The sequence below is a fragment of the Heptranchias perlo genome, unplaced genomic scaffold (genome assembly GCF_035084215.1).
Source record: "Heptranchias perlo isolate sHepPer1 unplaced genomic scaffold, sHepPer1.hap1 HAP1_SCAFFOLD_56, whole genome shotgun sequence".
Taxonomy (NCBI): Eukaryota; Metazoa; Chordata; class Chondrichthyes; order Hexanchiformes; family Hexanchidae; genus Heptranchias; species Heptranchias perlo.
In genome coordinates this window covers 2,985,169-3,057,257 of record NW_027139581.1, presented here as the reverse complement: position 1 = coordinate 3,057,257, position 72,089 = coordinate 2,985,169, and the positions used below count along the sequence as shown (strand labels likewise).

General features: G+C 47.4%; 8 non-coding genes across 8 annotated transcripts; 2 read left to right on the top strand and 6 right to left on the bottom strand.

Moving 5' to 3' along the window:
- Positions 1-4,495: 4,495 nt before the first annotated feature.
- On the top strand, positions 4,496-4,567 carry trnat-cgu (transfer RNA threonine (anticodon CGU)). Its single transcript has one exon. It is a non-coding gene; the product is annotated as a tRNA-Thr (tRNA).
- Positions 4,568-8,973: 4,406 nt separating this feature from the next.
- Positions 8,974-9,055, bottom strand: trnas-aga (transfer RNA serine (anticodon AGA)). The gene has a single exon. It is a non-coding gene; the product is annotated as a tRNA-Ser (tRNA).
- A 660-nt stretch (positions 9,056-9,715) lies between these two features.
- Positions 9,716-9,798, bottom strand: trnal-uaa (transfer RNA leucine (anticodon UAA)). The gene has a single exon. It is a non-coding gene; the product is annotated as a tRNA-Leu (tRNA).
- Positions 9,799-42,859: 33,061 nt separating this feature from the next.
- trnat-cgu (transfer RNA threonine (anticodon CGU)) lies at positions 42,860-42,931 on the top strand. Its single transcript has one exon. It is a non-coding gene; the product is annotated as a tRNA-Thr (tRNA).
- An 8,089-nt stretch (positions 42,932-51,020) lies between these two features.
- trnas-aga (transfer RNA serine (anticodon AGA)) lies at positions 51,021-51,102 on the bottom strand. Its single transcript has one exon. It is a non-coding gene; the product is annotated as a tRNA-Ser (tRNA).
- A 671-nt stretch (positions 51,103-51,773) lies between these two features.
- On the bottom strand, positions 51,774-51,856 carry trnal-uaa (transfer RNA leucine (anticodon UAA)). Its single transcript has one exon. It is a non-coding gene; the product is annotated as a tRNA-Leu (tRNA).
- Positions 51,857-54,020: 2,164 nt separating this feature from the next.
- trnas-aga (transfer RNA serine (anticodon AGA)) lies at positions 54,021-54,102 on the bottom strand. The gene has a single exon. It is a non-coding gene; the product is annotated as a tRNA-Ser (tRNA).
- Positions 54,103-54,765: 663 nt separating this feature from the next.
- On the bottom strand, positions 54,766-54,848 carry trnal-uaa (transfer RNA leucine (anticodon UAA)). The gene has a single exon. It is a non-coding gene; the product is annotated as a tRNA-Leu (tRNA).
- Between the last annotated feature and the right edge of the window lie 17,241 nt (positions 54,849-72,089).

The following is a 72,089-nucleotide window of genomic DNA, read 5'->3' as shown; positions in this document are numbered from 1 at the left end:
GACGGGGGCCACGAGGAAATCGGATGCTCCTTTCGCACAGAGTTCACCTTCTCTTGTTCCGAGTGTCACAGCGACCCTCGAGCATGCCGCAAAGGGGGCGTCTGTAAATCTTATTGCTGTTTGTTCGGTTGATGTTTTGGTTGTTTGTTTTTATTCGCTTGTTGATATTTTATTATGTAATGAATCGCTCCTGATTGTTTGTGTGATAATTTTTGTTGCTGCTGCTGCTGCCCTTCAATCTTAGTCAGAAGTCATTTGTAATTGTTCGAAGATTTTCTGAATATAAACCATGTTAACATCACAAATGCATTCAATCAAAAAAATTAATAAGTAAACGTAATTTTTGTTTAAAGTTTTGCACTACACACCTCAATGTTCACAATAAAGTTTTGCAATAACTAACGACTTCAAAATGTTAATGTAAAGTTTTGCACTAATGTTTTGATGCTGCAATTTCAGCTCACTGTTTCACTTTCAATCTTGCTTGTCCTGTTATCTGCTTTCCCGGGAGGGGGCGGAGAGACAATTCTTCACTTTCATCGATGTCTGAAAGCATCAGCCACTGGGTGCTCTCTCGCTGTCCTGTCCCCTGCAGCGACGGTTTCCTCGGGGGTGGGAGTGTGGGCACCAAACAAGGCCCCAGCAACATCCGGGTTGTCATCCTGCATCTCGTCCATTCCCAGCGGCATCTCGTCTTCCTGATCAAAGGTCAGTCCTTCCCGCAGGGTAAAGTTGTGCAATGCGCATCAGACAACCACAACCCTGGACACCTTGACAGGTGAGTACGGCAAAGATCCCCCGACCTGTCCAAGTATTGAAAGCGTGATTTCAGCGCCCCGATTCTCTTCTCCATGACTTGGCGCGAGCACACGGGGGCACGGTTGTTCCTCTCCTGAGCTGTACTATTGGTCCTGTGGCAGGGTGTCATCAGCCACGGCTTCAGCGGGTCGCCCTTGTCACCTGATATCCATCCAGATCCTTGCTGCTCTCCGGTGAAGGTATCATTGCAAGTCTGAGTGGCGAAGGACGAAGGCATCATGGGCACTTCCCTTGTGATCTGTATTTACACTCATGATCCACAGGTCGGCATCGCAAAGGATTCTCACATTTAACCAATTAAACCCCTTCCTGTTGTTGTTAGTGACAGGTGCCTCATTGGGTGCCTTCCATGTCACATGGGTTCCATCGACAGCACCCTGAGCTCTGGGGAATCCAGCGATCCTGTGGAACACTGTCGATCTCTCCATTTGCGGAATCCAGCGATCCTGGGGAACACGGTAGGCCTCTCCCTTTGGGGAATCCAGTGATCCTGTGGAACAAGGTAGACCTCTCCCTTTGGGGAATCCAGCGATCCTGGGGAACACGGTAGACCACTCCCTTTGGGGAATCCAGCGATCCTGTGGAACAAGGTAGACCTCTCCCTTTGGGGAATCCAGCGATCCTGTGGAACACGATAGACCTCTCCCTTTGGGGAATCCAGCGATCCTGTGGAACACGGTAGACCTCTCCATTTGCGGAATCCAGCAATCCTGTGGAACACGGTAGACCTCTCCATTTGCGGAATCCAGCAATCCTGTGGAACACGGTAGACCTCTTCCTTTGTCGATCTGGGGACATGTCAAGGTTGATGAACTGGGAAACCCTGCGGAATATCGCGCCCGTGACCTCATGAATTCACTCTCGCAGTGCTCTGGGTGATGGTGTCTCTGTGATCTGATGAATTCAGACTCTCACAGGGCTCTGGGTGATGGTGTATCTGTGGGCTGATGAATTCAGACTCTCACAGGGCTCTGGGTGATGGTGTCTCTGTGGGCTGATGAATTCAGACTCTCACAGGGCTCTGGGTGATGGTGTATCTGTGGGCTGATGAATTCAGACTCTCACAGGGCTCTGGGTGATGGTGTATCTGTGGGCTGATGAATTCAGACTCTCACAGGGCTCTGGGTGATGGTGTATCTGTGGGCTGATGAATTCAGACTCTCACAGGGCTCTGAGTGATGGTGTCTCTGTGGGCTGATGAATTCAGACACTCACAGGGCTCTGGGTGATGGTATATCTGTGGGCTGATGAATTCAGACTCTCACAGGGCTCTGGGTGAGGGTATATCTGTGGGCTGATGAATTCAGACTCTCACAGGGCTCTGGGTGATGTTACACATGTCACCGGGGCCTGACTGAAATGACCCACATGCCACTGACGAGGCCTTGCAGGAAATAGAAGGTGGCTGAAGCTCCTCTTGTGACATCTCACAGAGGCGGCCGATTGTCTCCTTGCTAAAACGAAGTCTCCACAGAAATATCTCTTCCGATAACAATGTGGTTGATGTGGTGTATCTGGACTTTCAATAGGCGTTTGATAAAGTTCTGCATGGTAGGCTTATCATCAAGACTGCGGCCCATGGAATAAAGGGGGCTGTAGCAACATGGATACAGAAATGACTGGGGAACAGAAACAGAGAGAAGTGGTAAACGGTTGTTTTTCGGACTGGAGGAAGGTGTACAGTGGTGTTTCCCAGGGTAAGTGCTGGGACCACTGCTTTTCTTGATATATATTAATGACTTGGACTTGGGTGTTCAGGGCACAATTCCAAAATTTCCAAAGCTTGGAAGGGTCGTATACAGTGAGGAGGACACTGATAGACGTCAAGAGGAAACAGACAGGCTGGTGGCTTGGGCGGGCACGTGGCAGATGAAATTTAAAGCAGAAAAATGCGAATTGATACATTTTGGTAGGAAGACTGAGAAGACGCAATGTAAACTGGAGGGCACAACGCTAAAAGGGATAAAGGAACAGAGAGATCTGGGGGTTTATGTGCACAAATCGTTAAAGGTGGCAGGGTATGTTGAGAAACCGTTGAAATAGCAACGGGATCCTCGGCTTTATAAATGGAGCCACAAGTACATAAGTATGGAAGTCATGATGAACCTTTATAAAACACTGGTTTGACCACAACTGGAATATTTTGTCCAGTTCTGGGCACCGCACTTTAGGAAAGATGTGAAGGTCTTAGAGAGGGTGCAGAAGAGATTTACTGGAACGATTCCAATGATGAGGGACTTTAGTTACGTGGGTAGACTGGAGAAGCTGGGGTTGTGATTCTTGGAACAGAGACGGTTGCGAGGAGATTTGATCGAGGTGATCAAAATCATGAAGGGTCCAGACAGACTGGATGGAGAGAAACTGTTCCCATTGGCGGAAGGGTCAAGAACTAGAGGACATAGCTTTAAGGTGATTGGCAAAAGAACCAAAAGTGACGTGAGGAACAGCTTTTTAACACAGCGAGTGGTTGTGATCTGGAATGCACTGCCCGAGGGGGTGGTGGAGGCAGATTCAATCATGGCCTTCAAAAGGGAATTGGATAAGTACTTGGAAGGAAAAAAATGCAGGGTTACAAGAAAAGGAACGAGCTGGATTGATCTCGCACAGACGAGGCACAGATTCGATGGGCCGAATGGCCCCATTTCGTGCTGTAACCTTTCTCTGACGGTGTGATGGAAATGGGAGAAGAGTGAAAATGAGTCAAAATACAACCGGAATAACAACTATCAGGAGTGGGGTTTGAACCCACGCTGGTAAAACCCATTGAATCTTACGTTGAAACTCTTAATCACTCGGTCATCCTGCGTTTTGAATTTGTGTGTAATGTGCCGGAGTGTCATTTATTTAATCTCTTCGTCAGTCAAGGTCCAGAATGAAATGATGTCGGGAGTGGAGAAAGAGACTTTGAAAAGCGTTGAAGAATTGACACACGCACCCACACGGACAGGTTGAAATACAGAGATGAAAGCTTTGAGAAAGAAAGCTCTGAACCGTAGTCGGCAGGATCTCCAATATTTGATGTTAAAAATACACTGAAAGTCGAACTCGGACCATCCCACTTTGCACAATTTAATTTCACTGATATTCCAGCGATTTTAAAACCTGCTCTCTGCCTCACTCTTCACCTCGATTTCAGAACACGAATAATGTGCAAGTTATGAATACACAGAATCGAGCTGTGAGCAGACCCGGGTGAATTCAGCCGCTCGAAACAGAGAGGGGGAGAGAGAGAGAGAGAGAAACAAACAGAAATAAATGTATTTCCAATATTTGATGTGGAAAATACCTTGAAAGACTAACTCGGATCATCCCAGTTTGGACAAATTAATTTCACTGATATTCCAGCGATTTTAAACTCTATTTAGGTCTCTCTCTCCGCCCCCCCCCCCCCCCCCCCGCTCCGCCCCGCTCCATTGTCTCCATCTGTGTCTATCTCTCCATCTGTCCATCTCTCTCTCTCTATCTGTCTCTCTCTCTCTCTCTCTTTTTCTACCTCTCTCTCTCTTTGACTCTTTCCACAATAGCCCGTTAAATAAACTGTGATGAAATTATTAGTTCAGGCGGAACAGTCGAAATCCATTATTCCTCAATCAGTCGATTGTCGCAATCAGTTGCAGAAACCTGTTGATCTGACTTCACCCGCTGAAGAACATTATCATCCGCGTTTGGCTTATGAGGTGCGGTGGCCAAGTGGAAAGGCGTCGGTCTCGTAAACCGAAGAGCGCGGGTTCGATCCCCGTCCGTACCTGCTTCAGGCTATAAATTTTAACGAAATGACCGAATTGATGACAGTTTGTTCAACTTTCCACGGGCCACTGTTGAAAGAAGACTCACCGTTCAAATTTCCATCTCTCTGTTAGTTCAGATCCAGAATAAGATGATGTGGGGTGCGAGATACACTCAGAAAGAGAGAGAGATTCACTGGGACAGAAAGAGACTCTCTCGGTCTGTCTGAGTCTGTTTCAGTCTCTCTCCCTCCATCTGTCCAATACCCGCAGATTTGACAATCACAGGGTCAAAGAAGGAAACAGATTGGAACACATTGAGCCTGTGTCCTGTTTCAAAACCGACTCCCAGGAAAACGGCTCCGGTTGAATCGTGAAATGGTCAAAGTTTTTCTGGCGACTTTGACCTCCTCCCGGAGATGGCGAGACACGGGAACGTGGGGCGATTAAAAGGCTTCGGAAAAATCATTTCCAATTGGATATTCTCCATCGTGGTGAGATATCCCCCCTCAGCCAGGGATTCAGCTCCCCGACGGGGAGGAAGCATTTTTAAGACGCCAATTACAAATTTTACTTCTTTGCCTCGCTTCTTCTTCAAAAACGACAGAGAAAAATAGAACAGAAAAAGAATGAAACAGGTGATTGTCACTTTCAGAATATTATTGAGCGGAGACTGTTTGGGGACTGAATTCTTGGGGCCCGTCTGTTGCAGAGCACAAATGTGTTCCGATCTGTTTCCTTCTTTGACCCTGTGATTCTCAGATCTGCGGGTATTAGAGAGAGGGAGGGGAGAGACAAAGAGACAGAGAGAGAGCGACAGAGAGACAGAGACAGAGAGAGACACACACAAAGACTGATCGTGAGACACACATTGAAACTTAGAGGGAGAGAGAGAGAGATTTAACGAGTATGCCTCTTTGTGTAATGTGCCTGAGTGTATGTGTACATATAAATGCCGGTGTGTGTAATGTGCCTGTGTGTATGTTTAGTGCTGATGTTCCTTTGAGAGTGAGGTGCGAGCTTGAGGAAGCTTCCCACTCTCCCCTTGTGCGCAAAGCTTTCCAATAAACTTGAACTTTCGTCTGGTTTTGCTCCAAAAATTCGAGTATAAAAATGTTTATATTTGTATGTATGCCTGCGTGTGTAATGTGCCTGTGCGTATGTGTATATATATATATATATATATATATATGCCTGCGTGTGTAATGTGTCGAAATGTGTGTGTGTGTGTGTGTGTCTCACTTTTTCTAAGCTTCTCTGAGTGGTTCTCTCTTTCTCTGTCTTTCTCTCTCTGTCACTCCCTCCCGCTCTCCCCACATCACGTTATTCTGGACCTTGACGAACAGAGAGATGGAAATGTGAAAGGTCAGTCTTCTTTCAACAGTGGCCCGTGGAAACCAGGGTTCAATTTCCCCACCGGGAGGTTACATTTTTATTGCCTTTAAAAGCTTCACTTTCATTCCTCTTGCAATATATCTCCAAGTGGAGGTTTACCAGAAAGATCCCACATACAACAATGAAATGGATGGTCAGTTAATCTGCGTTTTGGTTTTGTTAGTTGAGGGAGGAAGGATAATTTCCTTAATAATGGATTCTAGCATTTTCATTTTAGACACACACATACACAGCCATGTACACACGCAGACACTGATACATCGACAGATACTAACACACACACACACACACACACACACACACACAGGTACACTCACTGACAGACAGACACACGTGTAGATTGAACCGCAGAGACGAAAGGTCATCAAATAAATGGTTAGAATAGATTCACTGAAATTTGAAGCATGTTTAACGCCATCTGTGGTGAGTGTCCTTTACTGACCCACACCAGTTCTTCGTTGGTGTACTGGTGAGTATCACCGCTTATCACGCAAGTGACCGGGGGTTCAATTCTCTAACGGGGAGGTTGCACTTTCGCTGCCTTTAAAAGTTTCACGTTCATTTCTCTTGCAATTTATCTCAAACATTGGATGCGTGAAAAAACACTGAGAAACGAACTCGGACAATCCCACTTTCCACAATATAATTTCACTGATATTCCAGTGATTTTAAATCTTCCTCTCTGCGTCACCTTGATAACAGAACCACAATAATGAGCAAGAAATGAAATAAACAGTCGCGTTGTTTTATTTTATTCGTTCATGGGATGTGGGCGTCGCTGGAGAGACCAGCATTTATTGCCCATCCTTAATTGCCCTTGAGAAGGTGTTGGTGAGCCGCCTTCTTGAACCGCTGCAGTCCGTGTGGTGAAGGTTCTCCCACAGTGCTGTTAGGAAGGGAGTTCCAGGATTTTGACCCAGCTACGATGAAGGAACGGCGATATATTTCCAAGTCGGGATGGTGTGTGACTTGGAGGGGAACGTGCAGGTGGTGTTGTTCCCATGCGCCTGCTGCCCTTGTCCTTCTGGGTGGTAGAGGTCGCGGGTTTGGGAGGTGCTGTCGAAGATGCCTTGGCGAGTTGCTGCAGTGCATCCTGTAGATGATACACACTGCAGCCACTGTGCGCCGGTGGTGGAGGGAGTGAATGTTTAGGGTGGTGGATGGACCTGAGGAACTTCTGCAGCAGTGTCCTGGGGCCGCGATGATTGGCCTTTTGCAACCACTAACCATCTTCCTTTTGCTCGGTGTGTCTTCAGCCACTGGAGAGTTTTAACCCTGATTCCCATTGACTTCAATTTTACGAGGGCTCCTTGGTACTTCACTCGGTCAAATGCAAACTTGATGTCAAGGGCAGTCACTCTCACCCCACCTCTGGAATTCAGCTCTTTTGTCCATGTTTGGACAAAGCCTGTAATGAGGTCTGGAGCCGAATGGTCCTGGCGTAACCCAAACTGAGCATTGGTGAGCAGGTGCCGCTTGATAGCACTGTCGACGACACCTTCCATCACTTTGTTGATGATTGAGAGTAGACTGATGGGGCGGTAATTGGCCAGATTGGTTGTGTCCTGCTTTTTATGGACAGGACACACCTGGGCAACTTTCCACATTGTCGGGTAGATGCCAGTGTTGTACCTGTACTGGAACAGTTTGGCTGGAGGCGCCGCTAGTTCTGGAGCACAAGTCTTCAGCACGAGAGCCGGGATGTTGTCGGGGCCCGTAGCTTTTGTTGTATCCACTGCACTCAGCTGTGAGACACACTCGCACAGACACATTACACACACGCAGCCATGTCCAAACAGACACTGATACACAGATAGATAATCACACATACAGTTACACACACTAACACACAGACACACACGTGTAGGTTGAAACGCAGACGTGAATGGGTTGAAAAGAAAGTTCTGAACCATAGTCGGCAAGACTCGAACCTGCCCGGGGAGACCACAGTGATTTTTTTATCCATCGCTTGAAACAACCCCCGCCACGACTGCTTGAGTTTAGCGAAATGCTGCCCACTTAAAATTGCCACGATCCATCGCTCTGCAACAGACGGGCACAAAGAACGACCATGCCTCTGTGTGTAATGTGTGTGTGTCTCACTTTTTCTGAGCTTTTCAGTGGGAGTGTCCGTTTCTCTGTCTTTCTCACAATAGTTCAACGTTCAGTTTGCCTTCTGGATTACCTGCTGCATCTGTGTGTTGACGTTTTGTGTTTCGTGTACGAGGACACCCAGATCCCTCTGTACTGCAGCATTTTGTTGTATTTCTCTATTCAAACAATATTTTGCTTTTTTATTTCTCCTCCAAAGTGGATGAATTTACATTTTCCCACATTATATTCCATCTGCCAATGTTTTGCCCATTCCCTTAACCTGTCAATATCCCTTTGCAGATTCTTTGTGTCACCCTCACAACTTGTTTTTCCACTTATTTTCGTATCATCAGCAAATTTGGCCACAATACACTCTGTCTCTTCATCAAAGTCATTGAAATATATTGTAAATAGTTGAGGCCCCAGCTCTGATCCGTGTGGGACCCCACTAGTTATAGATTGTCATTTTGAAAATGACCCTTTTATCCCGACTCTCTGTTTTCTGTTCGTTCGCCAATCGTCAATCCATGAGCTCTTATCATGTGCCTGCTATTCTCTGCGAGGTCAAGGCCAGAAGCAGTGGCTGCAGCGTGGCAGGAAGCGGCAGAAGGCACGGGTGTGTGCAAGCGTGGAGAATAACAAGCAGCGGGGATACCACCTTTTATGTGGCATCTCATCGAATGCCTTTTGTAAATCCAAATATACTGCATCCATTGGTTCCCCTTCATCCACCCTGCTCGTTACTTCCTCAAAGAACTCAAATAAAATTGTCAGACACGATTTCCCATTCATAAAACCATGTTGACTATTTTAGATTGTATTGTGAGTCCGCGAATGTCCTGCCACTACTTCTTAATAATGAATTCTCGCATTTTCATTTCACACACACTCGGATTGGTTGAAAAGCAGAGATAAAAGCTGTGAAAAGAAAAATCTAAACCGTAGTCGGCAGGATTCGAACCTGCGCGGGGAGACCCCAATGGATTTCTAGTCCATCGCCTTAACCACTCGGCCACGACTACTTGTTTAAAACCCAATGCTGCTCACTTAAAATCGCAATAATCCAGCGCTCTGCAACACAGAGTCACGGAATTGGTATCGGTCTCAACCGTCGCTCAGGGCGTCGGATGTTCATGCCAGTCACTCGTTTTTGTATCGTGGTGGGTATCCCTGGTCGACCTGGCTTCAAGTACACCTGGACGATGAACTTCTTCTACCTTTAAAGTTTTCATTTATCTCCAACATTGGACGTGTAAAAAAACACACATAAAATAACTCAGACAATCCCACTTTCCACAATATAATTTCACTGATATTTCAGCGATTTTAAATCTCACTCTCCGCGTCACCTCGATGTCATAACCACCATAATGAGCAAGAAATGAAAGGCAGAGTCGCGTTGTGAACAGACCCGGGCTAATTCAGCACCCCGACGGGGTGATGGGGGCAGATTCAATCATGACTTTCAAAACGGAACAGGATAAGTACTTAAAAGGAAAAAAATTGCAGCGCTACGGGGATCGGGCTGGGGAGTGGGACCAGCTGGATTGGTCTTGCATAGAGCCGGCACGGACTCGATGGGCGTAAAGGCCTCCTTTCGTGGTGTTAACTTTCTGTGATTCTGTGATGCAAATGGAAAAAGAGAGTCAATGAGCTGTATCAAAATTCAACAGAATAATACATACCAGGAGTGGGGTTCGAACCCACGCGGGTATAAACCCATTGGATCTTAAGTCCAACGCCTTAACCTCTCGGCCATCCTGGTCAATTCGCAAATTTGTTCTATGTGTAATGTACCTGACTGTCACTTCTTCTACGCTTTTCTTTGTCATGAAATGAATGGTTGGAACAGATTCACTGAAATTTGAAGCGTGTCTCACGCCATTTGTGGGGAGTGTCCATCACCCGCTCACGCCAGTTCCTCGTTCGTGCAGTGCTGAGTATCCCCGTCTGTCAAGCGGTTGATCCAGGTTAAATTCTCCTGTGTCGAGGTTCCAGTGCTGCTGCCTTTGAAAGCTTCACTTTCATTGATCTTGCAATTTATCTCCACTATTTGATGTGGAAAATACACTGAATGTCGAACTCGGACCATCCCACTTTCCACAATTTAATTTCACTGATATTCCAGCGATTTTAAAACCTGCTCTCTGCCTCACCCTTCACCTCGTTGTCAGAACCCCAAAAATTTGCAAGTAATGAATACGTCGAATCGAGCTGTGAGAAGACCCGGGCTAATCCAGCAACCCTAAACAGAGAGATAGAGAGAGAAATAGAAAGAAAGGGAAACAGAGAGCGAGACACAGGAAGAGAGACGGAGCCTGAGAGAGGCCCTGATCAGGGCGTAGAGGAGGTTTATCAGAAAGATCCCGCATACAACAGTGAAATGAATGGCCAGTTAATTTGCATTTTGGTGGTGTGAGTTGAAGGAGGAAGTTAAACTAATTGTCATCAAATAAATGTTTAAAATAGATTCACTGAAATTTGAAGGCTGTCGAACGCCATCTGTGGTGCGTGTCCATCACCAGACGACACCAGCTCCTCGTTCGTATCGTGGTGAGCATCCTTGCCTGTTATTCGTTGCACCCGCGGTTCAATTTCCCGACCGGTGGTGGAAATTTTGCTGCCTTTAAAAGCTTCATTTTCCGTCCTGTGCCAGTTCCTCGTTAGTGTCGTGGTGAGGGACGGGGAGAGACAGAGAGAGAAAGGCATCGGAAAGGGCGCAGAGGAGGTTCACCAGAAAGATCTCACAAACAGCAATGAAATGGATGGTGAGTTCATCGGCTTTTTGGTGGTGTTGATTATCGTCCAGGTTTCGAAATTTGCGGACAGCAAGTTCCCACAAACAGCAATGACAGAGTGAAAAGTGCAGAAGGCCGATCGAACAGACGTGTCAATGAGCAGTATCAAAACGCAACGCCAATAACAATTATCAGAAGTGGGGTTTGAAACCACGCGGGTATAAACCCATGGGATGTTGAACCCAATGCCTCAAGCACGCGGCCATCCTACTCGCTGAGTTCATATGGTGGTGAGTGTCCCCGAGTGGTTCAGGCGATGGACTAAAAATCTATTGGAATCTCTCCGCGCAGGTTCGGATCCTGCCGACTGGGGATCCCATTATCTGCATTTTAACATGCAGCAAACTTCTTGTGGAATTACTCATTCTTTAGTGAATTAAAAATGCACGGCTTTCAACACCTCGAGTTTTATGCTCATTGGAATTGATCTGCAAGATTTCACAAAATCTACAACAGAAATAGAACAAAAATGTGCCAAATTATCGATAGTCCGTCTCTCTCTGTCTGTTTGAGTCACTCCATGTGCGCATGTCCGTGTGTGTGTGGGCCTCACATTTTCGACGTTTTTCTGAAGGGGTCTCTGTCTCTTTCTTTCTCTCCCTCGCTCTCTCCCGCGTTCCTCACATAATTTTACTCTGGACATGATCCAACAAAGAGATGGAAAAGTGTTCGGTTAGTCTTCTTTCACCAGTGGCCCGTGGAAAGTTAAATAAAGTGTCATGAAGCACAGGGCCGAGTGGTTAAGGACTTATGATCCAATTGGTTTACACCCGGGTGAACCCCACTCCCGGTAGCTCTTTAATTTAATCCCGTTGCACTTTCATACTGCTCAGTTCCACTCGTTTTACATCTGCATTATGTAATTGTTATTTTGTCATTGCTGTTTGTGGGATCTTGCTGTGCGCATATTTGAAAACCTGGACGACAATCCTCCCTCAATCAACACCACCAAAAAACAGATTAACTGGCCATCCTTTTCATTGCTGTATGTGGGATCTTTGTTGTCAGAACGACAATAACAAGCAACAATTGAAACACTTTAATTTAATCCCGTTACACTTTCATACTGCTCAGTTCCACTCGTTTCCCATCCGTATTATGTACCTGTTACTTTGTCATTGCGGTTTGTGGGACTTTGCGATGCTCATGGCTGGAAGCCTGGACGGTAATCTTTCCTCAAACAACACCACCAAAAAACAGATTAACTGTTGGTTCTGACAACGAGGTGAAGGGTGAGGCAGAGAGCAGCTTTTAAAATCGCTGGAATATCAGTGAAATTAAATTGTGGAAAGTGGGATGGTCCGAGTTTGTCTTTCAGTGTATTTTTCGCATCCAATATTGCAGATAAATTGCAAGAGAAATGAAAGTGAATCTGTTAAAGGCAGCAAAAGTGTAACCTACTCGTAGGGGAATTGAACCGCGGTCCACCGCGTGGATTTTTCTCTCTGAACACACAGATTTCAATGTTGAAAACGTGACAGGAACATTCGTCACAACTCGAATTAAATATAACACACTTGGAAATCCATGAACACACATTGATAGCCTCATGGTAACACTGGGTCTGGATATGGAATGGCCGGTTCAAATTACTGGAGAATGTCAAGAATCCCATCGTTTTAATTCTGTTTGGGAAACAAATCACTTCTTTCAATTTTTAAAATATAGCATCGAGCATTATAGGAACATAAGAAGATAAAATAGGAGCAGGAATGGGTCATACGGCCCCTCGAGCCTGCACCGCCATTCAATAAGATCATGGCTGATCTTCGACCTCAACTCCACTTCCCGCCCGATCCCCATATCCCTTGATTCCCCGAGAGTCCAAAAAATTATCGATCTCAGTCTTGAATATATTGAATCACTCAGCATCCACAGCCCTCTGGGGTTGAGAATTCCTCAGATTCACAACCCTCTTCGTGAAGAAATTCCTCCTCATCTCAGTCTTGAATGGCCGACCCCTTACCCTGAGACTATGCCCCCTAGTTCTCGACTCTCCAGCCAGAGAAATCAGCCTCTCGGCATCTACCCTGTCAAGCACCCTCATAATCTTATATGTTCCAATGAAATCACCTCTCATTCTTCTAAGCTCCAGAAAGTATAGTCCCATTCTACTCAACCTCTCTTCACAGGACAAACCTCTCACCCCAGGAATTAATCTCGTGAACCTTCGTTACAGCGCCTCTGAGGCAAGTATATCCTTCCTTAGATAAGGAGACCAAAACTCTGCACAGTACTCTAGGTGAGGTCTATCCAATGCCCTATACAACTGTAGTAAGACTTCCTTACTCTTGTACTCCAACCCCCTTGCAATAAACGCCAACATGCCGTTTGCCTTCCTCATTGCTTGCTGCACCTGCATAATCACTTTTTGTGTTTCTTGTACGAGGACACCCAATTCTCCCTGAACACCAAATTTTACTAATTTCTCACCATATAAAAATATTCTACTTTTCTATTCTTCATACCGAATTGTAAAACCTCACATTTCCCCACATCATACTCCACCTGGCACCTTCTTACCCATTCACTTAGCCTGTCTATATCCCTTTGCAGACTCTTTTTGTCCTCCCGACAGCTTACTTTCCCACCTATCTTTGTATCATCAGCAAACTTGGATACATTACACTCGGTCCATTCATCTAAGTCATTGATATAGATTGTAAATAGCTGAGGCCCAATCACCGATCCTTTTGGTACCCCACTCGTTACAGCCTGCCAACCTGAAAATGACCCATTTATCCGTACTCTATTTTCTGTCCGTTAACCAATCCTCTATCCGTGCTGATGGATTATCCCAACTCCATGAACGCTTACATTGTGCAACAAACTTTGATGTAGCATCTCATCGAATGTCTTTTGAAAATCCAAATATAGGACATCCATTGGTTCCCCGTTATCGATCCTGCGAGTTGCATCCTCAAAAAACTCAAATAAATTTGTCAAACACGATTCCCCTTTCATAAAACCATGTTGACTCTGCCTAATCATATTATGATGTTCTAAGTGCCCTGTTACCACTTACTCAATAATGGATTCCAACATTTTCCCAACGGCAGAGGTCAGGCTAATTGATGTGCAGTTCCTTGTTTTCTCTCCCCCTCCCTTCTTGAATAGCGGGATAATATGTGCTATCTTCCAATACACTGTGATCATTCCAGAATCTAGAGAATTTGGGAAGATCATAACCGATGCATCCACTATCTCTGCAGCCACCTCTTTTAGGACCCACAGATGTAAGCCATTTGGTTCAGGGGATTTGTCGGCTTTTAGTCCCATTAGTTTGTCCAGTACTTTTTCTCCAGTGATATTAATTGTATTAAGTTCCTTCCTCTCATTTACCCTCTGGTTCCCCATCATTTTTGTTATGCTTTTTGTGTATTCCACTGTGAAAACAGAGAGAAAAAAATAGATGGAGGTGTAGAGGGAATGTATGTCATGGTGAGAGATGGAGGTGTAGAGGGACTGTATGTCCTGGTGAGGGATGGTGGTGTGGAGGGACTGTATGTCCTGGTGAGAGATGGTGGTGTAGAGGGACTGTATGTCCTGGTGAGGGATGGAGGTTTAGAGTGACTGTATGTCCTGGTGAGAGATGGAGGTGTAGAGGGACTGTATGTCCTGGTGAGGGATGGAGGTGTAGAGAGACTGTATGTCCTGGTGAGAGATGGAGGTGTAGAGGGACTGTATGTCCTGATGAGGTATGGAGGTGTAGAGGGACTGTATTTCCTGGTGAGAGATGGAGGTGTGGAGGAACTGTATGTCCTGGTGAGTGATCGAGGTGTAGAGGGACTGTATGTCCTGGAGAGAGATGGAGGTGTAGAGGGACTGTATGTCCCGGAGAGAGATGGAGGTGTGGAGGAACTGTATGTCCTGGTGAGTGATGGAGGTGTAGAGGGACTGTATGTCCTGGAGAGAGATGGAGGTGTAGAGGGACTGTATGTCCTGGAGAGAGATGGAGGTGTAGAGGGACTGTATGTCCTGGAGAGAGATGGAGGTGTAGAGGGACTGTATGTCCTGGAGAGAGATGGAGGTGCAGAGGGACTGTATGTCCTGGTGAGTGATGGAGGTGCAGAGGGACTGTATGTCCTGGAGAGAGATGGAGGTGTAGGGGGACTGTATGTCCTGGTGAGAGATGGAGGTGTAGAGGGACTGTATGTCCTGGTGAGAGATGGAGGTGTAGAGGGACTGTATGTCCTGGAGAGAGATGGAGGTGCAGATGGACTGTATGTCCTGCTGAAGGATGGAGGTGTAGAGGGACTGTATGTCCTGGTGAGGGATGGAGGTGTAGAGGGAATGTATGTCCTGGTGAGGGATGGAGGTGTCGGGGGACTGTATGTACTGGTGAGGGATGGAGGTCAAGGGGGACTGTGTGTCCTGGTGAGGGATGGAGGTGTTGGGTGACTGTATGTCCTGGTGAGGGATGGAGGAGTTGGGGGACTTTATGTCCTGGTGAGGGATGGAGGTGTAGAGGGACTGTATGTCCTGGTGAGGGATGGAGGTGTAGGGGGACTGTATGTCCTGGTGAGGGATGGAGGTGCAGGGGGATTGTATGTCCTGGTGAGGGATGGTGGTGTTGAAGGACTGTATGTCCCGGTGAGTGATGTAGGTGCAGGGGGACTGTATGTCCTGGTGAGGGATGGAGGTGTAGAGGGACTGTGTGTCCTGGTGAGAGATGGAGGTGTAGAGGGACTGTATGCCCTGGTGAGGGATGAATGTGCAGAGGGACTGTATGTCCTGGTGAGGGATGGAGGTGTAGAGGGACTGTATGTCCTGGTGAGAGATGGAGGTGTAGGGGGACTGTATGTCCTGGTGAGGGATGGAGGTGTAGACGAACTGTATGTCCTGGTGAGGGATGGAGGTGTAGAGGGACTGTATGTCCTGGTGAGAGATGGAGGTGTAGAGGGACTGTATGTCCTGGTGAGGGATGGAGGTGTAGGGGGACTGTATGTCCTGGTGAGAGATGGAGGTGTAGAGGGACTGTATGTCCTGGTAAGGGATGGAGGTGTAGAGGGACTGTATGTCCTGGTGAGAGATGGAGGTGTAGAGGGACTGTATGTCCTGGTGAGGGATGGAGGTGTAGACGAACTGTATGTCCTGGTGAGGGATGGAGGTGTAGGGGGACTGTATGTCCTGGTGAGAGATGGAGGTGTAGAGGGACTGTATGTCCTGGTGAGGGATGGAGGTGCAGAGTGACTGTATGTCCTGGAGAAGGTTGCAGGTGTTGATGGACTGTATGTCCTGGTGAGAGATGGAGGTGTTGTGGGACTGTATGTCCTGGTGAGAGATGGAGGTGCAGAGGGACTGTATGTCCTGGTGAGAGATGGAGGTGGAGAGGAACTGTATGTCCTGGTGAGGGATGGAGGTGTTGGGGGATTGTATGTCCTGGTGAGGGATGGATGTGTAGGGGGACTGTATGTTCTGGTGAGGGATGGAGGTTTAGGGGTTCTGTATGTCCTGTTGAGGGATGGAGGTGCAGAGGGACTGTATGTCCTGGTGAGGGATGGAGGTGTAGGCGGACTGTATGTCCTCGTTAGGGATGGAGGTGTTGAGGGACTGTATGTCCTGATGAGGGTTGGAGGTGTTGAGGGACTGGATGTCGTGGTGAGAGATGGAGGTGTGGAGGAACTGTATGTCCTGGTGAGTGATGGAGGTGTAGAGGGACTGTATGTCCTGGTGAGGGATGGAGGTGTAGAGGGACTGTATGTCCTGGTGAGGGATGGAGGTGTAGAGGGACTGCCTGTCCTGGTGAGAGATGGAGGTGTGGAGGAACTGTATGTCCTGGAGAGAGATGGAGGTGTAGAGGGACTGTATGTCCTGGAGAGAGATGGAGGTGTAGAGGGACTGTATGTCCTGCTGAAGGATGGAGGTGTAGAGGGACTGTATGTCCTGGTGAAGGATGGAGGTGTTGAGGGACTGTATGTCCTCGTGAGGGATGGAGGTGTAGAGGGACTGTATGTCCTGGTGAGGGATGGAGGTGTCGGGGGACTGTATGTACTGGTGAGGGATGGAGGTCCAGGGGGACTGTGTGTCCTGGTGAGGGATGGAGGTGTAGGGGGACTGTATGTCCTGGAGAGAGATGGAGGTGTAGAGGGACTGTATGTCCTGGAGAGAGATGGAGGTGTAGAGGGACTGTATGTCCTGGAGAGAGATGGAGGTGTAGATGGACTGTATGTCCTGGTGAGGGATGGAGGTGTAGAGGGACTGTATGTCCTGGTGAGGGATGGAGGTGTAGAGGGACTGTATGTCCTGGTGAGGGATGGAGGTGTAGAGGGACTGTATGTCCTGGTGAGGGATGGAGGTGTAGAGGGACTGTATGTCCTGGTGAGGGATGGAGGTGTCGGGGGACTGTATGTACTGGTGAGGGATGGAGGTCCAGGGGGACTGTGTGTCCTGGTGAGGGATGGAGGTGTTGGGTGACTGTATGTCCTGGTGAGGGATGAGGTGTTGGGGGACTTTATGTCCTGGTGAGGGATGGAGGTGTAGAGGGACTGTATGTCCTGGTGAGGGATGGAGGTGTAGGGGGACTGTATGTCCTGGTGAGGGATGGTGGTGTTGAAGGACTGTATGTCCCGGTGAGTGATGTAGGTGCAGGGGGACTGTATGTCCTGGTGAGGGATGGAGGTGTAGAGGGACTGTGTGTCCTGGTGAGAGATGGAGGTGTAGAGGGACTGTATGCCCTGGTGAGGGATGAATGTGCAGAGGGACTGTATGTCCTGGTGAGGGATGGAGGTGTAGAGGGACTGTATGTCCTGGTGAGAGATGGAGGTGTAGGGGGACTGTATGTCCTGGTGAGGGATGGAGGTGTAGACGAACTGTATGTCCTGGTGAGAGATGGAGGTGTAGAGGGACTGTATGTCCTGGTGAGGGATGGAGGTGCAGAGTGACTGTATGTCCTGGAGAAGGTTGCAGGTGTTGATGGACTGTATGTCCTGGTGAGAGATGGAGGTGTTGTGCGACTGTATGTCCTGGTGAGAGATGGAGGTGCAGAGGGACTGTATGTCCTGGTGAGAGATGGAGGTGGAGAGGAACTGTATGTCCTGGTGAGGGATGGAGGTGTTGGGGGACTGTATGTCCTGGTGAGGGATGGAGGTGTAGGGGGACTGTATGTTCTGGTGAGGGATGGAGGTTTAGGGGTTCTGTATGTCCTGTTGAGGGATGGAGGTGCAGAGGGACTGTATGTCCTGGTGAGGGATGGAGGTGTAGGCGGACTGTATGTCCTCGTTAGGGATGGAGGTGTTGAGGGTCTGTATGTCCTGATGAGGGTTGGAGGTGTTGAGGGACTGGATGTCGTGGTGAGAGATGGAGGTGTGGAGGAACTGTATGTCCTGGTGAGTGATGGAGGTATAGAGGGACTGTATGTCCTGGTGAGGGATGGAGGTGTAGAGGGACTGTCTGTCCTGGTGAGAGATGGAGGTGTAGAGGGACTGTATGTCCTGGTGAGGGATGGAGGTGTAGGGGGACTGTATGTCCTGGAGAGAGATGGAGGTGTAGGGGGACTGTATGTCCTGGTGAGGGATGGAGGTGTAGAGGGACTGTATGTCCTGGTGAGGGATGGAGGTGTAGGGGGACTGTATGTCCTGGTGAGAGATGGAGGTGCAGAGGGACTGTATGTCCTGGTGAGGGATGGAGGTGTAGAGGTACTGCATGTCCTCGTGAGGGATGGAGGAGTTGAGGGACTGTATGTCCTGGTGAGGGATGGAGGTGTAGAGGGACTGTCTGTCCTCGTGAGGGATGGAGGTGTAGAGGGACTGTATGTCCTGGTGAGAGATGGAGGTGTGGAGGGACTGTATGTCCTGGTGAGAGATGGAGGTGTCGAGGGACTGTATGTCCTGGTGAGGGATGGAGGTGTAGAGGGACTGTATGTCCTGCCATATCTCCGTTCTTCACCGATGCTCCCTGACCAATCATCAGTTCTTCTTCTTTTAACGTTTGTCGATGGTCCATCAACAATTCTCCTTCATGTCCAGACGCTCCCTGACTGGTCACCATTTCTCCTTGAATTATCGATGATCCTTTACTCGTCACGATTTCTCCGACATTTACTGACACTCCCTGACCCGTCGCAATTTCTCGTTCCTTTGAAGACATTCCCTTTCGATCACCATTTCTCCAGACGCTCATGACCATTTTACCATTATTTACAGACGTTCCCTGACCCATCACCATTTATCCTTCATTTCGAGATGCTCCCCGACAATCACCATTTCTCCTTCATTTACAGACACTCCCTGACTGTCATCATTTCTCATTCATTTGCAGACACTCCCTGACTTGTCATCATGTCTCCTTCGTTTACAGACACTCCCTGACCATCACCATTTCTCCTTCATTTGCGGATTCTCCATGACTGTCACCATTTCTCCTTTATTTACGGATGCTCCCTGACCCAGCACGATTCCTCCTGAATTCACAGATGCTTCCTGAGTGTCACCATTTCTCCTTTATTTGTGGACACTCCTGACTATCACCATTTGTGCTTCATTTGCAGACGCTCACTGACCCTCACTGTTTCTCCATTATTAACAGATGCTCACTGACCCATCACCAATATTCCTTCATTTACAGACACTCCCTGACAGTCAAGTTGCTCCTTCATTTACCGACGCTCCCTGACTCGCTGAGATTGCCCAGGTTACACTGCGCGTGCGCCGAGGCCTTTTGTTCCATTTCCGGCCGCAACGAAACGGGAGAAACGGGAACCGGCGGTTCGTGGAGGGGGGAGAATGAAGGGGGGAGAGGGGGGAGAGTGGAGGGGGGAGAGTGGAGGTGGGATAATGGAGGGTGGATAATAGAGGGGGTGGAGGGAGAATGGAAGGGGGATAATGGACGGGGGGATAATAGAAGGGGGATAATAGAGGGGGTGGAGGGAGAATGGAGGGGGGAGAATGGAGGGGGAGAATGGAGGGGGATAATGGAGGGGGATAATGGAGGGCGGTTCGTGGAGGGGGGAGAATGAAGGGGGAGAGGGGGGAGAGTGGAGGGGGGAGAGTGGTGGTGGGATAATGGAGGGGGGAGAATGGAGGGGGAGAATGGAGGGGGTATAATAGAGGGGGTGGAGGGAGAATGGAAGGGGGAGAATGGAGGGGGATATTGGAGGGGGGATAATAGAGGGGGTGGAGGGAGAATGGAGGGGGGAGAATGGAGGGGGGATAATAGAGGGGGTGGAGTGAGAATGAAAGGGGGATAATGGAGGGGGGGATAATAGAAGGGGGATAATAGAGGGGGTGGAGGGAGAATGGAGGGGGGAGAATGGAGGGGGAGAATGGAGGGGGATAATGGAGGGGGATAATGGAGGGCGGGTAGTGGAGGGGGGAGAATGGAGGGGGGAGAATGGAGGGCGGGTAGTGGAGGGGGGAGAATGGAGGGGGATGATGGAGGGGGAGATTGGAGGGGGAATTAAGGAGGAGAGATAATGGAGGGGGAGAATGGAGGGGGGATAGTGGAGGGCGGGTAGTGGAGGGGGGATAATGCCGCCTGTTTTCTCTCGGGTCCTGGGCCGGACACTCGGTGTTTCTGGGCCCTGCGATCCCCGCCCTTCATTAACCCGCTCTCTCCAGCTCTTTTTCTGCCGCCTCTTCCTCAGTCGCCATCCCCCGGCGCGCATGCTCAGCTCACATTGACGGGGGCTCCGGGCCAATAGGAAGAGCGGGGGCGGGGCTGGAGGACCGATTGGGCGGCGGGTACTCCAACCAATGGTAGTGAGTGAGGGGCGGGACTTGCGGCACCGAGTGGGCGGGGCTGAGCCCGGATCTCCCTCATTGGCTGAAACTCTGCACCATTTTGAAACCTGATTTATCTCAAACTCCAGGAGAAAACTGGCCCTTTCTATTGTGGCTTCAAACAGATGGAACCCTGTTGGGCGGAGCAAAGATTTCAACATTAGTGAGTAAAATGGATCAATTCAGGACAGACAGCAGGGAGTAATGGGGGAATAACACAGAGTGGTGATGAAGGGAATGCAGTGGGTGTTGTGTAGATGGATTGTCTGAAGGTGTTTGAGAAGGTGCCGCACAGCAGGCTCTTTGATAAAATTAAGGCTCACGGAATTGAAGGGAGTGGGGCAGCGTGGACAGGAAGTTAAGGAAAGGGCAGAAAACAGAGAGTCGTGGATAACGGATATTGTTCAGACTGGAGGGATGTAAACAGTGGTTTCCCCCAGGGTCAGTGTTGGGACCATTGCTCTTCTCAATATAGGGAAATGATCTGGGCTCGGGTATATGGGGCAAAAGATGAAAATCTCCAAATGACGCCAAAGGGACCAGGTCTCAGCGTGAAGAGGACTGTAAGTGATTTCAGTGTGACATATACAGGTTAGTAAATGGGGCAGGTAGATGTCAGATGAAATTTAACTCAGAGAAATGTGAGGTGATAGATTTTGGGAGGAAGAATAAGGAGATGAAATGTACACTCAATGGCAAAACTTTAAAATGATTAAAGGAGCAGAGAGACTTAGGGGTTTAAGATTGTAGCCAACACCTTGTCTTATTAATTAGCAGGTTTGAGAGTCTAGCATCAGCAACTTTAATACTTTATTACGAAATATGAGATGAGCAGATTCTCTATCCTCTATCGTATCTTATATCCATCCATCAATCAGAGTAAACATCCAAGTCCCCCGTGTCCACAGTAACTTACACGAGGTCAGCCCGCTGGATGGAACCTCAGGCGCCCTGAGCTTGATCTCCGTTGTCTCCAGTCCAGAGTCTCCCCTTTCATCACTATACCCTCACTTTTATACCCTGCAGTGACCTATCTCTGTACCTCACTCTTCTTTGTCTTCTCGGCTGGGTTTCGGCAGGTATCGAAGAAAAGACAGCCGGAATTTCTCTAATCTCTGATTTACAGGAAGACCTTGTCTCCCAGAAATTATTCTTCTCCACTAATTTTCTCATTATCCCTATTATTATTTCTTATATTTTCACAATCTCGGTACAAACATCACACATTCTAACGGGTTAGATACGGAGCAAAGCTGTGCTGTATCTGCCCTGGGAGTGTTTGATGAGAGAGTGTGGATGGAGCTTTGCTCTGTATCTGACCCGTGCTGTACCTGCCCTGGGAGTGTTTGATGAGAGAGTGTGGATGGAGCTTTGCTCTGTATCTAACCCGTGCTGTACCTGCCCCGGGAGTGTTTGATGGGACAGTGCAGAGGGAGCTTTACTCTGTATCTCGCCCGTGCTGTAACCGCCCCGGGAGTGTTTGATGGGACAGTGTGGAGGGAGCTTTATTCTGTATCTAACCCGTGCTGTAACTGCCCCGGGCGTGTTTGAATGGACAGCGTAGAGGGAGATTTACTCACATATCCTCTCCTTCACCAAGACCAACTACCTCCACCTCTGCAACATTGCGCATCTCCAGCCCACTTCAGCTCACCTGTTGCTGAAACCCTCATCCATGCATTTGTTACCTCTAGACTTGACTATTCCAATGATCTCCTGGCCGGCCTCTCATCTTCCACCCTCCATAATCTTGAGCTGATCCAAAACTCTGCTTCCCGTATTCTGACTCGCACCAAGTCCTGTTCATCCATCACCCCTGTGCTTGCTTTTGGTCGGTCTGGGAACACCTCGATTTTAAAATTCTCATCCTTGTTTCCAAATTCCAACATGGCCTCGCCCCTCCCTATCTCTGTATCCTCCTCCAGCCCTACAACCCTCCGAAATTTCTGCCTTTCTCCTAAATCACTCCACCTTTGGCGGCCGTGCCTTCAGCTGCCTCGGCCCTCAGCTCTGGAATTCCCTCCCAAAACCTCTCCGCCTCTCCGCCTCTCTCTCCTCCTTTAAGACGCTCATTAAATCTTACCTCTTTGGCCAAGCTTTTGGTCACCTGTCCTCATATCTCCTTATGTGGCTCAGTGTCAAATTTTGTTTGATAATCGCTCCTGTGAAACGCGTTGGGACCTTTTATTATGTTAAAGGCGCTACATGAATGCAACTTGTTGTTGTTGTATGTAAACTGATCTGTGCCTGACCTGGGAGTCCCGGATACTGACAAGAGGTGCTCTGACTGATTAAATGTCCCATTTCCAGACTCTGACATCCATCACCTCGATGAACACAAAGATTCACCTGAAGAAGGTCACACAAATCCATCAGCTTCTCCCCGGACACAGATACCGAGGGACAGGGAGTTTCCGGGACAGTGACATGTCTTACTCAATAAGCTATAAATTGATCCTGGACCTCTTAGAATCATAGAATCATAGAAAATTTACGGCACAGAAGGAGGCCATTCGACCCATCGTGTCCGCGCCGGCTGAGAAATGAGCCAGCCAGCCTCATCCCATTTTCCCGCATTTGGTCCGTCGCCCTGCAGGTCACGGCTCTTCAGGTGCACATCCAGGTATTGTTCAAATGAGTGAAGGGTTTCTGCCTATACCGCCCTCTCAGGCAGTGAGTTCCAGGCCCCCACCGCCCTCTGGGTGAAAACATTTTCCTCATTTTTGCTCTAATCCTTCCACCAATCACTTTAAATCTATGCCCTCTGGTTATTGATCCCTCCGCTTCGGGAAATCGGACCTTCTGATCCACTCTATCCAAGCCCTACATAATTTTGTACACCTCAATCAAATTACCCCTCAGCCTCCTATGTTCCAAGGAAAACAACCCCAGACTATCCAATCTGTCATCAGAGCTAAAATTGTCCAGTCCTGGCAACAATCCTCGTAAATCTCCTCTGCACCCTCTCTTGTGCAATGACATCCTTCCTGTAATGTGGTGACCAGAACTGTGCGCAGTACTCAAGCTGTGGCCGAACTAGTGTTTTATACAGTTCCAGCATAATATCCCTGCTTTTATATTCTATGCCTCAGTTAATAATGGAAAGCATTCCATATGCCTTCTTAACCACCTTATCCACCTGTCCTGCTGCCATGTCGAACGAAGCTGGTTGATTTTATTGAGGAGCTAATTAATGTGGTAGATTAGGAGTGTCTATGGATGTTATTTATATGAACTTCCAGAAGGCGTTCGACAAGGTTCCACAGAAGAGTCTGTTGACAAAATCGAGAGTGCATGAAATTGGAGACAACCCATTGTCTTGGACAGGGAATTGGTTAGGAGGTGGGAGACAGAGAGTGGGAACAATGGGTATTGACTCAAATCAGCAGGACGTGACCAGTGGTGTCCCCAGGGATCTGTACTGGGGATTCAGCTTTTCACTGTATTTATAAATGACTTGGATGAAGGAATAGAGAGCCGTATATCGAAGTTCACTGACGACAATAAGTTAGGAAGCGCAATAAATATTGTAGATGGGAGCAGATAGTTGCAAAGGGACGTTGAAAGATTAAATGAATGGGCAAAACTGTGGGAGATGGAGTTCAATGTGGGAAAGTGTGAGGTCATCCGCTTTCGACCTAAGAAAGATAGATCAGATTGTCTAAATGGTGAGATGCTCGGGACTGCGGAAGAGCAGAGAGATTGTGGGGTCCAAGTCCAGAAATCACTAAAAGCTGAAGGATAGGTCCAAAAAATAATTGAAAACACAAATGGAACTTTGAGCCTGATCAAAACGGGCTGGAACACAAAGGGTGGAATTTATGTTAAAGCTGTGCTGAGCTCTGGTTCGACCCCATCTGGAGACTGCATTCAGTTCTGGGCAGCGCACCTCAGGAAGGATATATGGGCCTTGGAGGGGGGACAGCACAGATTCACCAGAATGATACCGGGGCTAAAAAGGTTAAATTATGAGGAGAGACTGCACAGACCAGGCTTGTATTCCCTTCAGTATCGAAGATTGAGGGCTGATCTAATGGTCGTATTTAAGATGATTAAAGGATTTGATGGGGAAGATAGAGAGAAACTATTTCCTCTGGTGGGGGAGTCCAGAACAAGGGGGCATAACCTTAAAATTAAAGGTAGTCCGTTCAGGGGTGATGTCAGGAATCACTTCTTCACACAAAGGGCAGTTGAAATCTGGAACCCTCTCCTCCAAAAAGCTGTTGAGGATGGGGATCAATTGAAAATGTCAGAACTGAGATTGATCGATTTTTGTTCGGGGCGGGTATTTAGTGTTCAAATCCAAGGCGGGTAAATGGAGTTAATATACAGATCGAACTTGAACTAATAGAATGGGGGAACACGCTCGAGGGTTTAAATGGCCGACTCCTGTTCCTCTGTTCCTAAGGAGACGTAAAATGATTATTAAAATATGATTCTCTGGTCCTCAAACCACGGGCTGCATGTGTGCCCCGCCCGCCCGCCTTGTGTGAACACATGAAACAAGAGCCTGGCGGACGGGAGCTTCATCCACCCGCCCCAGGCCGCACCAGAGGACTGAACGGGGCTAAAAACCAGCAGGAATCAAGCGGGACTGATCTCCGCGGACTTCCCCACCTCGACCGTCCCTGTTAGTCACTAAATCCGGGCGGTGAAAGATGAAAACCGGCCTCACTGTGTTTGTATCACAGAGATGAGGGGATTGGGCAGAACACCAGACCAACACCTTGTGATGATGGAAAGTCTTCTCATTATTTAATGAATTTAATAATTCCAGTGACGGGATATTTCACCACATTCTTCAACTCCTCTCTGAATTTAGTCTGGGTCACGGCATAAATACACGTGTTGGTGCAGCAACTCAGGAGCTGGAGCAGAAATCCCAGTTCTTGTACAAATTCAGGTAGATACACAGGAATAAAGTCTAACACATACAATCGGTTCCATACAAAAAACAACAGAAACACCGCCCATAACAGGATAAAATTCCCCGATATAACAAACAGTAAAATGATGGATTTCCTTCTCTTCTCCATCTCTGGGTCATTGGGACTCTCCCCACTGCTGTGGGCCCGGAGTCTCCTGCGGACTCTGCTCGACAATAAAATGTGTCTGACGGTTAAAGCATTGAGCAGCAGAATCAGAACAAATGGAACAAATGGGGTTACAATATAATGAAGGAATTCAATTACTGCCCACACCTGTGAATAATGAACATAATCTGACACAAAACAAAACCGGGGAGAATTACTAATCCAATATTCACCTCCATACATAAAGTACCAGAAAGTGTTCTTCACACAGAACAGCACACTCACTGTTCCCAGAACCACAGCCGCCGTTTTCTCGGTGCAATATTTTGTTTTCAGCTTCAGGAAACAAATGGCCACAAATCGATCAAAGGTGAAAGTGACTGTGAACCAGACAGAACAGTCTGTGGCTGCGTAAAGCAGGACGGCGTGGATATTACACACTTTAAAGGCCCACATTAACTTAAATTCAGTCCAAAAAAGAATAGGAATCTGCCTGAATATCAGATCAGTGATAACGACCAGTAGATCCGCCGCTGCCATGGACACCATGTAACGGGTGACACATTTGGAGAGACGGCATCTTCCTCGAGACAGGATCAGAATCGTCACGAAGTTCACTGTAAGGAAGAGAAAAACAGGGAATTATACTTCAGACTGAGAGTAAAAGCAGCAGACTGGTCGAATTCAGGGTGAAATGTTCAATTGTTATTGAATCCAGGGACAGAATCTATTTCCTTTCACTGTGAAAGAACTTTCTGCTGTGGAGAGGGTTTCTTGTAAAACACCGCCCTGGTGTCGCAGGAAAACAAAACCACCAGCAGGTCCCAGCTCCAATCCAGGGCCTGTACTGGGTCGGCAGTTGGACGTTACAATGGCCTCAATGACCTTGGGTTAGGAGGGAAATAACCCAGAGTTCCGAGTCCTGATCACAGTCCTGTGACCCTGCTGGGAACTGCGCATGTCTGGATTATGGATGAACATATTTGGACTGGCCTGTGATTCCCTCCGAGGGGAAATTGTCCCATTTTTAAAATGACCATCTGAAATCAAGAAAGTCTCGTATTTATCTCACGCCTTTCACGAACTCAGAATGTCCCAAAACGCTTCACAGAGAATGGATCAGTTGTGAAGTGTGATTCAGTCAATAATTCATTTCACTGCAATTTGCACCATTCAGCTGCTTCAACAAACATCCCAAGGAACTTCACAGAGGCGTGAGGAAAATGGACGTCAAGCCAAAGAATGAGAGATTAGGAGCAGTGAGCGAAAGCTTGGGTGTGAAGGAGGGTCTTAAAGGGGGAGAGGGAGGTGGAGAGGATGAAATGTTCAAGGAGAACATTTCAGAGCGTGAGACGTCCGCGGCTCAATTCACGGTCACCACTGGTGGAGTGAAGGGAGAGGAGGATGGACAAGAGACTGGAGTCACGGCCATCACTGGTGGAGTGAAGGGAGAGGGTGGACAAGAGACTGGAGTCACGGTCACCACTGGTGGAGTGAAGCGAGAGGAGGGTGGACAAGAGACTGGAGTCACGACCACCACTGGTGGAGTGAAGGGAGAGGAGGATGGACAAGAGACTGGAGTCACGGTCACCACTGGTGGAGTGAAGGGAGAGGAGGGTGGACAAGAGACTGGAGTCACGGCCACCACTGGTGGAGTGAAGGGAGAGGAGGATGGACAAGAGACTGGAGTCACGGTCACCACTGGTGGAGTGAAGCGAGAGGAGGGTGGACAAGAGACTGGAGTCACGACCACCACTGCTGGAGTGAAGGGAGAGGAGGGTGGACAAGAGACTGGAGTCACGGCCACCACTGGTGGAGTGAAGGGAGAGGAGGATGGACAAGAGACTGGAGTCACGGCCACCACTGGTGGAGTGAAGGGAGAGGAGGGTGGACAAGAGACTGGAGTCACGGCCACCACTGTTGGAGTGAAGGTAGAGGAGGGTGGACAAGAGACTGGAGTCACGGTCACCACTGGTGGAGTGAAGGGAGAGGAGGATGGACAAGAGACTGGAGTCACGGCCACCACTGGTGGAGTGAAGGGAGAGGAGGATGGACAAGAGACTGGAGTCACGGCCACCACTGGTGGAGTGAAGGGAGAGGAGGATGGACAAGAGACTGGAGTCACGGCCACCACTGGTGGAGTGAAGGGAGAGGAGGGTGGACAAGAGACTGGAGTCACGGCCACCACTGTTGGAGTGAAGGTAGAGGAGGGTGGACAAGAGACTGGAGTCACGGCCATCACTGGTGGAGTGAAGGGAGAGGAGGGTGGACAAGAGACTGGAGTCACGGCCATCACTGGTGGAGTGAAGGGAGAGGAGGATGGACAAGAGACTGGAGTCAGGGTCACCACTGGTGGAGTGAAGCGAGAGGAGGGTGGACAAGAGACTGGAGTCACGACCACCACTGCTGGAGTGAAGGGAGAGGAGGGTGGACAAGAGACTGGAGTCACGGCCACCACTGGTGGAGTGAAGGGAGAGGAGGATGGACAAGAGACTGGAGTCACGGCCACCACTGGTGGAGTGAAGGGAGAGGAGGGTGGACAAGAGACTGGAGTCACGGCCACCACTGTTGGAGTGAAGGTAGAGGAGGGTGGACAAGAGACTGGAGTCACGGCCACCACTGGTGGAGTGAAGGGAGAGGAGGATGGACAAGAGACTGGAGTCACGGCCACCACTGGTGGAGTGAAGGGAGAGGAGGGTGGACAAGAGACTGGAGTCACGGCCACCACTGTTGGAGTGAAGGTAGAGGAGGGTGGACAAGAGACTGGAGTCACGGCCATCACTGGTGGAGTGAAGGGAGAGGAGGGTGGACAAGAGACTGGAGTCACGGCCATCACTGGTGGAGTGAAGGGAGAGGAGGGTGGACAAGAGACTGGAGTCACAGGAATAGAGTGTTGAGATTGAAGGGCGGGCCGGAGTTGGTGCACGATGGGATACACGCAGCATTGTTTTAGGTGAATTGAAGTTTACAGAAGATGGAGGATGGGAGTCCAGCCGGGGGAGTATTTTTATAATCGAGTCTAGAGGTGATAAAGATTTGAATGAGGCTTTCAAATGTTGATGTTAGGGAGGAGGCAGGTGATGTCACAGCGGCGGTCTTTGTGATGCGGAATAAATGCGGTGGGAAACAAGCGGTTTCTGCAGGCTATTTGTCCTGGTATTGGGGAACTAACCCTGGGGTCTGTACTTCAAATCCCACCAACGTAAATCGTGAAATTTAATTGAAGAAATCTGGTAATTCTATCACAAAAATAGCCATGCAAAACTGCGAAACGGTCTCTAAAACCTAACTGCCTCCCACTCTACCCAGACCGACCAACATGTAACTCCATTCCCGAATGAGTGATTGACATTTGATGCCCTCTGATGTTGTCCAGCAAGGCAGCCAATTGTAAACAATCGCTGCAAGTTTCAATGATTGCAATAAATTCAGATGGATCTGCCATCAGCGACATTGGGATGGTAAGACTAAACCAATCTCAGTCCGTTCAGCATTTCAAAGTTCTCTTCAATAATATCTGAGAGATAGTTCTCAAGATGGAGATTTGTCCTGAAGACGAGTTAAGCACAAGCCTGACATAATCGTACTCACAGAATCATGTCTATGAGCAAACATCGCTGATTCCTCCATCTCCATCTTGTCCCACCAGCAGCATAGACCCAAAAGATGTCCAGACCAATGATACAAGGGGGCAGGGATGGAGGAACGCAGAGTTACTGAGACAGGGAGGGGTGTAGCCCTGTTGGGAATTGAACACGCGGAGAACAATCCCAGCTTCTCCAGACTCTCCACATAATTGAAGTCCCTTAACCCTGGTACCATTCCAGTAAATCTCCTCTCCACCCTCCCCAGGACCTTGACTTCCTTCCTGAAGCGTGATGCCCAGAATTGGACACAATTGGACAGCTGAGGCCTGACCACTGATTTATGACCAGTGGTTAGTCAACACTTGGAGCACTGTGCGCAGTTTTGGTCTCCATATTATGTGAAGGATTTAGATGCACTGCAGAGAGTGCAAAAAATAATTACAAGGATGATACCAGAACTGGGAGGACACAGTTATCAGGAAAGGTTGAACAGGCTGGGGCTCTTTTCTCGAAAAAAGGGAAGGCTGAGGGGGGACATTGTAGAGATCTGTAAAATTTTTGAGGGCTTGGTGAGGTGGACGTAGAGAAAATGTTTCCATTTGTCGCGGGGGGCGGAGGTGGATGGCGGTCAACACTGGGGGTCATAAATATAATATAGTCACCAATCAATCCAATAAGCAATTCAGGAGAAACTTATTTACCCAGAGAGTGTTTTGAATGCAGAACTCGCTCCCACAAGGAATAGTTGAAGCGAATAGAATCGATGCATTTTAGGGGAAGTACATGAGGGAGAAAGAAATTGACGGATATGCTTATCGGGTGAGATGAAGTGGAATGGGAGGAGGCTCGTGTGGAGCATAAACACCGGCATAGACCAGTTGGGCCGAATGGCCTGTTTGTGAGCTGTAATTGCGATGTAACACGAGGATAAGAATTTTTAAATTGAGACGTTGCTCGACCGGGAGCCAATGTCGGTCAGGAAGCACAGGGGTGATGGGTGAATGGGATTTAATGTCAGTTAGTAAACGGGCAGCAGAGTTTTGGATGAGCTCAAGGTTATGGAGGGTGGTGGGTGGGATGGCGGCCAGAAGAGCATTGGAATAGTCGAGTTTGGAGATAACAAAACCACGGATCAGGAATTCAGCAGAAGATGGGCTGAGGCTGGGGCAGAGACAGGCGATGTTCGGGAGGTGGAAGTAGGCGGTCTTGGTGATGGAGAGGATATGGGGTCAGAAGCTCAGCTCAGGGTCAAACAGAACGCCTACTGGTCCGGTTCAGCCTCAGACTGTGGCCAGGGAGGGGGAAGGAATCAGGAGCGAGGGAACGGAATTTGTGATTGGGGCCGAAGACAATGGCTTCAGATTTTCTAATGTTTAAATGGACGAAATTTTTGCTTATCCAGGACTGGATGTCGGACAAGCAGTGTGAGAAATCAGAGAGAGTGAAGGGGTCGAGAGAGGCGTTGGTGAGATACAGCTGGGTGTCAGTTACATGTGGAATCTGATATTGTGTTTTCGGATGATGTCACCGAGGGGAAGCTTGAATATGTGAAATCGGAAGGGGTCAAGGATTGTTCCTTGTGGGACACCAGAGATAACGGTGCGGGGGCGGGAAGATGAATCATTGCAGGAGATTCTCTGGCCAAGCCTGGATCGAAAGGAATGGAACCAGGCGAGGGCAGTCCAACCCAGTTGGAAATCGGACGAGAGGCGTTGGAGGAGGATGGTGCGGACACCCGTGTCAAAGGCTGCAGACAGGTCGAGAAGGAAGAGGAGGGATAGTTTTCCACGGTCAATCACATGGGATGTCTTTTGTGACTTTGATTCGGGCCGTTTCAGTGCTGTGTCAGCGGTGGAAACCTGATTGGAGAGGTCGCTTATGCATTTGCAGGAAAGATGGGCACAGATTTTGGAAACGACAACACGTTCAAGGAGAGGAAAGGGAGGTTGGAGATGGGGGCCGTAATTTACAAGGACCGAGGGGTCATGGATTTTTTTTTGAGGATGGGGTGATGACGGCAGATTTGAAGAGGAGACGAGAGAGAACCGTGAATGAAAGGTTTAACTTTGCCCCTTTGGACATTACATTTGGACATTGTAAGTTTAAACTGCAAAGGCAGCAATGTGCAGAAACTTTGAGAAGCTACGGTTTTCAACAACAACTGATCTGAATGAAAGTAACGATGAGCAGAAGCTTCGAAAAGCTTCGAACTGGCTTTTGGTTCTCAAAACAACTGATCAGAACCTTAACAGGTTGCAACTTGGAAAAAACAATGCTGAAACAGTAAGAAACCCCTGGGAAAGACAATTCAAGTTACTTGTTCACAGGTAACAGGAGTTTTAAGGTCTGCTGGATAGAGTTAAAGACACTGGCCTGTGGAAAGCAGCGCTAACAGATAGGTCACCAATACACTCTGAAATATTGGACAATATCCAATAATGATTCAGCTCCAGGCAGCTGTCTTACTCTATGAACACATATTTCTGATCCGATACTAGGGTTCAGTGCAGAGAGCAGACGGCAAACTGTTCAATAAAGAGAATCGTCCACCAACATTCCTTGTGGACGAGACTCAAATAACAGGCAAATCCTAAAAAATGACCATCAGTTGAAGAAAGTCATAAAAAGAACAGACTGTTCATTGGACTGGGACCAATGAATCGGGAACTGTTCACATGTTGCATGAAGGAAACAAGGTGCATTTCCAGACACTGAACAAAAGGATTACACTGAATACAATTAATAACCGGGTCTAAAGGACAAGAACAGTAAATACAGTTAAACATGATTTACAGAATTAATTGCTGAAATAATGACTTACCAGGAACACCAACAGCAGCGAGGAGCGGATAGTAAATCTTTTGTACATCATGAAGTGCCCACAGAATCCGAAGCTCAGTTGGAACATACCAGAACATGATATCACTATCTGTGAGATCCAATGATCACTGTTTGTACTGGAGGCAAAGCTGCATCAAACACTTTGCTGTGACGCCTTGGAAACAGTCCCTATTTATGGCCTGAGGGAACTCTCCAGTGAGACAATTAAACGACACATTGACATTAATTAAGGTCAGTAAACAGACAGGTCGGCTTAATCCCTCAACACCATCACTCCATATTGACAATTATAGATAAACAAGCATTTTACTGATGTGACGTGAAGCTACCGAAAGTTCTGAATATTACTAAAAGAAAATGACGTAAAAAAGAAAATATGAATCCCGCAGTCTGACAGTACTGATGTGAAGAGAGAGCAGCTTCACTGACAGAGTTCAGATTATTTCTGTGATATGAATTCAGCCGGCAATTTCAGAATGTTTCAAATACGTTTTCTGGGGTGGAGTAAACAAAAGTGCAAAAGACAACAAGGATAGATTGAAGCAGATCAAGTAATGGTCAGTCAGGATATATTGGGACTGATAATATAATGGTCAGTAAGGATACATGGGGACTGATAATACAATGGTCATTAAAGATACATGGGGACTGATAATATAATGGTCAGTAAGAACACATTTGGTGTGATTATACAATGTCCTGTACGGATACATGTGGGTGACAACTGAATGTTCCTCAAGGATTCTTGAATGCAGATAATGCAATGATCAGTGAGGAAACACGGGGTTTGCTAATGCAATGGTCAGAAAGAACACATTTGTGTGATAATGTAACGGTCAGTAAGAACACAGCGGAATGATAATACAGTAGTCAGGAAGAATACCTGGGGTTTATGCGACAATGGTCAGTAAGGATGCGTGGGGTGTGATACTGCCATGGTCAGTAACTGTAAATGGGGCAGATAATATAATGGTCACTAATAATGTGTAGGGGTGATAATACAATGGTGAGTACGGATACTTGAGATGTGATAATGCAATGGTCGATAAGGATACTTGGATGCAGATGATGCAATGGTCAATTATGATACATGGGGGTTATAATACAATGGGCAGTAAGGATGCTTGGGGGCTGATAATGTAATGGTCAGCAAGGAGAGATGGGATTGATAATACAATGGTCAGTAATTATACATGGGGTGTGATAATGCAATGGCAATAAGGATACATCGGTGGTAATAATACAATGATCAGTAAAAATACACGGGGGTGATAACACAATGATCCATAAAAATACACGGGGGTGATAATACAATATTCATTAAGGAAACATTGGGCCCTTAATTCAATAGTCGGTTAGAATACATGGGATCTGACATTTACTTGCTCATTTAGGATATTTTAGGCAAATAATGCAATGGTCAGTAAGGAGACATGGGGGCTGATAATGGAGTGCTCCGTAAGAACACATGGTGGTGGTAATACAATGGTCAGTAAAGATAATTGGACACAGATATTACAATTGACAGTACGAATACATGCGAGTGATAATGGAATGGTCAGTAAGAATACATGACGGTTCATAATACAATCGTCAGTCAGGATACATGGGATTGATAATACAGTGGTCAGTAAGTATACATGGGGGCCGATAATACAGTGGTCAGCAAGTATACATGGGGGCTGATAATACATGGGGGCTGAAAATACAATGGCCAGTTAGTATACACGGGGGCCGATAATACAATGGTCAGTAAGTAAAGATGGTTGCTGATAACATAATGGTCAGTAAGTATACATGGGGACTGATCATATAATGGTCAGTAAGGATACATGGGGGTTGATATTACAATGGTCAGTAAGGATACATGGCGGCTGATAATATAATGGTCAGTAAGTATACATGGGGTCTGATATTACAATGGTCAGTAAGGACACATAGGGGCTGATAATACAATGGTTTCTAAGGATGCATGGGGTCTGATAATAAGGTAGTTACTAAGGATGCATGGGGCCTGACAACACAATGGTCAGTAAGTATACATGGGGGCTGATATTACAATGGTCAGTCAGGATACATGGAGACTGATAATATAATGGTCAGTAAGGATACATGGGGGCTGATAATAAAATGCTCAGTGACTATACATGGGGTCTGATATTACAATGGTTAGTCAGGACACATGGGGGCTGATAATACAATGGTTACGAAGGATACATGAGGGCTGAAAATACAATGGTCCGTAAGTAAAGATGGGGATTGATAATACAATGGTCAGTAAGGATGCATGTGGGCCGATAATACAATGGTCAGTATGGATACATGGGAGCTGATAATATAATGGTCAGCAAGTATACATGGGGCCTGATAATACAATATTTACCAAGGATACATGGGGGCTGATAATATAATGGTTACAAAGGATGCATGTGGCCTGAAAATATAATGGTTACTAAGGATTCATGGGGCCTGACAATTAAATGGTCAGTAAGGATGCATGGGGCCTGATAATTCAATGGTCAGTAAGGATGCATGGGGCCTGATAATACAATGGTTACTGAGGATACATGGGGGCCGATAATCGTGGTCAGTGTGTAGACATGGGGGCCGATAATACAATGGTCAGTAATTATCCACGGGGAGTATTAATGCAATGGTCAATAAGTATACAAGGGTGCTGACAATACAATGGCCAGTAGGTATACACGGCGGCTGATAATAGAATGGTCAGTAAGTGTACACGGGGGCTGACAATACAATGGCCAGTACGTATACATTGGGGCTGATAATACAATAGTCTTTAAGTGCACATGGGAGTGATAATATAATGGTGAGTAAGGATACATGGGAGTGATGATAGAATGGTCCGTACGAAAACATGGCGGATGATAATAAAATGCTCAGTAAGTATATATGGCGGCTGATCATACAATGGTCAGTAAGTATACATGGGGGTTGATAATACAATGGTCTTTTAAGTATACATGGGGGCTGATAATACAATTGTCAGTAAGTACACATGGGGTCTGATAATAAAATGCTCAATAAGTATACGCGGCGGCTGATAATACAATGGTCAGTAAGTGTACACGTGGACTGATAATACAATGGTCTTTTAAGTATACATGGGGGCTGATAATACAATTGTCAGTAAGTACACATGGGGGCTGATCATACAATGGTCAGTAAGTATACATGGGGGTTGATAATACAATGGTCTTTTAAGTATACATGGGGGCTGATAATACAATTGTCAGTAAGTACACATGGGGGCTGATAATACAATGGTCAATAAGTATACGCGGCGGCTGATAATACAATGGTCAGTAAGTGTACACGTGGACTGATAATACACTGGTCAGGAAGTGCACATGGAGTCTGATAATACAATGGTCAGTGAGGAAGCATGAGGCAGATCTTGCCAGAAATTGTTCGGAGCGTCGAATCAAAGTTCACCGCCGCTCCTTCGATTTAAATTAACGAAATTCCTTCCGGCGGGTCTTCGGCGTCGAATTGTTTGAATTGGACCATGAATCCAATCCTGCTCTGTCCCCCGAGCCTCTGAGCAGCGTTGGTTGCCGCGGCTGGAAATGTCTGTGAGAGGAGAAGACACGCCCACAAAATCTGTCAGGAAGTGAAGACACGCCCACAGCTCCAGCCTTCATTGCTCAAAGAGGTGAGCAGACTTCTCATTGAAAGTTAGTGTTCTTCATGTAATTGTAAATTCAAAATAAACTTTTTATAAAAAGCCGAATTTAAATGCATTTTTAAAAAGCAGTGGAAACTTAAATAAACAATCTTTAAAAAGGAGTGTAAAGTAAAATGAACTGTTTTTGAAAATGCATTTGAACTGTGTTTACACTTGGAAAAATGATGGAACAGCAAAAGATGAATGAGAAGAGGTGAAACAAATGTTGTGATGAAGACCTCTACACACTCCTCAATGAGGTTGAGGTGAGGCTTCGGCGGCTTCTGGGGAACGGAAGTCTCGGGCGGCACAGAAAGTTAGCGTGTTGGTGTGGAAGGAGGTGGCACAGGTTCTGAGCACGAACAGCACCGTGTCACGGAGAGCGGAACAGGGCAGCAAAAAATCACTGATTTAATGCAGTCGGTCAGGATGTATAGAGAGTTTTTGAAATTCAAAAGTTCAGATTTAAATGTGCTGAGTTTTCCGAATGCACAAACACAGGTTGTTTCTGGGTGGTGTGGTCAAGATTCAATCTAATGGCAACTGGTCGTAAAACTCAGTTACCATTGTGGACGGCCCTCACTGAATGCTTTTAGAGATCTTTTATCCCTACTCCAGAGATTTGAGGTGTTGAATTAAAATTAGTGAATTAGACCCTGTCTCCAAACCCCCAACTTATCTCTCTCACACAAACAAGCACAATCTGATTTTTATTGTTAAATGTCCTGGAGAGTAAAATGGCTTTTAACAAACATGAGAGGTCGAAGACCGGCGGCGGTTCAGCCTTTATGAGGGAGATGACCGAGCATGAAGAAAGGGCCACTCAGCTGCAGGGCAACACTTCCAGTTTCGTGCCTGGTGCCCGATCAGACACTGGAGCGAGGAAAGGTGAGTTTGACATTCCTCTATTGGCCAGCTGCATGTTTAAAACCTGCGTGTTGTCTGAAGGATGGGAAAAGGAGATTCGAGTCTGACCATGCTCGTGCAGCGTGTGGGCGTCTGTGATGTGACCGATGAACATGCTTCACCAGTGGAACATTTTGTTCTTCCTTCCCACAGGTTCACAGCCGTCTGAGGACACTCGGGCTGCAGAAGGTGGTGAGTCGGCGGCGGCAGAGAGTGATGGTGTTTGGGCTGCAGAGGGTGATGGTGTTTGTGCTGCAGAGAGTGATGGTGTTTGCGCTGCAGAGAGTGATGGTGTTTGGGCTGCAGAGGGTGATGGTGTTTGTGCTGCAGAGGGTGATGGTGTTTGTGCTGCAGAGAGTGATAGTGTTTGTGCTGCAGAGAGTGATGGTGTTTGCGCTGCAGAGAGTGATGGTGTTTGGGCTGCAGAGAGTGATGGTGTTTGCGCTGCAGAGAGTGATGGTGTTTGTGCTGCAGAGAGTGATGGTGTTTGCGCTGCAGAGAGTGATGGTGTTTGGGCTGCAGAGAGTGATGGTGTTTGTGCTGAAGAGGGTGATGGTGTTTGTGCTGCAGAGGGTGATGGTGTTTGTGCTGCAGAGGGTGATGGTGTTTGGGCTGCAGAGGGTGATGGTGTTTGAGCTGCAGAGGGTGATGGTATTTGTGCTGCAGAGGGTGATGGTGTTTGGGCTGCAGAGGGTGATGGTGTTTGTGCTTCAGAGAGTGATGGTGTTTGTGCTGCAGAGGTTGATGGTGTTTGGGCTGCAGAGGGTGATGGTGTTTGTGCTGCAGAGGGTGATGTTGTTTGTGCTGCAGAGGGTGATGGTGTTTCAGCTCCTGACTCCACCTGCCACCCTCAGGATGTTGATGTGGGGGGAGTGCTTGACCTTGAGGAACCTCACCTCACCGCCTCTCCAACTCCAGGCCCCTCTTGCTCTGTGCGAGACACAAATAATCCCCCTCTCACAGGCAGCCGCCAGCTGAGTCCGACCTGTCCGGGTGTGAGGAACCGATACGAGTTGGAGTAGATGCGCCCCAGTCCCCCGTGAGGCGAAGTAGACGTCATCCCCCTCCCCCCTCGTCCCCTCCCCCACACCATGTTGATGATGAATTGGGAGAGGACATCAACGGTCAAAAAGTGAGACGATTGACGGCTGATGAGAGCGACAAGTACCGTGACTGTTTCGTCTCCATGAGACAGGAGATCAAGGATGCTGGACAGAACATTGCCCAGCTGGCCCATACTGGACAGAACATTGCCCAGCTGGCCCATACTGGACAGAACATTGCCCAGCTGGTCCATACTGGACAGAACATTGCCCAGCTGGCCCATACTGGACAGAACATTGCCCAGCTGGCCCATACTGGAGAGATCATTGCCCAGTTGGCCCATACTGGACAGAACATTGCCCACCTGACAAATATTCACCAGGTTCTCGTACATTTCATGGAGTTGAATGCGAGCACGGCTGTGCTGCACCTGAAGCCCGTGACACTCCCCGTGCCACTTCCTGCCGCAGACAGAGTACAGGCCCAAGAGCCAGGAGCTATTCCTGCACCTTACGCTACTTTTATTCATGTCCCCATGGAACAGCAGCACTCCAGCTCCGAACTCCCTGATTACAGCCATTTTGTAAGACACAGATTTCGTGCCCTTGGCTAAAGAGGGGCTCGATCACAGGGAGGGATGGGGGCCACGAGGAAATGGGATGCTCCTTTCGCACAGAGTTCACCTTCTCTTGTTCCGAGTGTCACAGCGACCCTCGAGCATGCCGCAAGGGGGCGTCTGTAAATCTTATTGCTGTTTGTTCGTTTGATGTTTTGGTTGTTTGTTTTTATTCGCTTGTTGATATTTTATTATGTAATGAATCGCTCCTGATTGTTTGTGTGATAATTTTTGTTGCTGCTGCTGCTGCCCTTCAATCTTAGTCAGAAGTCATTTGTAATTGTTCGAAGATTTTCTGAATATAAACCATGTTAACATCACAAATGCTTTCAATCAAAAAAATTAAGAAGTAAACGTAATTTTTGTTTAAAGTTTTGCACTACACACCTCAATGTTCACAATAAAGTTTTGCAATAACTAACGACTTCAAAATGTTAATGTAAAGTTTTGCACTAATGTTTTGATGCTGCAATTTCAGCTCACTGTTTCACTTTAAATCTTGCTTGTCCTGTTATCTGCTTTCCCGGGAGGGGGCGGAGAGACAATTCTTCACTTTCATCGATGTCTGAAAGCATCAGCCACTGGGTGCTCTCTCGCTGTCCTGTCCCCTGCAGCGACGGTTTCCTCGGGGGTGGGAGTGTGGGCACCAAACAAGGCCCCAGCAACATCCGGGTTGTCATCCTGCATCTCGTCCATTCCCAGCGGCATCTCGTCTTCCTGATCAAAGGTCAGTCCTTCCCGCAGGGTAAAGTTGTGCAATGCGCATCAGACAACCACAACCCTGGACACCTTGACAGGTGAGTACGGCAAAGATCCCCCGACCTGTCCAAGTATTGAAAGCGTGATTTCAGCTCCCCGATTCTCCTCTCCATTACTTGGCGCGAGCTCACGTGGGCACGGTTGTTCCTCTCCTGAGCTGTACTATTGGTCCTGTGGTAGGGTGTCATCAGCCACGGCTTCAGCGGGTATCCCTTGTCACCTGATATCCATCCAGATCCTTGCTGCTCTCCGGTGAAGGTATCATTGCAAGTCTGAGTGGCGAAGGACGAAGGCATCATGGGCACTTCCCTTGTGATCTGTATTTACACTCATGATCCACAGGTCGGCATCGCAAAGGATTCTCACATTTAACCAATTAAACCCCTTCCTGGTGATGTTAGTGACAGGTGCCTCATTGGGTGCCTTCCATATCACATGGGTTCCATCGACAGCACCCTGCACTCTGGGGAATCCAGTGATCCTGTGGAACACGGTAGATCTCTTCCTTTGGGGAATCCAGCGATCCTGTGGAACACGGTAGACCACTCCCTTTGGGGAATCCAGCGATCCTGTGGAACACGGTAGACCGCTCCCTTTGGGGAATCCAGCGATCCTGTGGAACACGGTAGGCCTCTCCCTTTGGGGAATCCAGCGATCCTGGGGAACACGGTAGGCCTCTCCCTTTGGGGAATCCAGCGATCCTGTGGAACACGGTAGACCTCTCCATTTGCGGAATCCAGCGATCCTGTGGAACAAGGTAGACCTATTCCTTTGTCGATCTGGGGACATGTCAAGGTTGATGAACTGGGAAATCCTGCGGAATACCGCGCCTGTGACCTCATGAATTCACTCTCGCAGTGCTCTGGGTGATGGTGTCTCTGTGATCTGATGAATTCAGACTCTCACAGGGCTCTGGGTGATGGTGTATCTGTGGGCCGATGAATTCTGACTCTCACAGGGCTCTGGGTGATGGTGTATCTGTGACCTGATGAATTCAGGCTCTCACAGGGCTCTGGGTGATGGTGTATCTGTGATCTGATGAATTCAGACTCTCACAGGGCTCTGGGTGATGTTGCACATGTTACCGGGGCCTGACTGAAATGACCCACATGCCACTGACGAGGCCCTGCAGGAAATAGAAGGTGGCTGAAGCTCCTCTTGTGATATCTCACAGAGGCGGCCGATTGCCTCCTTGCTGAAACGAAGTCTCCACAGAAATATCTCTTCCGACAACAATGTGGTTGATGTGGTGTGTATGGACTTCCAATAGGCGTTTGATAAAGTTCTGCCTGGTAGGCTTATCATCAAGACTGCGGCCCATGGAATAAAGGGGACTGTAGCAACATGGATACAGAAATGACTGGGGAACAGAAACAGAGAGAAGTGGTAAACGGTTGTTTTTCGGACTGGAGGAAGGTGTACAGTGGTGTTCCCCAGGGTCAGAGCTGGGATCACTGCTTTTCTTGATATATATTAATGACTTGGACTTGGGTGTTCAGGGCACAATTCCAAAATTTCCAAAGCTTGGAAGGGTCGTATGCAGTGAGGAGGACACTGATAGACGTCAAGAGGATATAGACAGGCTGGTGGCTTGGGCGGGCACGTGGCAGATGAAATTTAAAGCAGAAAAATGCGAATTGATACATTTTGGTGGGAAGAATGAGAAGACGCAATGTAAACTGGAGGGCACAACGCTAAAAGGGATAAAGAAACAGAGAGATCTGGGGGTTTATGTGCACAAATCGTTGAAGGTGGCAGGGTATGTTGAGAAACTGTTTGAAAAAGCAACGGGATCCTAGGCTTTATAAATAGAGCCACAAGTACGAAAGTATGGAAGTCATGATGAACATTTATAAAACACTGGTTTGACCACAACTGGAATATTTTGTCCAGTTCTGGGCACCGCACTTTAGGAAAGATGTGAAGGTGTTCGAGAGGGTGCAGAAGAGATTTACTAGAACGATTCCAATGATGAGGGACTTTCGTTACGTGGATAGACTGGAGAAACTGGGGTTGTGATTCTTGGAACAGAGACGGTTGCGAGTAGATTTGATCGATGTGTTCAAAATCATGAAGGGTCCAGACAGAGTAGATCGAGAGAAACTGTTCCCAATGTGGAAGGGTCAAGAACTAGAGGACATAGCTTTAAGGTGATTGGCAAAAGAACCAAAGGTGACGTGAGGAACAGCTTTTTAACACAGCGAGTGGTTGTGATCTGGAATAAATACTTGATAAGAAAAAAATGCAGGGCTCCAAGAAAAGGGACGAGCTGGAATGATCTTGCACAGCCGAGGCACAGATTCGATGGGCCGAATGGCCTCCTTTCGTGCTGTAGCCTTTCTCTGACGGTGTGATGGAAATGGGAAAAGAGTGAAAATGAGACCATAATAACAACTATCAGGAGGGGGGTTTGAACCCACGCTGGTAAAACCCATTGAATCTTACGTTTAAACTCTTAACCACTCGGTCATCCTGCGTTTTGAATTTGTGTGTAATGTGCCGGAGTGTCATTTCTTTCATCTCTTCGTCAGTCAAGGTCCAGAATGAAATGATGTCGTGAGTGGAGAAAGAGACTTTGAAAAGCGTTGAAGAATTGACACACGCACCCACACGGACAGGTTGGAAGCTTTGAGAAAGAAAGCTCTGAACCGCAGTCGGCAGGATTCAAACCTGCGCGGGGAGACCCGAGTGGATTTTCAGTCGATCGCCGAAACCACTCGGTCACGACGACTTGGTTTCAGTTAAATGCTGTTCACTTAAAATTGCAACGATCCTTCCGTGCGGTAACATTTCTATCATGCAAATGAAGAAGAGTGACAATGAGCAGGATCAAAATGTAACCGAAGTAACAGCTGCGAGGAGTGGGGTTCGGAAACACGCGGGGATAAATCCACTGGATCTGAAATCCAAAGCCTGAACCACTCGGTCATCCTGGTCCTTCCAGCACGACCGCTCGTCTTTAGCTTTTTACATCCCTGGAGAAGCTTTTAGAGTCCGTTCTGTTTCTTGCTAGTTTACTCTCATTTTCTATTTTCCCTCTTTATCAATTTCTTGGCCCTCCTTTGCTGAATTCTCAAATGCTCCCAATCCTCAGGCTGACTGCTTTTTCTGGCAACTTTATTTGCCTCTTCCTTTGATTTAATACGAACTTAAAATTATCTTGTTCGCCACGGTTGGATCACTTTTCCTGTTGGGTTTTTGTGCCTCAAGAATATATATTTGTTGCAGTCTATCACTGTCCTCCTCACTGTTCACTGCACTTCCAAGTTTTGTGTCATCTGCAATTTTTAACATTTTGCCCTGTGCACCCAAGTCCGCGTCATTAATATATATCAAAAAAACAGTGGTCCTCGGACCGACCCCGAGGGAACACCACTGTGCACCTCCCTCCGTCCGAAGAACTTTCACTTGCAATTGGTCTCCAATATTTGATGTGGAAAATACATTGAAAGACTAACCCGGATAATCCCACTTTGGACAATTTAATTTCACTGATATTCCAGCGATTTTAAACTCGATTCAGGTCTCTCTCTGCACCCGACCCACCCCCCCGGCTCCGCCCCGCCCCGCCCCCTTGTCTCCATCTGTGTCTATCTCTCCATCTGTGCACCTCTCTCTCTCAATCTGTCTCTCTCTCTCTCTCTATCTGTCTGTCTCTCTCTCTGTGACTCTTTCCACAACAGCCCGTGAAATAAACTGTCATGAAATTATTAGTTCAGGCGGAACAGTCGCAATCCATTTTTCCTCAATCAGTCGATTGTCGCAATCAGTTGCAGAAACCTTTTGATCTGACTTCACCCGCTGAAGAACATTATCATCCGAGTGTGGATCATGGGGTGCGGTGGCCAAGTGGAAAGGCGTCGGTCTCGTAAACCGAAGAGCGCGGGTTCGATCCCCGTCCGTACCTGCTTCAGGATTCAATATTTAATGAAATGACCAATTTGATGACAGTTTGTTTAACTTTCCACGGGCCACTGTTGAAAGAAGATTCACCTTTCACATTTCCATCTCTCTGTTAATTAAGATTCAGAATAAAGTGATGTGGGGTGCGAGGAAAAGAGTGATAAAGAGAGACACTCAGAAAGAGAGAGAGACACTGGGACAGAAAGAGACTCTCTCGGTCTGTCTGAGTCTGTATCAGTCTCTCTCCCTCCATCTTTCCAATACCCGCAGATTTGCGAATCATAGGGTCAAAGAAGGAAACAGATTGGAACACATTGAGCCTGTGTCCTGTTTCAAAACCGACTCCCAGGAAAACGGCCCCGGTAGAATCGTTAAATGGTCAAAGTTTTTCCGGCGACTTTGACCTCTTCCCTGAGATGGCGAGACACGGGGACATGGGGCGATGACAAGGCTTCGCAAAAATCATTTCCAATTGGATATTCTCCATCGTGGTGAGATATCCCCCCTCAGCCAGGGATTTAGCTCCCCGACGGGGAGGAAGCATTTTTAAGACGCCAACTACAAATTTTACATCTTTGCCTCGCTTCTTCTTCAAAAACTACAGAGAAAAATAGAACAGAGAAAGAGGTGATTGTCATTTTCAGAATATTATTGAGCGGAGACTGTTTGGGGACTGAATTCCTGGGGCCCGTCTGTTGCAGAGCACAAATGTGTTCCGATCTGTTTCCTCCTTTGACCCTGTGATTCTCAGATCTGCGGGTATTAGAGAGAGGGAGGGGGAGAGACAGACAGACAGAGAGAGAGAGACGGAGACAGAGAGAGAGCGACAGAGAGACAGAGACAGAGAGACACACACACAAAGACTGATCGTGAGACACACATTGAAACATAGGGGGAGAGAGAGAGAGAGAGATTTAACGATTATGCCTCTTTGTGTAATGTGCCTGAGTGTATGTGTACATATAAATGCCGGTGTGTGTAATGTGCCTGTGTGTCTGATTAGTGCTGATGTTCCTTTGAGAGTGAGGTGCGAGCTTGAGGAAGCTTCCCACTCTCCCCTTGTGCGCAAAGCTTTCCAATAAACTTGAACTTTCGTCTGGTTTTGCTCCAAAAATTCGAGTCTAAAAATATTTATATTTGTATGTATGCCTGCGTGTGTAATGTGCCTCTGTGTATATATATATATATATATATGCCTGCGTGTGTAATATGTCTAAATTATCTAGGATTGCAACGGGATCTTGATCAATTGGGCCAGTGGGCCGATGAATGGCAGATGGAGTTTAATTTAGATAAATGTGAGGTGATGCATTTTGGTCGATCGAATCGGGCCAGGACCTACTCCGTTAATGGTAGGGCGTTGGGGAGAGTTATAGAACAAAGAGATCTAGGAGTACAGATTCATAGCTCCTTGAAAGTGGAGTCACAGGTGGATAGGGTGGTCAAGAAGGCATTCGGCATGCTTGGTTTCATTGGTCGGAACATTGAATGCAGGAGTTGGGATGTCTTGTTGAAGTTGTACAGGGCATTGGTGAGGCCACACTTGGAGTACTGTGTACAGTTCTGGTCAACCTATTATAGAAAGGATATTATTAAACTAGAAAGAGTGCAGAAAAGATTTACTAGGATGCTACCGGGACTTGATGGTTTGACTTACAGGGAGAGGTTAGACAGACTGGGACTTTTTTCCCTGGAGAGTAGAAGGTTAAGGGGTGATCTTATAGAAGTCTATAAAATAATGAGGGGCATAGATAAGGTCGATAGTCAAAATCTTTTCCCAAAGGTCGGGGAATCTATAACGAGGGGGCATAGATTTAAGGTGAGAGGGGAGAGATACAAAAGGGTCCAGAGGGGCAATTTTTTCACTCAAAGGGTGGTGAGTGTCTGGAACGAGCTGCCAGAGGCAGTAGTAGAGGCGGGTACAATTTTGTCTTTTAAAAAGCATTTGGACAGTTACATGGGTAAGATGGGTATAGAGGGATATGGGCCAAGTGCAGGCAATTGGAACTAGCTTAGTGGTATAAACTGGGCGACATGGACATGTTGGGCCGAAGGGCCTGTTTCCATGTTGTAACTTCTATGATTCTATGATTCTATGATTCTCTGTGTGTGTGTCTCACTTTTTCTAAGCTTTTCTGAGTGGTTCTCTCTTTCTCTGTCTTTCTCTCTCTGTCACTCTCTCCCGCTCTCCCCACATCACGTTATTCTGGACCTTGACGAACAGAGAGATGGAAATGTGAAAGGTCAGTCTTCTTTCAACAGTGGCCCGTGGAAACCAGGGTTCAATTTCCCGACCGAGAGATTACATTTTTATTGCCTTTAAAAGCTTCACTTTCATTCCTCTTGCAATATATCTCCAAGTGGAGGTTTACCAGAAAGATCCCACATACAACAATGAAATGGATGGCCAGTCAATCTGCGTTTTGGTTTTGTTAGTTGAGGGAGGAAGGATAATTTCCTTAATAATGGATTCTAGCATTTTCATTTTAGACACACACATGCACAGCCATGTACACACGCAGACACTGATACATAGACAGATACTAACACACACACACACACACACACACACAGGTACACTCACTGACAGACAGACACACGTGTAGATTGAACCGCAGAGATGAAAGGTCATCAAATAAATGGTTAAAATAGATTCACTGAAATCTGAATCCTGTTTAACGCCATCTGTGGTGAGTGTCCTTTACTGACCTACACCAGTTCTTCGTTAGTGTACTGCTGAGTATCACCGTTTATCACGCAAGTGACCGGGGGTTCAATTCTCCAACGGGGAGGTTGCACTTTCGCTGCCTTCAAAAGTTTCACGTTCATTTCTCTTGCAATTTATCTCTAATATTTGATGCGGAAAATACACTGAAAGGCGATCACGGACCACGAGGCACCGGACACAACAAAGGCAAACCAAGCCCAGTCGACAATGCAAAGTCCTCCTCACAAACATCTTGGGACTTGTAACAAAATTGGGAGAGCTGTCCCAAGAATAGCCTGACATAGCCATACTCACAGAATCATACCTTTCGGCCAACGTCCCAGACTCTTCCATCACCATCCCTGGGTCTATCCACTCCCACCGGCAGGACAGACCCACCAGAGGTGGCGGTATAGTGATATGCAGTCAGGAGGGAGTCCTCAGCATTGACTCCGGACCCCATGAAATCTCATGGCATCAGGTCAAACATGGGCAAGGAAACCTCCTGCTGATTACCACCTCCCGCCTTCCTTCAGCTGATGAATCAGTCCTCCTCCATGTTGAGCAGCACTTAGAGGAATCACTGACGGCAGCAGGTGCACTCTGGGTGGGGAACATCCATGTTCATCACCAAGAGTGGCTCGGTAGCACCACGAAGTTAAACGAATTGTAATGAACTAAATGGTTGAAATAGAGTCACTGAAAATTGGAGCTCATCTTACGCCATCCGTGGTGATTGTCCTTGACCGACTCACGGCAGTTCCTCGTTAGTATAGTCTGTCCAGCGGGAGACCGGGGAGGCCCAACTTTAACTGCTTTTAAAAGACAGAGAAACACTCTGAATTGCGTTGTAAAAGTGAGACACACACAAGCAGACACCCAAACACTCGTGCAGATTGAAACGGAGAGATGAAAGGTTTGAAAAGAAAGCTCTGAACCGTAGTCGGCAGGATTCGAACATACGCGGGGAGAATCCAATGGATTTCGGTCCAACAACTTGACCTGTTCGAAATGCTGCTCACATTAAAATCACAAAGATCCATCGGTCTGCAACAGACGAACATTAAGAATCAGGATGCCTGTGTGTGTAATGTACCTGTGTTTGTGTGTCTCACTTTTTCGAAGCTTTTCTGAGTGAGTCTCCGTTTCTCTGCCTTTCTTCGCTCTGTCACTCTCTCCCGCGCTCCCCACATCACTTTATTCTCGACCTTGATGAACAAAGATATGGAAATGTGAAAGGTAAGTCTTCTTTCAACAGTGGCCCGTGGAAAGTTAAGCAAATTGTCATCAAATAAATGGTTAAAATAGATTCACTTAAACCTGAAGCGTGTATGAGGCCATCTGTGGTGAGGGTCCTTTATTAGCCCACGGCAGTTCCTCGTTAGTATGGTGGTGAATATCCCCGCCTGTTATGCAAGAGACCGGGGCTTAATTCCCCGACGAAATATATCAAATCTTATGGCCTTTAAAAGCTTCAATTTCATTTCTCTTGCAATTTATCTTCAACATTGGATGGGTGAAAAAACACTGATAAACTAACTCGAACTATCACACTTTCCACAATATAATTTCACTGACATTCCAGCGATTTTAAACCTTCCTCTCTGCGTCACCTTGATGACAGAACCACAATAATGAGCAAGAAATGAAAGAAACAGTCGCGTTGTATTATTTTATTCGTTCATGGGATGTGGGCGTCGCTGGAGAGACCAGCATTTATTGCCCATCCCTAATTGCCCTCGAGAAGGTGGTGGTGAGCCGCCTTCTTGAACCGCTCCAGTCCGGGTGGTGAAGGTTCTCCCACAGTGCTGTTAGGAAGGGAGTTCCAGGATTTTGACCCAGCTACGATGAAGGAACGGCGATATATTTCCAAGTCGGGATAGTGTGTGACTTGGAGGGGAACGTGCAGGTGGTGTTGTTCCCATGTGCCTGCTGCCCTTGTCCTTCTGGGTGGGAGAGGTCGCGGGTTTGGGAGGTGCTGTCGAAGATGCCTTGGCGAGTTGCTGCAGTGCATCCTGTAGATGGTACACACTGCAGCCACTGTGCGCCGGTGGTGGAGGGAGTGAATGTTTAGGGTGGTGGATGGACCTGAGGAACTTCTGCAGCAGTGTGCTGGGGCTGAGATGATTGGCCTTTGGCAACCACTAACCATCTTCCTTTGTGCTCGGTATGTCTTCAGCCACTGGAGAATTTTCACCATGATTCCCATTGACTTCAATTTTACGAGGGCTCCTTGGTGCTACACTCGGTCAAATGCTGCCTTGATGTCAAGGGCAGTCACTCTCACCCCACCTCTGGAATTCAGCTCTTTTGTCCATGTTTGGAAAAAGCCTGTAATGAGGTCTGGAGCCGAGTGGTCCTGGCGTAACCCAAACTGAGCATTGGTGAGCAGGTGCGGCTTGATAGCACTGTCGACGACACCTTCCATCACTTTGTTGATGTTTGAGAGCAGACAGATTGGGCGGTAATTGGCCGGATTGGTTGTGTCCTGCTTTTTATGGACAGGACATACCTGGGCAATTTTCCACATTGTCGGGTAGATGCCAGTGTTGTACCTGTACTGGGACAGTTTGGCTGGAGGCGCCGCTAGTTCTGGAGCACAAGTCTTCAGCACGAGAGCCGGGATGTTGTCGGGGCCCGGAGCTTTTGTTGTATCCACTGCACTCAGCTGTGAGACACACACGCACAGACACATTACACACACGCAGCCATGTACAAACCGACACTGATACACAGATAGATAATCACACATACAGTTACACACACTGACAGACAGACACACACGTGTATGTTTAAACGCAGATATGGAAGGTTTGAAAAGAAAGCTGTGAACCGTTGTCGGCAGGATTCGAAGCTGCGGGGAGGCCCCAATAGATTTCTGGTCCATTGCCTTCAGCACAACGACTTAACCTCAACTAAAACCTGCTCACTTAAAATGGCAACGACCCATCGCTCTGCAACACACGGGCACCAAGGTTCACTAGGCCTGTGTGTGTAATGTGTATGTTTGTCTCACTTGTTCTAAGCTTTTCTGAGTGGGTCTCCTCTTTCTCTGCCTTTCTCTCTCTCTGTCACTCTTTCCCGCGCTCCACACATCACTTTATTCTGGCACCTTGACTAACAAAGAGATGGAAATGTGAAAGGTAAGTTTTCTTTCAACAGAGGCCCGTGGAAAGTTTGTGTGCAACGTGCCTGAGTGTCACTTCCACGCTTTTCTGAGTGTCTCACAGTCTTTCTTTCTCCCTGTCATTTTGTCCCCAGCTCCCCACATCATTTTGCTCTGTACCTTGACCAACAAAGTGATGGAATTGTGAAATGTAAGAACTCTTTCAACAGGGACCCATGGAAAGTTAAACAAACTATCATCAAATAAATAGTTTAAAAAGATTGACTGGAACATACAACATGTCTCAGACCATCTGTGGTGAGAGGACATTCACTTCGTGCATCAGTTCTCCGTTAGTGGGAGCACGCGGAAGACCGAGGTTCAATTGTGGCATTAAAAGTCTCACTTTTATTTTTCTCGCCATTTATCTGCAAAATTGGATGCAGAAAATCTATTGATAAAATGTTCCCACCTTCCCGAAATTAATTGCACTGATATTCCAGCGAATCTCAGATCTCTCTAATCTGCTCCACTCTGGCCTTTGAGTCTGAAGATTGTGGTTTCAAGCCCCACCCCACCAGAGAGCTGAGCAGAGCAGAGGTTCCCAAACCGGGAACCGGACAAGGTGATCAAGGGGTCTGAGAAGAGGGAGGCCGGTGAAACTCACAAAACAGGAGATGCCTGCAATAACAATCGTCTCCAGTGGTGACGCTGCAGCTCACCCCACTACTCTCTCAGTTTGATGCAATCACAATTGCCCACAACAAAAATTTGCATTGATATCGAGTCTTTAATGCAGCAAAACGCCCCAAGGCGCTTCACACCAGCGTAATCGGACAAACAATTGACGCAGAGCCGCATGACTGGTATAGTTATCAGCCGTCGCTCAGTGGGCATCAGTCTTGGCAACTAGCTCACAATGTGTTGAATGAAGGCTTGTCTTTCACATATTCCATCTCTTTGTTAGTCAAAGTCCAGAATGAAATGATGTGGGGAGCGGGGGAAAGAGTGACAGAGAGACACTCTGAAAAGCGTTGAATAAGTGAGACACACACGGACAGACACAATACACATACACTGACTCAGCAGACACTGATACACAGATAGATACTCAAACACACAGGTACACACACTGACAGACAGACACACACATGTCGGTTGAAACGCAGACGTGAAGGGTCTGAAAACAAAGCTCTGAACCTGCACGGGGAGACCCCATTGAATTTTTTATCCATCGCCCGAAACAACTCGGCCACGTCTGCGAGAGCTCAGCTAAATGCTGCTCACTTAAAATTGCAACCATCCATCGCGCTGCAACAGACGGGCACCAAGAACGACCGTGCCTCTGGGTGTAATGTGTGTGTGTCTCATTTTTTCTCAGCTTTTCTGTGTGAGTGTCCGTTTCTCTGTCTTTCTCTCAATCGTCCAATATTCCGTTTGCCTTCTGGATTACTTGCTGCACCCGCATGGTGACTTTTTGTGTTTCATGCACGATGACACCCAGATCCCTCTGTACTGCAGCATTTTGTAGTATTTCTCCGTTGAAATAATATTTTGCTTTTTTATTGTTCCTTCCAAAGTGGATGACTTCACATTTTCCCACCTTATATTCCATCTGCCAAAGTTTTGCCCATTCGCTTAACCTGTCAATATCCCTTTGTGTCACCCTCGCAACTTGCTTTTCCACCTATTTTCGTATCATCAGCAAATTTGGCAACAATACACTCTGTGCCTTCATGCAAGTCATTGATATATATTGCAAATAGTTGAGGCCCCAGCACTGATCCCTGCGGCACCCATCAGTTACCGATTGCCATTTTGAAAATGACCCTTTAATCCCGACTCTTTGTTTTCTGTTAGTTAGCAAATCCCCAATCTATGAACTCTTATCTTGTGCCTGTTATTCTCTGCGAGGTAAAGGTCAGAAGCAGTGGCAGGAAGCGGCAGAAGGCACGGGTGGGTGCAAGCGTGGAGAATAACAAGCAGCAGGGATACCACCTTTCATATGGCACGTTTTCGAATGCCTTTTGGAACTCCAAATATCCTGCATCCATTGGTTCCCCTTTATCCACCCTGATCGTTACTTCCTCAAAGAACTCCAATAAAATTTTCAGACACGATTTCCCATTCATAAAACCATGTTGACTATTCTAGATTGTATCATGAGTCCGCGAATGTCCTGCTCCTACTTCTTAATAATGGATTCGAGCATTTTCATTTGACACACACTCGGATCGGTTGAAACGCAGAGATGAAAGGTCGGAAAAGAAAACTCTGGACCGTAGTCGGCAGGATTCAAACTTGCGCGGGGAGACCCCAATGGATTTCTAGTCCATCGCCTTAACCACTCGGCCACGACTACTTGCTAAAAGTACAATGCTGCTCACTTAAAATCGCAATAATCCAGCGCTCTGCGACACAGAACAGCAGAACTGGTGTCGGTGTCAGCCGTCGGTCAGGGGGTCGATTGTTCACGCAAGTTACTCGTTTGTATAGTGGTGGGTATCCCGACCTATTACATGGTCGACCTGGCTTAAAATACACCTGGACGATGAACTTCTACGACATTTAAAGTTTTCATTTATCTCCAAAATTGGACGTGTGAAAAAACACTGATGAACGAACTCGGACAATCCCACTTTCCACAATCTAATTTCACTGATATTTCAGCGATTTTAAATCTCACTCTCCGCGTCACCTCGATGTCAGAACCACAATAATGAGCAAGAAATGAAAGGCAGAGTCGCGTTGTGAACAGACCCGGGCTAATTCAGCATCCCGAAGTGGCTGATGGAGGCAGATTCAATGATGGCTTTCAAAACGGAACGGGATTAGCACTTGAAAGGAAAAAAATTGCAGTGCTCGGGGGATAGGGCGGGGTAGTGGGACCAGCTGGATTGGTCTTGCATGGAGCCGGCACGGAAACGATGGGCCAAAAGGCCTCCTTCCGTGCTGTTACCTTTCTATGATTCTGTGATGCAAATGGCAAAAGAGAGTCAATGATCAGTATCAAAATATAACGGAAACAATATCTACCACGAGTGGGGCTTGAATCCACGCGGGTAGAAACCCATTGGATTTTAAATCTAACGCCTTATCCACTCGGCCATCCTGGTCCTTTCACAATCTTGCTTTATGTGTAATGTACTTAAGTGTCACTTCTTCTACGCTTTCCTTTGTCATCAAATAAATGGTTGGAATGGATTCAATGAAATTTGAAGCGTGTCAAACGCCATCTGTGGGGAGTGTCCATCAACTGCTCACGCCAGTTCCTCGTTCGTGTTGTGCTGAACATCCCCATTTGTCACGCGGTTGATCAGCGTTCAATTCTCCAATGTCGAAGTCCCGGTGTTTCTGCCTTTAAAAGCTTCACTTTCATTTATCTCCACTATTTGATGTGGAAAATACACTGAATGTCGAACTCGGACCATCCGACTTTCCACAATTTAATTTCACTGATATTCCAGCGATTTTAAAACCTGCTCTCTGCCTCACTCTTCACCTCGATTTCAGAACACTAATAATGTGCAAGTTATGAATCCGCAGAATCGAGCTGTTTGCAGACCCGGGCTAATTCAGCCGCTCGAAATAGAGAGAGAGAGACATACAGAAAGAAATTTATTTCTAATATTTGATGTGGAAAAAACATTGAAAGACTAACTCGGACCATCCCACTTTCCAAAATTTAATCTCACTGATACTCCAACGATTTTAAAACTCTCTATTAAGGTCTCTCTATCTCTCTCTCCCCATGTCTCCATCTCTCTCCCTCGTTTTCTCTCGATGTCTCTTTCTATCTCTCTCTCTGTGAATCTTTCCACAATGGCCCGTTCAATGAACTGTCATGAAATTATTACTTCAGGCGGAAAAGTCGAAATCCATTGCTCCTCAATCAGTCGATTGTCACAATCAGTTGCTAAAAGCTGTTGATCTGACTTCACCCGATGAAGAGCATTATTATCCCGTTATCGATGGAGGGGTGCGGTGGCCAAGTGGCAAAGTGTCGGTTTGCTGAACAAAACCGCGCGGGTTCGATCCGCGTCCCTACCTGTTTTCTGCTTCAAATATTAATGAAATGATCAATTTGATGACAGTTTGTTTAACTTTCCACGGGCCACTGTTGAAAGAAGACTCACTGTTCACATTTTCATCTCTCTTTTTGTTGAGATCCAGAATAAAGTGATGTGGGGTGCGAGGAAAAAAATGATCAAGAGAGACACTCAGAAAGAGACTCTCTCGGTCTGTCTGAGTCTGTGTCACTCTCTCTCCCTCCATCTGTCCAATCCCCGCAGATTTGAAAATCACAGGGTCAAAGAAGGAAACAGATTGGAACACATTGTCCCTGTGTCCTGTTTCAAAACCGACTCCCAGGAAAACGGCTCCGGTTGAATCGTTAAATGGTCAATGGTTTCTCTGTCTTTCTCTCAATATTCCGTTTGCCTTCTGGATTACCTGCTGCACCTGTATTTTGACTTTTTGTGTTTCATGCACGATGATACCCAGATCCCTCTGTACTGCAGCATTTTGTAGTATTTCTCCATTGAAATAATATTTTGCTTTTTTATTTTTCCTGCCAAAGTGGATGAATTCACTTTTTCCCACATGATATTCCATCTGCCAAATTTTTGCCCATTCGCTAAAACTGTCAATATCCCTTTGTAGATACTTTGTGTCACCCTCGCAACTTGCTTTTCCACCTATTTTCGTATCATCAGCAAATTTGGCAACAATACACTGTGTCCCTTCATCCAAGTCATTGATATATATTGTAAATACTTGAGGCCCCGACACTGAGCCCTGCGGCACCCATCAGTTACCGATTGCCATTTTGAAAATGACCCTTTAATCCCAACTCTTTGTTTCATGTTAGTGAGCAAACCCCCAATCTATGAGCTCTTATCTTGTGCCTGTTATTCTCTGCGAGGTAAAGGTCAGAAGCAGTGGCAGGAAGCGGCAGAAGGCACGGGTGTGTGCAAGCGTGGAGAATAACAAGCAGCAGGGATATCACCTTTTCTGTGGCACCTTATCGAATGCCTTTTGGAAATCCAAATATACTGCATCCATTGGTTCCCCTTTATCCACCCTGATCGCTACTTCCTCAAATAACTCTAATAAAATTGTCAGACACGATTTCCCATTCATAAAACCATGTTGAATATTCTAGATTGTATGATGAGTCCGCGAATGTCCTGCTCCGACTTCTTGACAATGGATTTTCATTTTGCACACACTCGCATCGGTTGAAACGCAGAGATAAACGATAAAATGATAACTTTAAACCGTAGTCGGCAGGATTCGAACCTGCGTGGGGAGACCCCAATGGATTTCTAGTCCATCGCCTTAACCACTCGGCCACGACTACTTGCTAAAAGCACAATGCTGCTCACTTAAAATCGTAATAATCCAGCGCTCTGCGACACCGAGCCGCAGAACTGGTGTCGGTCTCAACCGTCGGTCAGGGGATCGGTTGTTCACGCTCGTTGCTCGTTTGGAAAGTGGTGGGTATCCCGACCTATTACATGGTGGACCTGGCTTCAAATACACCTGGACGATGAACTTCTTCTGCCTTTAAAGATATCATTTATCTCGAACATTGGACGTGTGATAAAAAGACTGATAAACGAACTCGGACAATTCCACTTTCCACAATATAATTTCACTGATATTTCAGCGATTTTAAATCTCACTCTCCGCGTCACCTCGATGTCAGAACCACAATAATGAGCAAGAAATGAAAGGCAGAGTCGCGTTGTGAAGAGACCCGGGCTAATTCAGCATCCCGAAGTGGCTGATGGAGGCAGATTCAATGATGGCTTTCAAAACGGAACGGGATAAGTACTTGAAAGGAACAAAAGTGCATTGCTCGGGGGATAGGGCGGGATCGTGGGACGAGCTGGATTGGTGTTGCATGGAGCCGGCACTGACACGATGGGCCAAAAGGCCTCCTTCCGTGCTGTCACCTTTCAATGATTCTGTGATGCAAATTGCAAAAGAGAGTCAATGATCAGTATCAAAATGTAACATTTACCAGGAGTGGGGTTCGAACCCACGCAGGTATAAACCCATTGGATCTTAAGTCCAACGCCTTAACCACTCGGCCATCCTGGTCCTTTCACAATTTTGCTCTATATGTAATGTACTTGAGTGTCACTTCTTCTACGCTTTTCTTTGTCATCAAATGAATGGTTGGAATGGATTCAATGAAATTTGCAGCGTGTCCAACGCCATCTGTGGGGAATGTCCATCAACTGCTCACGCCAGTTCCACGTTGGTGTCGTGCTGAATATCCCCATCTGTCACGCGGTTGATCAGGGTTCAATTCTCCAATGTCGAAGTCACGGTTTTTCTGCCTTTAAAAGCTTCACTTTCATTTATCTCCAATATTTGATGTGGAAAATACACTGAAAGTCGAACTCCGACCATCCCACTTTCCACAATTTAATTTCACTGATATTCCAGCGATTTTAAAACCTGCTCTCTGCGTCACTCTTCACCTCGATGGCAGAACCCGAAAAATGTGCAAGAAATGAAGACGCAGAATCGAGCTGTGAGCAATCCCGGGCTGATTCAGCAGCCCGCAACACAGAGAGAGAGAGAAACAGAAAGAAAGAGAAACAGAGAGCGAGACACAGGAAGAGAGACAGAGAGTGAGAGAGGCACTGATGAGGGCGCAGAGGAGGTTAGCGAGAAATATGCCACATACAACAATGAAATGAATGGCCAGTTAATCTGCGTTTTGGTGGTGTTATTTTAAGAAGGAAGTTTCGCAAATTGTCATCAAATAAATGTTCAAAATCGATTCACTGAAATTTGAAGGGTGTCCAACGCCATCTGTGGTGAGTGTCCATCACCAGATTACACCAGCTCCTCGTTAGTATTGCGTTGAATATCCTCGCCTGTAACTCGAACACCCGCGGTTCAATTCCCCGACCGAAAGTTGAACTTTTACTGCCTTCAAAAGCTTCACTTTTCGTCCTGTGCCAGTTCTTCGTTGGTGTGGTGGTGAGGGACAGAGAGAGAAAGACATCGGAAAGGGCGGAGAGGAGATTCACCAGAAAGATCTCACATCCAGCAATGAAAATGATGGTCAGTTCATCTGCTTTTTGGTGGTGTTCATTATCGTCCAGGTTTGGAAATTTGCGACCAGCAAGGCCCCACAAACAGCAATGACAGAGTAACAGGTGCATGAGGCAGATGGAATAAGAGTTTCAATGAGCAGTATCAAAATGTAACGGAAATAACAGTTATCAGAAATGGGTTTCGAACCCACGCGGGTATAAACCCGTTGGATTTTTAGTCTAATATTTTAACCCCACGCCTCCATGCTTGTCGATGTGTTGAGATGGTGCTGAGTATCCCCGAGTGGTTAAAGCGATGGATCAGAAATCCATTGGGATCTTTCCGCGAAGGTACGGATCCTGCCGACTGCGGATGCCATTATCAGCGGTTGAACATGCAGCAAACTTCTCATTCTTCAGTGAATTAAAAATGCACGGCTTTGAACACTTCGAGTTTAATGCACGTTGGAATTGATCTGCAAGATTTCACGAAATCGACGACAGAAATAGAACAAAGAATGTGCCAAATGACCGATAGTCTGTCTCTCTCTGTGTGTTTGAGTCACCCGATGTGTTTCTGTCTGTTTGTGTGTGTGTCTTGGTGTGTGCGCGCGCCACACATTTTCTCCGTTTTTCTGAAGGGGTCTCTGTCTCTTTCTTTCTCTCCCTCACTCTCTCCCGCGTTCCTCACATAATTTGACTCTGGACATGATCCAACAAAGAGATGGAAAAGTGGTCGTTCATCTTCTTTCACCAGTTGCCCGTGGAAAGATAAATAAAGTGTCATTAAGCACCAGGCCGAGCGGTTAAGGACTGAAGATCCAATTGGTTCACAACCGGGTGAACGCCACTCCAGGCAGCTCTTTAATTTAATCCCGTTACACTTTCATACTGCTCAGTTCCACTCGTTTACCATCTGCATTATGTACCTATTACTTTGTCATTGCGGTTTGTGGGACCTTGCTGTGCGCATGGCTGGAAACCTGGACGATAATCTTTCCTCAAACAATACCACCAAAAAACAGATTAACTGTTGGTTCTGATATCGAGGTGAAGGGTGAGGCAGAGAGCAGCTTTTAAAATCGCTGGAATATGAGTGAAATTAAATTGTGGAAAGCGGGATGGTCCGAGTTTGTCTTTCAGTGTATTTTCCGCATCCAATATTACAGGTAAATTACAAGAGAAATGGAAGTGAATCTATTAAAGACAGCAAAAGTGTAACCTCCCTGTCGGGGAATTGAATCCTGGTCTTTCGCGTGGATTTTTCTCTCTGAATACACAGATTCCAATGTTTAAAACGTGACAGGAACATTCTCTCCAACACGAATTATATATAAGACACTTGGAAATCCATGAACAGACATTGATAGCCTCATGGTAGCACTGGGTCTGGATATGGAATGGCCGGTTCAAATCACTGGAGAATGACAAGAATCCCATCGTTTTAAATCTGTTTGGGAATCAAATAACTTATTTAATTTTTTTAAATAAAACATTAAGCAATATAAGAGCATAAGAACATAAAATAGGAGCAGGAGTAGGCCACTCGGCCCCTCGAACCTGCACCGCCATTCAATAAGATCATGGCTGATTTTCGACCTCAACTCCACTTCCCGCCCGATCCCCATATCCCTTGATTCCCCGAGAGTCGAAAAAATTATCGATCTCAGTCTTGAATATATTGAATGGCTCAGCATCCACAGCCCTCTGGGGTTGAGAATTCCTAAGATTCACAACCCTCTGCGTGAAGAAATTCCTCCTCATCTCAGTCTTGAATGGCCGACCCCTTACGCTGAGACTCTGCCCCCTAGTTCTCGACTCTCCAGCCAGAGAAATCAGCCTCTCGGCATGTACCCTGTCAAGCACCCTCAGAATCTTATATGTTCCAATGAAATCACCTCTCATTCTTCTAAACTCCAGAAAGTATAGTCCCATTCTACTCAAGCTCTCTTCATAGGACAAACCTCTCACCCCAGGAATTAATCTAGTGAACCTTCGTTGCACCGCCTCGAAGGCAAGGATATCCTTCCTTAGATAAGGAGACCAAAACTCTGCGCAGTACTCTGGGTGAGGTCCCACCAATGCCCTATACAACTGTGGTAAGACTTCCTTACTGTTGTACTCCAACCCCCTTGCAATAAGCGCCAACATGCCGTTTGCCTTCCTCATTGCTTGCTGCACCTGCATAATCACTTTTTGTGTTTCTTGTACGAGGACACCCAATTCTCCCTGAACACCAAATTTTACTAATTTCTCAACATATAAAAATATTCTGCTTTTCTATTTTTCATATCGAATTGTAAAACCTCACATTTCCCCACATCATACTCCACCTGGCACCTTCTTACCCATTCACTTAGACTGTCTATATCCCTTTGCAGACTCTTTGTGTCCTCCTCACAGCTTACTTTCCCACCTAGCTTTGTATCATCAGCAAACTTGGATGCATTACACTCGGTCTGTTCATCTAAGCCATTGATATAGATTGTAAATAGCTGAGGCCCAAGCTCCGATCCTTGCGGTACCCCACTAGTTACAGCCTGCCAACCTGAAAATGACCCATTTATCCGCACTCTATTTTCTGTCCGTTAACCAATCCTCTATGCGTGCTAATGGATTATCCCAACTCCATGAACCCTTACATTGTGCAACAACCTTTGATGTGGCATCTTATCGAATGTCTTTTGAAAATCCAAATGTCCGACATCCATTGGTTCACCTTTATCTATCCTGCTAGTTGCATCCTCAAAAAACTCGAATAAATTTGTCAAACACGATTTCGCTTTCATTAAACCATGTTGACTCTGCCGAATCATATTATGATGTTCTAAGTGCCCTGTTACCACTTCCTTAATAATGGATTCCAGCATATTCCCGACGGCAAGAGCTCAGGCTAATTGGCCTGTCGTTCCTTGTTTTTTCTCCCCCTCCCTTCTTGAATAGCGGGATAACATTTGCTGCATTCCAATCCACTGGGACCATTCCAGAATCTAGAGAATTTGGGAAGATCATAACCGATGCATCCACGATCTCTGCAGCCACCTCTTTTCGAACTCACGGATGTTGGCCATCAGGTTCAGGAGATTTGTCGGCTTTTAGTCCCATTAGTTTGTCCAGTACTTTTTCTCCAGTGATATTAATTGTATTAAGTTCCTTCCTCTCATTTACCCCCTGGTTCCCCATTATTTTTGTTGTGCTTTTAGTGTCTTCCACTGTGAAAACAGAGAAAAAAAATATTTTGTTTAACGTATCTGCTACTTCCTGATTACATAAGAACATAAGAACATAAGAAATTGGAGCAGGAGTAGGCCAATCGGCCCCTCGAGCCTGCTCCGCCATTCAATAAGATCATGGCTGATCTGATCCCAACCACAAATCTAAAGAACACAAGAAGTAGGAGCAGGACCCGGCCACACAGCCCCTGTGCCCTCTCCGCCACCCACAGGGCATTGACCGATCTGAACTCAGCTTCATGTCCAATTTCCTGCCCGCTCCCCATAACCCCTAATTCCCTTTACTTCTAGAAACTGTCTATTTCTGTTTTAAATTTATCTAATGATGTAGCTTCCACAGCTTCCTGGGGCAGCAAATTCCACAGACCTACCACCCTCTGAGTGAAGAAGTTTCTCCTCATCTCAGTTTTGAAAGAGCAGCCCCTTATTCTTAGATTATGCCCCCTAGTTCTAGTTTCACCCATCTTTGGGAACATCCTTACTGCATCCACCCGATCAAGACCCTTCACAATCTTATATGTTTCAATAAGATCGCCTCTCATTCTTCTGAACTCCAATGAGTAGAGTCCCAATCTACTCAACCTCTCCTCATATGTCCGCCCCCTCATCCCCGGGATTAACCGAGTGAACCTTCTTTGTACTGCCTCGAGAGCAAGTCTGTCTTTTCTTAAGTATGGAGACCAAAACTGTCTGCAGTATTCCAGGTGCGGTCTCACCAATACCCTATATAACTGCAGAAATACCTCCCTGTTTTTATATTCTATACCCCTAGCAATAAAAGCCAACATTCCGTTGGCTTTCTTGATCACCTGCTGCACCTGCATACCAACTTTTTGATTTTCTTGCACGAGGACCCCCAGATCCCTTTGTGCTGCAGTACTTTCCAGTCTCTCGCCATTAAGAAAATAACTTGCTCTCTGATTTTTCCTGCCAAAGTGCATAACCTCACATTTTCCAATATTATATTGCATCTGCCAAATCTCCGCCCACTCACCCAGACTGTCTATATCCCCCTGCAGGTTTTTTATGTCCTCCTCACTCTCTACTTTCCCTCCCATCTTTGTATCATCTGCAAATTTTGATATGTTGCACTCGGTCCCCTCCTCCAAATCGTTAATATAGATTGTAAAGAGTTAGGGACCCAGCACCGACCCCTGTGGAACACCACTGGATACTGGTTGCCAGTCTGAGAATGAACCATTTATCCCAACTCTCTGCTTCCTGTTCGATAACCAATCCTCCACCCATGCCAGAATATTACCCCCAATCCCGTGATTTTTTATCTTAAGTAATAATCTTTTATGTGGCACCTTGTCGAATGCCTTCTGGAAGTCTAAATACACTGTGTCCACTGGTTCACCTTTATCCACCCTGTACGTTATATCCTCGAAGAACTCAAGCAAATTTGTCAGACATGACTTCCCCTTCATAAAGCCATGCTGACTTTGTCCTATTAAATTATGCTTATCTAAATGTTCCGTTAATGTCTCCTTAATAAGAGACTCCAAAATTTTACCCACCACAGATGTTAAGCTAACTGGCCTATAATTTCCAGCCTTCTGCCTACTACCCTTTTTAAATAACGGTGTTACATTAGCAGTTTTCCAATCTGCCGGGACCTCTCCTGAGTCCAGGGAATTTTGGAAAACTATCACCAAAGCATCCACAATCCCTACTGCCACTTCCCTCAAGACCCTAGGATGGAAGCCATCAGGTCCAGGGGATTTATCCGCTTTGAGTCCCATTATTTTACTGAGTACCATCTCCTGAGTGATTGTAATCGTATTGAGCTCCTCCCCCCGTAGAGTCCCCTGTTTGTCCAGTGTTGGGATATTCTTAGTGTCCTCTACTGTAAAGACTGAAACAAAATATTTGTTCAGCATTTTTGCCATCTCCATGTTTCCCACCATTAATTTCCCGGTCTCATCCTCTAAGGGACCTACGTTTGCCTTAGCCACCCTTTTTCTTTTTATATAACTATAGAAACTCTTGCTATCTGTTTTTATATTTTTTGCTAATTTCTTTTCATAATCTAACTTCCCTTTCTTAATCAATCCTTTAGTTACTTTTTGTTGTCTTTTGAAGAATTCCCAATCTTCTATCCTCCCACTAAGTTTGACTACCTTATATGTCCTTGTTTTTAGTCGGATACTATCCTTGATTTCTTTCCTTAGCCACGGATGGCTGTCATTTCTTTTACACCCTTTTTTCCTCAGTGGAATATATTTATTTTGAAAGTTGTAAAATAACTCCCTAAATGAACACCACTGCTCATGTACCGTCTTACCCTTTAATCTATTTTCCCAGTCCACTTTAATCAATTCCGCTCTCATACCATCATAGTCTCCTTTATTCAAGCTCAGTACGCTTGTTTGAGAATCAACCTTCTCACCCTGTAATTGGATATGGAATTCAACCATGTTGTGGTCGCTCGTTCCAAGGGGATCCTAAACTAGGACATTATTAATTAATCCTGACTCATTACACAGGACCAGGTCCAAGGTTGCCTGCCCCCTAGTAGGATCAGTTACATACTGCTCAAGAAATCCATCCCTGATGCACTCAATGAACTCGTCCTCAAGGCTGCTCTGCCCAATTTGATTTGTCCAGTTAATATGATAATTAAAATCCCCCATAATTATAGCTGTTCCCTTATTACATGCCCCGACTATTTCCTGATTAATTCTTCTTCCAGCAGAGTTGCAACTATTAGGAGGCCTATATAATACGCCCACTTATGTTTTTTTCCCCTTATTATTCCTTATCTCCACCCAAACTGTTTCATTATCTTGATGCTTTGTCCCAATATCATTTATCTGTATTACAGTGATTCCTTCCTTGATTAACATAGCCACCCCACCTCCCCTTCCTTCCTGCCTGTCCTTCCTGATTGTTAAATACCCTGGCATATTTAATTCCCAGTCGTTGTCACCCTGCAGCCATGTTTCTGCAATGGCCACAAGATCATACCCATACGTAGTTATTTGTGCCGTTAACTCGTCCATTTTGTTACGAATGCTACGTGCATTCAGATAAAGAACTTTCAAATCTGTTTTGTGACGCTTAGTTCCTGCTTTTTCCTTTTGTAACACTTTACCTATTACTCCATACCTTCTGTCCCTTCCTGTTACGCTTTCCTCTCTCTCCCTGCTCAGGTTCCCAACCCCCTGCCACTTTAGTTTAAACCCTCCCCAACAGCACTAGCAAATACTCCTCCTAGGACAGCGGTCCCGGCCCTGCCCAGGTGCAGACCGTCCGGTTTGTACTGGTCCCACCTCCCCCAGAACCGTTTCCAGTGTCCCAGGAATTTGAATCCCTCCCCCTTGCACCATTCCTCTCGCCACGTATTCATTTGAAATATCCTCCTATTTCTACTCTGAAGAGCACGTGGCACTGGCAGCATTCCTGAGATTACTACCTTTGAGGTCCGATTTTTTAATTTACCTCCTAACTCCCTATATTCTGCTTTTAGGACCTCATCCCCTTTTTTACCTATATCGTTGGTGCCTATGTGCACCACGACAGCTGGCTGTTCGCCCTCCCCCTCCAAAATGTTCTGTAGCCGCTCCGAGACGTCCTTGATCCTTGCACCAGGGAGGCAACACACCATCCTGGAGTCTCGGTTGCGGCCGCAGAAGCGCCTGTCTATTCCCCTTACAATTGAGTCCCCTATCACTATAGCTCTTTCACTCTTTTTCGTCCCAGCCTGTGCAGCAGAGCTACCCGTGGTGCCAGGAAGTTGGCTGCTGCTGCCTTCCCCTGATAAGTCATCCCCCCCAACAGCATCCAAACTGGCATATCTGTTTGAGAGGGGGATGGCCACAGGGGACCCCTGCACTACCTGCCTGCACCTCTTACTCTTCCTGGTGGTCACCCATTCACTTCCTGCCTGTATACCCTTTACCTGCGGTGTGACCAACTCGCTAAACGTGCTATCCACGAGTTTCTCTGCATCGCGGATGCTCCACAGTGAGTCCACCCGCAGCTCCAGCTCCGAGATACGATCGGTCAGTAGCTGCAGGTGGACACACTTCCCGCACACATGGTCGGCAGGGACACTGGTAGTGTCCATGACTTCCCACATCTTGCAGGAGGAGCATATCACGGGTGCGAGGTCTGCTGCCATGACTTGCCTTAGCTGAGTTACCCCTTTTAAATTACGTTGAAATTAGAAAATGTTAACTGTACTAGGGACCTAGGTTCACTAAAAAAAACACTATCTGCTATAAAATCTGCAGACCTTCCCTTTCTTATTACTTTACTTACAGTAAAATGGTAGAAATACTCACCTGAACCTACTCACCAATCAGCTGCGTCCCCTGTGCCGCGTCACTTTCTGACTGGTGACGTCACCCCGAACTGCCGCTGGTCTCAGAGTCTCGCTCTCAGAGTGAGCTCTGGTCTCACTCTCTCCGCGCTGTTTCTATCCCCGCTCTGGTCTCACTCTCTCCGCGCTGTTTATATCCCCGCTCTGGTCTCACTCTCTCCGCGCTGTTTATATCCCCGCTCTGGTCTCACTCTCTCCGCGCTGTTTATATCCCCGCTCTGGTCTCACTCTCTCCGCGCTGTTTATATCCCCGCTCTGGTCTCACTCTCTCCGCGCTGTTTATATCCCCGCTCTGGTCTCACTCTCTCCGCGCTGTTTATATCCCCGCTCTGGTCTCACTCTCTCCGCGCTGTTTATATCCCCGCTCTGGTCTCACTCTCTCCGCGCTGTTTATATCCCCGCTCTGGTCTCACTCTCTCCGCGCTGTTTATATCCCCGCTCTGGTATCACTCTCTCCGCGCTGTTTATATCCCCGCTCTGGTCTCACTCTCTCCGCGCTGTTTATATCCCCGCTCTGGTCTCACTCTCTCCGCGCTGTTTATATCCCCGCTCTGGTCTCGCTCTCTCTGCGCTGTTTATATCCCCGCTCTGGTCTCACTCTCTCCGCGCTGTTTATATCCCCGCTCTGGTCTCACTCTCTCCGCGCTGTTTATATCCCCGCTCTGGTCTCACTCTCTCCGCGCTGTTTATATCCCCGCTCTGGTCTCACTCTCTCCGCGCTGTTTATATCCCCGCTCTGGTCTCGCTCTCTCCGCGCTGTTTATATCCCCGCTCTGGTCTCGCTCTCTCCGCGCTGTTTATATCCCCGCTCTGGTCTCACTCTCTCCGCGCTGTTTATATCCCCGCTCTGGTCTCACTCTCTCCGCGCTATTTATATCCCCGCTCTGGTCTCACTCTCTCCGCGCTATTTATATCCCCGCTCTGGTCTCACTCTCTCCGCGCTGTTTATATCCCCGCTCTGGTCTCACTCTCTCCGCGCTGTTTATATCTCCGCTCTGGTCTCACTCTCTCCGCGCTGTTTCTATCCCCGCTCTGGTCTCACTCTCTCCGCGCTGTTTATATCCCCGCTCTGGTCTCACTCTCTCCGCGCTGTTTATATCCCCGCTCTGGTCTCACTCTCTCCGCGCTGTTTATATCCCCGCTCTGGTCTCACTCTCTCCGCGCTGTTTATATCCCCGCTCTGGTCTCACTCTCTCCGCGCTGTTTATATCCCCGCTCTGGTCTCACTCTCTCCGCGCTGTTTATATCCCCGCTCTGGTCTCACTCTCTCCGCGCTGTTTATATCCCCGCTCTGGTCTCACTCTCTCCGCGCTGTTTATATCCCCGCTCTGGTCTCACTCTCTCCGCGCTGTTTATATCCCCGCTCTGGTATCACTCTCTCCGCGCTGTTTATATCCCCGCTCTGGTCTCACTCTCTCCGCGCTGTTTATATCCCCGCTCTGGTCTCACTCTCTCCGCGCTGTTTATATCCCCGCTCTGGTCTCGCTCTCTCTGCGCTGTTTATATCCCCGCTCTGGTCTCACTCTCTCCGCGCTGTTTATATCCCCGCTCTGGTCTCACTCTCTCCGCGCTGTTTATATCCCCGCTCTGGTCTCACTCTCTCCGCGCTGTTTATATCCCCGCTCTGGTCTCACTCTCTCCGCGCTGTTTATATCCCCGCTCTGGTCTCGCTCTCTCCGCGCTGTTTATATCCCCGCTCTGGTCTCGCTCTCTCCGCGCTGTTTATATCCCCGCTCTGGTCTCACTCTCTCCGCGCTGTTTATATCCCCGCTCTGGTCTCACTCTCTCCGCGCTATTTATATCCCCGCTCTGGTCTCACTCTCTCCGCGCTGTTTATATCCCCGCTCTGGTCTCGCTCTCTCCGCGCTGTTTATATCCCCGCTCTGGTCTCGCTCTCTCCGCGCTGTTTATATCCCCGCTCTGGTCTCGCTCTCTCCGCGCTGTTTATATCCCCGCTCTGGTCTCGCTCTCTCCGCGCTGTTTATATCCCCGCTCTGGTCTCACTCTCTCCGCGCTGTTTATATCTCCGCTCTGGTCACACTCTCTCCGCGCTGTTTATATCCCCGCTCTGGTCTCACGCTCTCCGCGCTGTTTATATCCCCGCTCTGGTCTCACTCTCTCCGCGCTGTTTATATCCCCGCTCTGGTCTCACTCTCTCCGCGCTGTTTATATCCCCGCTCCGGTCTCACTCTCTCCGTGCTGTTTATATCCCCGCTCCGGTCTCACTCTCTCCGTGCTGTTTATATCCCCGCTCTGGTCTCACTCTCTCCGCGCTGTTTATATCCCCGCTCTGGTCTCACTCTCTCCGCGCTGTTTATATCCCCGCTCTGGTCTCACTCTCTCCGCGCTGTTTATATCTCCGCTCTGGTCTCACTCTCTCCGCGCTGTTTATATCCCCGCTCTGGTCTCACTCTCTCCGCGCTGTTTATATCCCCGCTCTGGTCTCACTCTCTCCGCGCTGTTTATATCCCCGCTCTGGTCTCACTCTCTCCGCGCTGTTTATATCCCCGCTCTGGTCTCACTCTCTCCGTGCTGTTTATATCCCCGCTCTGGTCTCACTCTCTCCGCGCTTTTTATATCCCCGCTCTGGTCTCACTCTCTCCGCGCTGTTTATATCCCCGCTCTGGTCTCACTCTCTCCGCGCTTTTTATATCCCCGCTCTGGTCTCACTCTCTCCGCGCTGTTTATATCCCCGCTCTGGTCTCACTCTCTCCGCGCTGTTTATATCCCCGCTCTGGTCTCACTCTCTCCGCGCTGTTTATATCCCCGCTCTGGTCTCACTCTCTCCGCGCTGTTTATATCCCCGCTCTGGTCTCACTCTCTCAGCGCTGTTTATATCCCCGCTCTGGTCTCACTCTCTCCGCGCTGTTTATATCCCCGCTCTGGTCTCATTCTCTCCGCGCTGTTTATATCCCCGCTCTGGTCTCACTCTCTCCGCGCTGTTTATATCCCCGCTCTGGTCTCACTCTCTCCGCGCTGGTTATATCCCCGCTCTGGTCTCGCTCTCTCCGCGCTGTTTATATCCCCGCTCTGGTCTCGCTCTCTCCGCGCTGTTTATATCCCCGCTCTGGTCTCGCTCTCTCCGCGCTGTTTATATCCCCGCTCTGGTCTCTCTCTCTCCGCGCTGTTTATATCCCCGCTCTGGTCTCGCTCTCTCCGCGCTGTTTATATCCCCGCTCTGGTCTCACTCTCTCCGCACTGTTTATATCCCCGCTCTGGTCTCACTCTCTCCGCGCTGTTTATATCCCCGCTCTGGTCTCACTCTCTCCGCGCTGTTTATATCCCCGCTCTGGTCTCACTCTCTCCGCGCTGTTTATATCCCCGCTCTGGTCTCACTCTCTCCGCGCTGTTTATATCCCCGCTCTGGTCTCACTCTCTCCGCGCTGTTTATATCCCCGCTCTGGTCTCACTCTCTCCGCGCTGTTTATATCCCCGCTCTGGTCTCACTCTCTCCGCGCTGTTTATATCCCCGCTCTGGTCTCGCTCTCTCCGCGCTGTTTATATCCCCGCTCTGGTCTCACTCTCTCCGCGCTGTTTATATCCCCGCTCTGGTCTCCCTCTCTCCGCGCTGTTTATATCCCCGCTCTGGTCTCACTCTCTCCGCGCTGTTTATATCCCCGCTCTGGTCTCGCTCTCTCCGCGCTGTTTATATCCCCGCTCTGGTCTCTCTCTCTCCGCGCTGTTTATATCCCCGCTCTGGTCTCACTCTCTCCGCGCTGTTTATATCCCCGCTCTGGTCTCACTCTCTCCGCGCTGTTTATATCCCCGCTCTGGTCTCATTCTCTCCGCGCTGTTTATATCCCCGCTCTGGTCTCACTCTCTCCGCGCTGTTTATATCCCCGCTCTGGTCTCACTCTCTCCGCGCTGTTTATATCCCCGCTCTGGTCTCACTCTCTCCGCGCTGTTTATATCCCCGCTATGGTCTCGCTCTCTCCGCGCTGTTTATATCCCCGCTCTGGTCTCACTCTCTCCGCGCTGTTTATATTCCCGCTCTGGTCTCTCTCTCTCCGCGCTGTTTATATCCCCGCTCTGGTCTCACTCTCTCCGCGCTGTTTATATCCCCGCTCTGGTCTCACTCTCTCCGCGCTGTTTATATCCCCGCTCTGGTCTCACTCTCTCCGCGCAGTTTATATCCCCGCTCTGGTCTCACTCTCTCCGCGCTGTTTATATCCCCGCTCTGGTCTCACTCTCTCCGCGCTGTTTATATCCCCGCTCTGGTCTCACTCTCGCCACGCTGTTTATATCCCCGCTCTGGTCTCACTCTCTCCGCGCTGTTTATATCCCCGCTCTGGTCTCGCTCTCTCCGCGCTGTTTATATCCCCGCTCTGGTCTCACTCTCTCCGCGCTGTTGATATCCCCGCTCTGGTCTCACTCACTCCGCGCTGTTTATATCCCCGCTCTGGTCTCACTCTCTCCGCGCTGTTTATATCCCCGCTCTGGTCTCACTCTCTCCGCGCTGTTTATATCCCCGCTCTGGTCTCGCTCTCTCCGCGCTGTTTATATCCCCGCTCTGGTCTCACTCTCTCCGCGCTGTTTATATCCCCGCTCTGGTCTCGCTCTCTCCACGCTGTTTATATCCCCGCTCTGGTCTCACTCTCTCCGCGCTGTTTATATCCCCGCTCTGGTCTCACTCTCTCCGCGCTGTTTATATCCCCGCTCTGGTCTCACTCTCTCCGCGCTGTTTATATCCCCGCTCCGGTCTCACTCTCTCCGCGCTCTTTATATCCCCGCTCTGGTCTCGCTCTCTCCGCGCTGTTTATATCCCCGCTCTGGTCTCACTCTCTCCGCGCTGTTTATATCCCCGCTCTGGTCTCGCTCTCTCCGCGCTGTTTATATCCCCGCTCTGGTCTCACTCTTTCCGCGCTGTTTATATCCCCGCTCTGGTCTCACTCTCTCCGCTCTGTTTATATCCCCGCTCTGGTCTCACTCTCTCCGCGCTGTTTATATCCCCGCTCTGGTCTCACTCTCTCCGCGCTGTTTATATCCCCGCTCTGGTCTCACTCTCTCCGCGCTGTTTATATCCCCGCTCTGGTCTCGCTCTCTCCGCGCTGTTTATATCCCCGCTCTGGTCTCACTCTCTCCCGCCGCTCACCGACTGGACTCTCGCTCTCTCCGCGCTGTTTATATCTCCGCTCTGGTCTCGCTCTCTCCGCGCTGTTTTTATCCCCGCTCTGGTCTCGCTCTCTCCCGCCGCTCACCGCTCTCAGGTCCACTACCGCTCTGCAGGAAAAGCAAGGCAAAGCAGCACCTCCTTCCCCCACTTCACCTAACTCCCACACGTACCGAACTCTCAGCACACTGTGTAATATCCGCAGACCGTGGGGCTGATAATGCAATTGTCATTCAGTTCAAATGGGGCTGATAATACAATGGTCAGCAATGCTACATGGGGGCTGATAATACAGTGACCGGTAGGATACCTGGGGACTGATAATACAACGGTCTGTGTGGGTTCACGGGTGCTGATAAAACAATGCAAAATATGGGTACGTGGTGTCATAGGAACATAGGAACAGGAGTAGGCCATTCAGCCCCTCGTGCCTGCTCCGCCATTTGAAAAGATCATGGCTGATCTGTGATCTAACTCCATATATCTGCTTTTGGCCCATATCCCTTAATGCATTTGCTTGCCAAAAAGCTATCTATCTCACATTTAAATTTGCCTGATAAGATAATGGTCAATAAGGGTAAATGGTGCTGATGATACAATGGTAAGTACGGATAAATGGGGGCTGATAATTCAGTGATCACTATGGATACATTGGTGCTGATAATATACTTGTCAGTAAGGATATATGGGGTCTGATAATCAAGTGGTCAGGACGGATACACGTGGGCTGATAATACAATGGTCAGTAAGGATATATGAGGTCTGATAATACAATGGTCAGTAAGGACACATGGGGGCTGATAATACAATGGTCAGTAAGGATATATGAGGTCTGATAATACAATGGTCAGTAAGGACACACGGCGGCTGATAAAACAATGAGTAAAAGGGCTGTCAAAGGAAGCGTGGGATGATTTGGAACAAAAAAGGAGATCTTCTTGTGGAGGCAGTGGTCATGGCTGAGGTACTAAATGAATCCTTTGCATCAGTCTTCAAGAGAGAAGAGGATGCTGCCACTGTCACAGTAAAGGAGGAGGTAGTAGCGATATCAGATAGGGCAAAAATAGGTAAAGAGGAGGTACTTGAAAGTTTGGCAGCTCTCAAAATAGAAATATCACCCGATCCAAACTAGATCCATCCGATGTGACTGAGGGAAGTGAGGATAGAAATTGCAGAGGCTCTGGCCACAATCTTCCAATCCTCCTTAGATACGGAGCAATGCCAGATTATTGGAGGAACGCAATTGCTGTACCCATGTTACTAAAGGGGCGAGTGATAAACCCGGCAATTACAGGCCAATCAGCCTAATGTCAGTGGTGGGGAAACTTTTGGAGACATTAATCCTGGACAAAATTAATTTGCACTTGGAAAAGAATAGGCTAAAAAGTGAATGTCAGCACGCATTTGTCAACGGAACATCGCGTTTGACTAACTTGATTGAGTTATTTGATGAAATAATGGAGAGGGTTGATAAGGGCAGTGTGGTAGATGTTGTGTATACGGACTTTCAAACGACTTTTCATCAAGTACCACTTAATGGACAAAATTGAAGCATATGGGATTAAAGGGACAGTGGCAATGTGGATACAATGTTGGCTTCGGGTCAGAAAGCAGAGAGTAGTGGTGAACGGTTGTTTTACAGACCGGAGGGAAGTATACAGTGGTGTTCCCCAGGGGTTGGTGTTCGGACCATTGCTCCATGAGATCTACATTAAATGGACTGGACTTAGGTACACAGGGTATAATTTCAAAGTTTGCAGATGATACGTAACTCAGGAATGCAATAACCAATGTGGAGGATAGTAACAGACTTCAGGAGGACATGGACAGACTGGTAAAATGGGCAGACACATTGCAGATGAAATTTAATGCAGAGAATGTGAAGTGATCCATTTTGTTAGGAAGAATATAATCTAAATGGTACAATTTTAAAGGGGGTACAGGAACAGAGAGACCTGGGGGATTATGTACACAAATCTTTGACGATGGCAGGACAAGTTGAGAAGGCTTTTGAAAAAGCATATCGGATCCTGGGCTTTATTAACAGAGGCATAGAGTACAAAAGCAAAGAAGTTAAGCTGAATATTTATAAAACACTGGTTTGGCCTCAGCTGGATAATTGTGTTCAATTCTGTGCACCACACAGGAGGAAGGATATGAAGGCCTTAGAGAGGGTGCAGAAGAGATTTACTAAAGTGGTACCAGGGATGAGGGACTTCAGTAATGTTGAAAGACTGGAGAAGCCGGGATTATTCTACTTAGAGCCTAGAAGGTTAAGAGGAGATTTGATAGAGGTGTTCAAAATCATGAACACTTTTGATAGAGTAAATAAGGAGAAACTGTTTCCATTGGCAGATGAGTCGGTAACGAGAGGGCACAGATGTAAGGTGATTGGCAAAAGAGCCAGAGGCGACATGAAGAAACATTGATTTAATGCAGATATTTGTAATGATGTGGAATGCACGGCCTGAAAGGATGGTGAAAGCAGATTGAATCGTAACTCTCAAAAGTGAATTGGACAAATACTGGAAAAGAAAAAAAATGACAGGCTCGAGGGGCTGAATGGCCTCCTCATGTTCCTATGTTCCGAAGCTAACTCCACTTACCCATGATGCCTGTAATAGCCATATTAACATTGTTTAATGCTAAAACCCATATAGAACCACAGTTATGTTCCAACAATGGTAACTTATTTTAACCCTGGCGAATGGTTTTCCTCTTGAACGAACGATTGTCTTTGAAATGTGACACACACTGACCGCCCATTATTCTCCCATCATTGGTCACCGCCCACCAGCCGCCCTCTGTGTCCATGAAGATGAGTCTGACGGACAGATTAATCCCATTTTAAATGATCTTCCTCCAAATTTACCAGGAATACAAGTGTCTGCCGCCTTCCACAAAGAGGCGCGAGGCATTGTCTGTGACTCCGTGCAGCAGCCTCGATGAGAAGTTCAAACCAATGGGAAGTAAGTCTAAAACTGCAGATATATCCTTGTGACTGTGGTGCCTGGATTTCTGTCCCATTCACCAATCACCTGGGGTATGGTAAAGATACATTGATCACCTATTCCTCTATTACCCGGACATTCTTGAAGCTAAGATCCTGCCCAGGTTTGGCTGCTCCCTGGGGAGCTCCTTTGCTCTGCAACTCTATCCTTGACCATCCGTTGCCATCCTTTGCCCTTTCTCCCCCAATCTCCTCTCTTCCACTGTTTAAGTTCCTCTGGCTCCAATAGTGGATGCATTTTAGCCCGAACGACAAGTTCAAGCTACAAGTTCAAAGTTACCTGGGCCCACTGCCCATCTCCCGACCACGCCTGCTCTTTGTTTTCATCACTGAGCGCTGGATCTTTGCTCAAATTTGGATTCCAAATTCCTGGACTTCTCTGCCATCAAGACGACGCTTCGCCACTGGACGACACTGCAAGACTCAGCTGCTGTGACTCTGATCTGCGATTCAGTTGCTTGAGTTTTCAGGTAACTTTGTCTCGCCCACAGCCCAACCCCCACCACTGCTGTTATCTGCTGAGTTGATGACTGTCCTATTTGTCCGACTGTTTTTTCAGTTTTATTTTACTGAAGTGAGAATTCCTGGCCACAATTCACTCTCCTGGGCCG